Source organism: Oncorhynchus tshawytscha, linkage group LG20 (assembly GCF_018296145.1).
Source record: "Oncorhynchus tshawytscha isolate Ot180627B linkage group LG20, Otsh_v2.0, whole genome shotgun sequence".
Taxonomy (NCBI): Eukaryota; Metazoa; Chordata; class Actinopteri; order Salmoniformes; family Salmonidae; genus Oncorhynchus; species Oncorhynchus tshawytscha.
This window is the reverse complement of record NC_056448.1, coordinates 30,002,703-30,074,791: the sequence shown is the minus strand read 5'-3', so window position 1 is coordinate 30,074,791 and position 72,089 is coordinate 30,002,703. Positions and strand designations below refer to the sequence as shown.

General features: G+C 43.3%; 3 protein-coding genes across 3 annotated transcripts; all 3 read left to right on the top strand.

Moving 5' to 3' along the window:
- Positions 1-14,354: 14,354 nt before the first annotated feature.
- On the top strand, positions 14,355-40,807 carry LOC112220238 (septin-5). Its single transcript, XM_042302472.1, has 12 exons — positions 14,355-14,486; positions 14,714-14,727; positions 17,781-17,871; positions 17,975-18,061; positions 21,396-21,519; positions 23,211-23,345; positions 23,528-23,645; positions 37,858-37,959; positions 38,214-38,310; positions 38,415-38,550; positions 38,692-38,794; positions 39,533-40,807. The coding sequence occupies exons 1-12, from the start codon at positions 14,444-14,446 to the stop codon at positions 39,596-39,598; spliced, it is 1,116 nt and encodes a 371-aa protein (XP_042158406.1). The 5' UTR covers positions 14,355-14,443; the 3' UTR covers positions 39,599-40,807.
- Positions 40,808-48,370: 7,563 nt separating this feature from the next.
- On the top strand, positions 48,371-53,659 carry LOC112220235 (toll-like receptor 8). Its single transcript, XM_024381966.2, has 2 exons — positions 48,371-48,475; positions 49,975-53,659. The coding sequence occupies exons 1-2, from the start codon at positions 48,462-48,464 to the stop codon at positions 53,060-53,062; spliced, it is 3,102 nt and encodes a 1,033-aa protein (XP_024237734.1). The 5' UTR covers positions 48,371-48,461; the 3' UTR covers positions 53,063-53,659.
- A 9,893-nt stretch (positions 53,660-63,552) lies between these two features.
- Positions 63,553-69,698, top strand: LOC112220237 (arrestin domain-containing protein 3). The gene is made up of 8 exons (XM_024381969.2): positions 63,553-64,070; positions 66,874-66,955; positions 67,117-67,264; positions 67,350-67,452; positions 67,554-67,810; positions 68,016-68,160; positions 68,272-68,426; positions 68,514-69,698. Exons 1-8 carry the CDS (start codon positions 63,791-63,793, stop codon positions 68,583-68,585), a joined length of 1,242 nt encoding a protein of 413 aa, XP_024237737.1. The 5' UTR covers positions 63,553-63,790; the 3' UTR covers positions 68,586-69,698.
- Positions 69,699-72,089: the final 2,391 nt, after the last annotated feature.

The following is a 72,089-nucleotide window of genomic DNA, read 5'->3' as shown; positions in this document are numbered from 1 at the left end:
TGAGGATACAGCTAATGAGTCTGTGTGTCTCCATCATGCCATCCCGCTGTCCCACCCTCATCCCCGTATCTACTCTGTCTTGTTGACTCATACCAGACTAACAGAGATGTCAATCTTTCAAAAACGATCAACTAACAGTCATGGGAGAAAAGAAACTGGAGTCGACCTAAGAAAAGCACATTTATTTACAAGTGGCAGCAGAGAAACTCCCATCCTCTGGGTTTGGAAAACAAAACTAAACGTACTGAGAGGAACACTCCCAAGTGTCTGATTCAACTGCCAGCACACCATCACTCATGCTCCTTTTCCTATACATCAGTCTGCACACAAAAAAGAAAAGAATAATAATGTTTTCCTTCTTGTTCTCTCCCCCCTTTACCCGTATCTCCTGCAATTGTTTCTCTGCCAGGGGGAAACTGAGAAAGAGCTCATTGAGAACAATAAACGCTTCCTGCAAATGAGTTAGGCTGGTCTGAAGGGGGGTGTGAATCAGGGCAGTACACATGCCATGTGCTATTGTATGTGTGTGTGGGCTAGAGCACTGGCTTTCCTGAGGTAACCCATTTCCCAGTCATTGTGTTACCCTGGGATATAGCTCTGTCTGTAGGGAGGAAAAACTCTGAAAATGTTTACTCACACTCACACACGCACAACTGCACGTGAGTAGGCTATGTGTAACAGAGTAGGTTCCATCTCTCTTCCGGCCTAAGGTTGATCCACGTACCTTCTGCAGAATAACACTTCACACGACCAATTGAACACAAATGATGTTGGTATACAAAAAAGGCAGAAGAGCCCATTTCCTCAGGCCTCAGATCATCAAGGAGTCTCGTGAGCTGGGCATCATTAAGAGAAATTATACTCCTAATCATCAGTAAAGTTGCAAAGGAAATGGTAAGGGAGGGGCACTTTGCCTGGCCACTGTGCCCATACATTGTTGATAAAAAAGGCCTCCAAAAAAGTAGATGAATCCATATAGCTGAATAATAATTCATAATAGATCAATAATTTGTTTCCATACATATACATATTTCATATACAACTCCCCTTCCGTGGCCTCCAGCAGCTCTTAAATGCAAGTAAAACTAAATGCATGCTTTTCAATCGATCGCTGCCCGCACCTGCTCGCCCGTCCAACATCACTACTCTGAACGGCTCTGACTTAGAATACGTGAACAACTACAAATACCTGGGTGTCTGGTTAGACTGTAAACTCTCCTTCCAGACTCACATTAAGCATCTCCAATCCAAAATTAAATCTAGAATCGGCTTCCTATTTCGCAACAAAGCATCCTTCACTCATGCTGGCAAACATACCCTCGTAAAACTGACCATCCTACCGATCCTCGACTTCGGTGATGTCATCTATAAAATAGCCTCCAACACGCTACTCAACAAACTGGATGGAGTCTATCACAGTGCCATCCGTTTTGTCACCAAAGCCCCATACACTAACCACCATTGCGACCTGTACGCTCTCGTTGGTTGGCCCTCGCTTCATACTCGTCGCCAAACCCACTGGCTACAGGCTATCTACAAGTCTCTGCTAGGTAAAGCCCCGCCTTATCTCAGCTCACTGGTCACCATAGCAGCACCCACTCGTAGCACGCGCTCCAGCAGGTATATCTCACTGGTCACCCCCAAAGCCAATTCCTCCTTTGGTCGTCTTTCCTTCCAGTTCTCTGCTGCCCATGACTGGAACGAATTGCAAAAATCTCTGAAGCTGGAGACTCACATCTCCCTCACTAGCTTTAAGCACCAGCTGTCAGAGCAGTATACAGATCACTGCACCTGCACTTAGCCTATCTGTAAACAGCCCATCTATCTACCTACCTCATCCCCATACTGGTATTTATTTATTTATTTTGCTCCTTTGCACCCCAGTATCTCTACCTGCACATTCACATTCTGCCGATCTACCATTCCAGTGTTTAATTGCTATATTGCAATTACTTCGCCACCATGGCCTATTTATTTCCTTAACTTACCTCATTTGCACTCACTGTATATAGACCTTTTGTTTTCTTTTGTTCTACTGTATTATTGACTGTATGTTTTGTTTATTCCATGTGTAACTCTGTGTTGTTGTATGTGTCGAATTGCTACGCTTTATCTTGGCCAGGTCGCAGCTGCAAATGAGAACTTGTTCTCAACTAGCCTACCTGGTTAAACAAAGGTGAAATAAATAAAATATCAATATTAATATTAATATTGTTCAAGTTTGTTTCATAATAGTTGTGGAAGGACCACCAGAGGGCAGGCTGGGCTCATGGATAGTAGCCCAACAAGGCATGGGAGACAAGGTAACCAGAGGCAATTAAGCACAGCTGACGGTACTAATGACATACTCTCCTTCCCCTATAAGAGAGAGGAGCTATCCAGGAAGAACCACTAAGACGGTGACAATCCCGTGACTTTTTGTTGTAGTTTAAAGATAAGCCTATTGTGTTCCTGTTTCATCTGGAGAAGAAGATGTATGTTTTTCCTTGGAAGATTTTCATTGATTATGTTGGAGTGTTTGTGTTGACCAAATGCCCTCAATAGAGAACTGTGTTCAATCAAGAAAACCTACTGACTCGTTTATTTCACCTTCCCGCTTTAGAGTGGCGCCCAGTTACTTGGTCCGCTCACATTGGTAGAGAATGTGGGTATTAGGTGGACGAGTGACACAAGGATAAGTGAGTAAATCAAGATTCTTCCAGTAGACCCGGAGGAACCATTCAAGAACGATGGATAACGCCCTACTACAACAATTGATCACGGCACAGCAGACAACCATAGAACTCCTGCAACAACAGCTGAGCCGACGAGAAGAACCTAGAGTTAAGTCAAGAGCGGCTGCTCACGCCATCTTACCTCGTCTCTCCAAGGAGGATGATATTGAGGCCTTCCTCATGACCTTCGAAAGGACGGCCACCTTGGAAGAGTGGCCGCCCACAGAATGGGCGAGCGCATTAGCCCCTCTTTTGACCGGGGTGGCTCAGGAAGCCTATTTTGACCTGGATTCCCGCGAAGCTGCGGACTATGGGCGACTAAAAACCGAGATCCTGTCCCGGTACTAGCTGACTGCCAGAGATAGGGCTGTAAAGTTCCATCAATGGACCTATACAGCTGATCAACCCGTCCGTGCCCAGATCTTCGCATTAATACGACTGACGAAACAGTGGCTAGAACCGGAAAGGGAGTAGGACATGTGATAGAGACTCTCGTAGTGGACAAGATATTGAGAGAATTACCCAGTGACTTAAAAAGGGTTGTGGGGCAAGCCAACCCGTTGTCAGCTGACGACATAGCCCAGGCGGTGGAAACATATCGGTCTACAGGGGAGTTGTTAAAAAGTGACAAGGAGGAACGGAAGGAGTCTTCCAATCCCGTACCACGACTCACCCCGGCGCGCCCGCCACCGAAACGTCCAAGCCCCCCCCGGAGGTGGGAGAAGTCAGCCACCACACAGCAGGGTCGGTGTTATAAATGTCAGTCTCCCAACCATTATGCCCCACAATGTCCTAGCAAGGATGAGCCCATGGTTACGGAGTCATCACTGCCTTCCCCCACACATCCCGTTTTGAGGGGGCAGGATCAACACTGTTGGTTAGCAGAGATAGCCCCAGCCTCAGAGATTCCGGTGCGAGTCGAAGGACAAGATGTGGTAGCTATTCTCGACTCGGGAAGTATGGTTACGTTAGTAGAGGAGCGGATGGTGACCTCCGCAACACTGCTACCAGACAAAGTAGCTGTATCCTGTATCCATGGAGACACCCACTATTACCCCACTGTGAATCTGCCTATTCTCACTCCAAAAGGAAGGTGTACAGTCAGGGCAGGGAAAGTGCCGCAGCTGAAGGTGCCATCATTGATCGGGAGAGACTGTCCCCCATATAAGGAGCTTCGGCAGATGACGTTATGCACGGGAAGAAGGGGGACAGGAAAGAAGAGAAAATCCAAGCCCGAGGTAGTAGTCCTACAAGGAGACGTAGCCGCGTCCACGTCCTCTACAGCAGAGGAAGAAATAGCGACCCAACGTTTACGACAGATATTCCAGGAAACCACCGATGAAGACACATGTGAAGGGTTATACACAACGCAGGAAGGAAGGAGCAACCAGGCGCTAAGGGATATATTTGAAGCTCCATCCGAGGAGGGAACCTGGAAGGGATTCTCCTCAGTAACCCCTGATGGGGATGTGGAACAACCTCCACATCCCTCTACCGAGGTCGACCTGCCCCAGGAATTAAAGGGACAGTTCGGCACCTCGCAGCATAGAGACCCAGACCTAAGGGAGGCCATGAGGAAGGTGAAGGTGATCGACGGGAGGAACGTCGACGGATCAGGTGAGCCCCCTCTTCCTTACTATGCAATCAGGCGGGGTCTCTTATACTGGGTCATACGACGAAGGGGGGAAAACCAGGAATTACTAATGGTGCCTAGGCCATACAGGGATACAGTTCTACAGTTAGCCCATTCCCACGTCCTAGGAGGACACCTGGCACGAGACAAGACTATTGACAGAATCATGCAGAGATTCTATTAGCCCCGGGTCACCCGGGATGTGGCCAGGTAATGTAGGACGTGTGATCAATGTCAACGTACAGCTCCACGGCCACACCTACGTAACCCTTTGATTCCTCTCCCCATCATAGAGACTCCCTTTGAACGCATAGCTATGGACCTCGTAGGACCCCTGCCAAAATCCGCCAGGGGACACGAGTACATCCTAGTGGTTATAGATTACGCTACCAAGTTCCCGGAGGCCATACCCCTGTGTAACATGTCGTCAAAGGGAATTGCCAAGGAGTTATTCCTGATGTTCTCTCGTGTGGGCCTCCCCAAGACTATCTTAACCGATCAAGGAACCCCGTTCATGTCCCGGTTGATGAAGGACTTGTGTCGGTTATATCAGGTTCAACAGATACGTACAAGCATATTCCACCCTCAAACAGACGGGTTGTGTGAACGCTTGAACAAAACGATTAAAATTATGTTGAGAAGAGTGGTGTCCCGAGACGGGAAAAACTGGGACATGCTTCTCCCACACTTAATGTTTGCCCTGCGAGAAGTACCCCAGGCATCCACTGGATTCTCTCCGTTTGAATTGCTCTATGGCAGACCCTGTCGAGGAATCCTCTACTTAGCCAAGGAGACCTGGGAGACCCAACCATGCCCCTTTCGATCCACAATAGAACACGTTACCCTGATGAGAGACCACCTGTCAGCAGTGTGGCCCATAGTCAAGGAGCATATGGAGAAGGCCCAAAGGACCCAAGGCCGGGCCTATGATAAGTCCGCGACCCCCCGTGAGTTCACCGTGGGAGAGAAAGTGATGGTGCATGTGCCCACGGCCGAACATTGCTTGCTGGCGCAGTGGAGGAGGCCCTACGAGGTAATGAAAAGGGTCTCACCGGTCAATTACCTCATCAAGCAACCTGACAGGAGGAAGAAGGTCCAACTCTATCACATAAACCTGCTGAAGACGTACCATGGACGAGAGGAGGAGGTGGCTTTGATGGCCCTGGAGGGCAAAGGAAAAGAGGAGGCTCTACCACAGGTGCGCCGTGGCCAAACTCTCCTACCGGAGCAGTCAAGACAGCTAGACAAGCTGATTATGAACTTCGGTCGAATATTCTCTCCATTCCCAGGACAAACAGATGTCCTGTTCCACCATATCTACACTGAACCCGGTGCATATCCGCCCTTACAGGATTCCTGAGGCTCGCCGAGTCATCGCTAAGAAAGAGGTGAGGGAGATGTTGAGGATGGGCGTGATCGAGCCCTCGACGAGTGAGTGGTCCAGTCCCATAGTCCTGATCCCCAAATCCGATGGTAGTATGAGACTCTGCAACGACTTTAGGGGCGTGAATGCCATCTCTACATTCGATGCGTATCCCATGCCCCGCGTGGATGAACTCTTGGAGCGCTTAGGAAAGGCCAAGTTCATCACCACCTTGGATTTGACGAAGGGATATTGGCAAGTGCCGGTGGCTCCAGAGGATCGCCCAAAGACTGCCTTTGCCACCCCAGAGGGGCTTTTCCAATATGTGAGGATGCCCTTCGGACTGCACGGTGCCGCTGCAACCTTCCAACGCCTCATGGATGCCATTCTACGGCCCCATCAAGAGTATGCAGCGGCGTACATAGACGATGTGGTCATCCACAGCGAGGACTGGGATAGTCACCTCCTGCGATTACGGGCGGTGCTCGTGAGTTTGGAAGCCACAGGGTTGACAGCAAATCCAAATAAATGCTGCCTGGACCTGTCCGAAGCGGAATACCTGGGGTACACCGTGGGGAATGGGAAAATACGCCCACAGGCAGAGAAGACCAGGGCAATTCGTGACTGGCCTCGACCCCGGACCAAGCGAGACGTTCGGGCCTTCTTAGGGATAACAGGATATTATCGCCGTTTTATCCCGAGATATGCAACCATTGCCAACCCCCTCACAAACCTCATCAGGAAAAACCTGCCAAACCAGGTAGAGTGGAAAGACAAGAAGGAAGAGGCCTTTCAATTGCTAAAAGATGGCCTGTGTTCTGATCCCGTTCTACAGGCTCCAGACTTCTCACAAGAGTTCATTGTGCAGGTCGACGCCTCGGATACAGGGCTCGGGGCCGTACTAGCTCAGGGTAAAGGTGAAGCAGAGAAGCCGATTCTCTTCATTAGTAGGAAGCTCATCGATCGGGAACAGAGGTATGCGACCGTAGAGAAAGAGGCCTTAGCCATCAAGTGGGCCCTCGATTATCCCCGGTACTACCTACTGGGTCGGAGGTTTGCATTAGTTACTGACCATGCGCCCCTCACATGGATGGCTGGTAAGAGAAACAATAACAACAGAATAGCCAGATGGTTTTTGTCTTTACAACCGTTCTCTTTCCATGTCATCCACAGGGCCGGATCGAGGAACGGGAATGCAGACGCGCTGTCCCGACGTGACCAAGACGGTGTGTCTGGCACCCGACCCTCCGGTTCGGTCCTGGGGGGGAAGGTATGTGGAAGGACCACCAGAGGGCAGGCTGGGCTAATGGATAGTAGCCCAACAAGGCATGGGAGACAAGGTAACCAGAGGCAATTAAGCACAGCTGACGGTACTAATGACATACTCTCCTTCCCCTATAAGAGAGAGGAGCTATCCAGGAAGAACCACTAAGACGGTGACAATCCCGTGACTTTTTGTTGTAGTTTAAAGATAATCCTATTGTGTTCCTGTTTCATCTGAAGAAGATGTATGTTTTTACTTGGAAGATTTTCATTGATTATGTTGGAGTGTTTGTGTTGACCAAATGCCCTCAATAGAGAACTGTGTTCAATCAAGAAAACCTACTGACTCGTTTATTCCACCTTCCCGCTTTAGAGTGACGCCCAATTACTTGGTCCGCTCACATAGTAGAAAAAAAGTGTCATTAATCACCCATGGACTGGTTGATAATAAAGAACTATTCCACCCTGACAGAGTTCCCGTGCATTGTTTCACGCAGCAATGAGGTGCTTTCAGGTGCAACTCAATATTAGGGAGGTGCCCTTAATGTTTTGTCCACTCAGTGTATAGTAAGACAGAGTGGCACTGTTTTGCTTGCTCAGATGCTTTCACCAGTGAGTTAGTTTCAGCCACTTGCGAATTGAAGGAAGTTGGCGGGTGCACTGTTCAGATCAATGATGTATATAAACCCTGTATTGCTGATGCTATGTATTGGCCATTGAGAGCCTTTGAAGCCACCGGTCTGCCATATTGGCTCTCCCCATTAGGAGCAGTCCTCCATAGGAATGAGTGGAATTCTACAATATTTACATTAAATGTTTCAAGGACAAAATTACATATATTTATTTATATATGTTATAAGTATTATATTATAAGTATTTTTTGTTATTGTAGTGGGGACATTAACATTATTACTCTCTAAAAAAATGACCTCTGTCTGGGCCCTCCAAATCACTAAGTCCGCCCCTGGTGATGTCATTGGGGGAAAGTGATGACCATCTTACCTCAGCTACAAAAAAACATAGAGGAAAATTAGATTAGTTTGTACAGCATCCTCACATTAAGATTACCTGTGGCAGTTATGCTCTAGCACCCTGACTCTGCCTGCAGCCCCACATTTCCATCACTGTTCTGCTGCTGTGCAGCACCAGACTCATTCCTATCACCATTGTTGACTTGTGCAAAACCAATATAGTATAAATACAGGTACAGTATATGCCATTATGCAAACACTTTTATACTAATCGACTCCCAGTACAGTGAGTGCATACATTGTGTAAGGCCCCAGGGGGAATCAAACTCACAGCTCTTATCAACTGAGCCACACAGGACCACAACGACTCCTGTCTGCATTGTTGAAATGCAATGAAAGTGATTCTCAGGTATCTGTCAACCTCACAGTAGTTGACGTCTGCTTGTCACTTCTGTGTTTCTGCATGTCTTTGTTAGTGACCTCAGAGTTGTGTCCTCCACAAACCTTACACCTGTAAAACCACCAGTAAAAACCATTATAATGTACCAGCTATAGGGTTTATGGTACCAAGGGTAATTGGGGGACGTGTGGGGGCAGAAGGAGAGTAGTGATGGGGGACGTGTGGTGGCAGAAGGAGAGTGGTGATGGGGGACGTGTGGGGGCAGAAGGAGAGTAGTGATGGGGGACGTGTGGAGGCAGAAGGAGAGTAGTGATGGGGGACGTGTGGGGGCAGAAGGAGAGTAGTGATGGGGGACGTGTGGGGGCAGAAGGAGAGTAGTGATGGGGGACGTGTGGGGGCAGAAGGAGAGTAGTGATGGGGGACGTGTGGAGGCAGAAGGAGAGTAGTGATGGGGGACGTGTGGGGGCAGAAGGAGAGTAGTGATGGGGGACGTGTGGGGGCAGAAGGAGAGTAGTGATGGGGGACGTGTGGGGGCAGAAGGAGAGTAGTGATGGGGGACGTGTGGGGGCAGAAGGAGAAGGAGGAAGAATGCTTTAGCAAGTACCTGAGGGTTTCCATGGGGATTGCATGTCAACATGGGGAATGTTAATAAACATTAAAGCTGCAATATGTAACTTTCTGGGCAAACCGACCAAATTCGCATAGAATAGATCTGTCATTCTCATTGAAAGCAAGTCTAAGAAGTGGTAGATCTGTTCTATGTGTGCTATTTATATTCTTCCTGTTCAGTTAATGAGTCAGCACATAGTCACACAGGCTGAGTACTAGTAGCAGTAGCAGTAGTAATAGTAGTAGCAGTAGCAGTAGTAATAGTAGTAGCAGTAGTAGCAGTAACAGTAGTAGCAGTAGTACTAGTAGTAGTAATTGTAGCAGCAGTAGTAGCTGAAGCAGTAGTAGTAGTAGTAGTAGCAGTAGTAGCAGCAGTAGTAGTAGTAGCAGAAGCAGTTGTAGTAATAGTAGTAGCAGCAGCAGTAGTAGTAGTAGCAGAAGCAGTAGTAGTAATAGTAGTAGTAGCAGTAATAGTAATAGTATCAGTAGTAATAATAGCAGCAGTAGCAGTAGCAGTAGTAGTAGCAGTAGCAGTAGTAGTAATAGCAATAGTAATATCAGTATTAGTAGTAATAGTAGCAGGAGCAGTAGTAGCAGTAGTAATAGTAGCAGCAGTAGTAATAGTAGCAGTAGTAGTAGCAGTAGCAGTAGTAATGAAAGTAGTAGTAGTAGTAGTAGAAGTAGTAGCAGTAGCAGTAGTAGTAATAGCAGTAGTAATATCAGTATTAGTAGTAATAGTAGTTGTAGCAGTAGCAGCAATAGCAGTAATAGTAATAGTAATAGTAGCAGTAGCAGTAGCAGTAGCAGTAGTAATAGTAGTAGTATCAGTAGTAGTAGTAATAGTAGCAGTAGTAGTAGCAGTAGCAGTAGTAGTAGCAGTAATAGTTGTATCAATCAAATGTATTCATAAAGCCATTCTTACATCAGCTGATGTCACAAAGTGCTGTACAGAAACCCAGCCTAAAGCCCCAAACAGCAAGCAATGCAGGTGTAGAAGCACGGTGGCTAGGAAAAACTCCATAGAAAGGCCAGAACCTAGGAAGAAACCAGGCAATGAGGGGTGGCCAGTCCTCTTCTGGCTGTGCCGGGTGGAGAATATAACAGAACATGGCCAAGATGTTCAAATGTTCATAGATGACCAGCAGGGTCAAATAATAATAATCACAGTGGTTGTAGAGGGTGCAATAGGTCGGTACCTCAGGAGTAAATGTCAGTTGGCTTTTCATAGCCAATCATTCAGAGTAGCTCTACCGAGGAGGTCTGGGACAGGTAGCACGTCCGGTGAACAGGTCATGGTTCCATAGCCGCAGGCAGAACAGTTGAAACTGGAGCAGCAGCACGACCAGGTGGACTGGGGACAGCAAGGAGTCGTCAGGTCAGGTAGTCCTGAGGCATGTTCCTAGGGCTCAAGTCCTAGTAGCAGTAGTAGTAGTAGTAGCAGTAGCAGTAGTGGTAGTATTATTAGTAGTAGTAGCAGAAGCGATAGTAGCAGTAATAGTAATAGTAATAGAATAGTTGTAGCAGTAGTATTAGTAGCAGTATTAGTAGTAGCAGTAGCAATAGTAATAGTAATAGTAGTAGTAGTAGCAGTAGTAATAGCTGTAGCAGTAGCAGTAGTAGCAATAGTAGTAGTAGTAGTGTAACGGACGTGAAACGCTAGCTTAGTTAGCGGTGGTGCGCTCTAAATAGTGTTTCAATCGGTGACGTCACTTGCTTTGAGACCTTGAAGTAGTTGTTCCCCTTGCTCTGCAAGGGCCGCGGCTTTTGTGGAGCGATACTGTTACATTGATGCTGTTGACCCGGATCACTGGTTGCTGCGGAAAAAGGAGGAGGTCAAAAGGGGGGTGAGTGTAACGGATGTGAAACGCTAGCTTAGCTTCCCAAAATAAGTTGGGTGAATTTTGGCCCATTCCTCCTGACAGAGCTGGTGTAACTGAATCAGGTTTGTAGGCCTCCTTGCTCGCACATGCTTTTTCAGTTCTGGAAACAAATTTTCTATAGGATTGAGGTCTGGGCTTTGTGATGGCCACTCCAATACCTTGACACTGTTGTCCTTATACCATTTTGCCACAAATTTGGAAGTATGCTTGGGGTCATTGTTCATTTGGAAGACCCATTTGCAACCAAGCTTTAACTTCCTGACTGATGTCTTGAGATGTTGCTTCAATATATCGACATCATTTTTCATCCTCGTGAAGCCATCTATTTTTTGAAGTGCAGTCCCTACTGCAACAAAGCACCACCACAACATGATGCTACCACCCTCGTGCTTCACGGTTGGGATGGTGTTCTTTGCAAGCCTCCCCCTTTTTCCCCCAAACATAACGATGGTCATCATGGCCAAGCAGTTCTATTTTTCTTTCATCAGACCAGAGAACATTTCTCCAAAAAGTACGATCTTCGTCCCCATGTGCAGTTGCAAACCGTAGTCTGGCTTTTTTATGGTGGCTTCTTCCTCGCTGAGCGGCCTTTCAGGTTATGTCGATATAGTACTCGTTTTACTATGGATATAGATGTCATTTTCTGGAATTTTACAAGCTGTTTAAAGGCACAGTCAAAACTTAGTGTATGTAAACTTCTGACCCACTGGAATTGTGAAACAGTGAGTTATAAGTGAAATAATCTGTCTGTAAACAATTGTTGGTAAAATGACTTGTGTCATGCACAAAGTATATGTCCTAACCGACTTGCCAAAACAATAGTTTGTTAACAAGAAATTTGTGGAGTCGTTGAAAAACTACTTTTAATGACTCCAACCTAAGTGCATGTTAACTTCCGACTTCAACTGTAACTGTTTGTTACTGTACATGCGATATGCTTTGCGGACTGCACACATTGGGTAGAATTAACAAAATATCAGCGCAAACTAGAGTGTTATTTAGCCCTAAACAGAGAGTACACAGCGCAGAATACCTGACCACCGTGACTGACCCAAACTTAAGGAAATCTTTGACTATGTACAGGATCAGTGAGCATAGCCTTGCTATTGTGAGAGGCTGCCGTAGGCAGACCTGGCTCTAAAGAGAAGACAGACTATGTGCAAACTGCCCACAAAATGAGGTGGAAACTGAGCTGCACTTCCTAACCTCCTGCCAAATATATTACCATATTAAATACATATATTTCCTTCAGATTACACAGACCCACAAAGATTTCAAAAACAAATCCAATTTTGATAAACTCCCATGTATGCATTGGGTGAAATACCACAGTGTGCCATCACAGCAGCAAGATGTATGACCTGTTGCCACAAGAAAAGGGCAACCATGAAAGAACAAACACCATTATAAATTCAACCCATATTTATTTCTTTTCCCTTTTGTACTTTAACTATTTGCACAGTGTTACAACACTGTATATAGACATATTATGAAATATCTCTATTCCTTTGGAATTTTTGTGAGTGTAATGTCTACTGTTAATTTTATGTTGTTTATTTCACTTTTGTTTACCAATTTCACTTGTTTTAGCAATGTAAACAGGGGCAGAGAGAGGGGAAAAGAGTGCGATGGAGAGTGAGTTCTGTTTAGGTTAAGAGTACAGTTCTTTTTTAAGAGTACAGTTCCCTTTGATGTTTTAGATAAATAAACCCATATATATCTGTTCCTAGGAGAGGAGTCAGAGAATAGGGGTATTACTGAGTGGTCAACTCTGAGTACCCATCAAAACACTTCCTCTTTGTGTCACAACTAGAACAATAATAATTTACTTGTTTTTTTTTTACTACATTTACTCACCGTAAGCAGCATTCTGTTAGCCTGGCTGACACCAGCTCTCTAAGTCTCACTGACTTAGTGAGTCACAGCTCTTAGCCACATGGGTTACATCAGCCAGGCTACCGTTGTGCAGCACCATACACATTCTCTATCCACATGGAAATCTCTCTCAATTCAATTCAAGGGATTTATTTATTATTCTCTCTCTCTCTCTCTCTCTCTCTCTCTCTCTCTCTCTCTCTCTCTCTCTCAATTCAATTCAAGGGATTTATTTATTATTCTCTCTCTCTCTCTCTCTCTCTCTCTCTCTCTCTCTCTCTCTCTCTCTCTCTCTCTCTCTCAATTCAAGGGGCTTTATTGGCATGGGAAACATATGTTAACATTGCCAAAGCAAGTGAAGTGGATAATACAAATGTGAAATAAATAATAAAATGAACAGTAAACATTACACTCATAGAAGTTCAATAATAACAAAAACATTACAAATGTCATATTGTTTAAATACAGTTTGTAACAATGTACAAATGGTTAAAGTACATAAGGGAAAATAAATAAACATAAATATGTGTTTTATTTACAATGGTGTTTGTTCTTCACTGGTTGACCTTATCTTGTGGCAACAGGTCACAAATCTTGCTGCTGTGATGGTGCGCTGTAGAATTTCACCCAGTAGGCTTTGTTTTTTAAATTCTTTGTGTATCTGTGTAATCTGAGGGAAATATGTGTCTCTAATATGGTCATACATTTGTCAGCCAGTTTCTCTCTCTCAGCTCTTCCATTGTGATGATACAGCCCCATCTACTGTACTTGTCAGATAACGGCCAAAGCCCTTCAGAGATCTGCTGGTTTAGGAATGATGTTAGACTACCAGTCTGTGGCCATAACAACCAACTACAACTTGACACAGTTCTGAGAAATGTAATTCCTTGAGGTCTCAAGTTGACAGAAACTAGGCTATTGTTTGTTTTGTACTCAACAATAATGTCAAATAAATGCAGTATTTTCATGTATCTCTCTCGCTTTAGGCTATATTTGTAGAGATTGTTTGTTTTGTACTCAACAATAATGTCAAATAAATGCAGTATTTTTCATGTATCTCTCTCGCTTTAGGCTATATTTGTAGAGATTGTTTGTTTTGTACTCAACAATAATGTCAAATAAATGCAGTAATTTTCATGTATCTCTCTCGCTTTAGGCTATATTTGTAGAGATTGTTTGTTTTATACTCAACAATAATGTCAAATAAATGCAGTATTTTTCATGTATCTCTCTCGCTTTAGGCTATATTTGTAGAGATTGTTTGTTTTATACTCAACAATAATGTCAAATAAATGCAGTATTTTTCATGTATCTCTCTCGCTTTAGGCTATATTTGTAGAGATTGTTTGTTTTGTACTCAACAATAATGTCAAATAAATGCAGTATTTTTCATGTATCTCTCTCGCTTTAGGCTATATTTGTAGAGATTGTTTGTTGAATAGTGCTCTTCTTGTGTTTATCTGTTACTATGAAAAATGAAGCACTCTCTTTTTGAGATTCCATGTTATTGTTTTTATTATGGCCTATTTGTTTTCATTAAGCTATAAGTGTCTTGAAAATGCAATCTAAAAATGCACAATAGTTTACCATTTTCCAATGCTATGACATTCATCTGTTTCTAATCAGGTCAAGTCTGTAATCTAATCAAACATAATTACTATTTTAGTGACTGCCCACACTGTAGCCCATCGTGAACGCGGGCGCGCGACCTTGTCCAGCTGTTTTTGCAACCAAGATGACGAGCAACACCAGGTACAAGACCCGAGCACTCAGATCAGGTAGGCCTACGCGCACTACTCCAGCTGATCGCCAATCAGTTAATGGCACATTGATAATGATTTGTAACATATAATTATTAATAAAGATAACTGTGCTTTATCTATTTGCTATAACCTTTTATTTTTTTCTCTCCGCTCACGCGCCCATCGCTATGACTCGGTTTCTCGTGCTGCCGTTGCCGCCTCGGATGGTATATAACTCCAACGGATACCGTTTCCACTAACAGAGGATGGAAGAGAGGTAATCGTTTATAACGGCTCTATCGGCCCATGACTAGTCTGTCTGTGTGGCATGTGCATGGTAAATGCTACAAAGTGCGGTTCGAATTTAATTATCTATTCATAATCTAGTCATGTCCAAATTAGGCAATAATCGAAATGGTATTACCACATCTGAAATTAGATTTAATAAATTCAGAAAGAAAGGAATATTTCCTCCTATATGGCACCTTTGAAGCAATTACTACCCTATTATGAATGACCGCATTACGCCTGCATGGTGCGGCCTGTCCTTTGTATGATGTTTTATGTTTCATCACAGCAGCGAGCGAGAGCTACAGACAATTGCTGCACTAGAGAACATAAAGACCATATCTGCTCTGTGAACCCAATTAGGACAGGCACCGTTCAATCTTTTCACACACACACACACACACACACACACACACACACACACACACACACACACACACACACACACACACACACACACACACAACAGAGTTTTATTGTGTCGTCTGTTTGATTACCAGGGGTGTGAGCCCAGAGGTGGTCTGCTCATTAATTCCAGCTGTGCACAGATCACAGAGACAGGTGTCTCTATAGATTTCTCTATGGGTCTCCACCAGGCTGCTGAGGGGAAGACGGCTCATAATAATGGCTGGAACAGAGTAAATGGAATGGCATAAAACACAAAGGAACCATGTATTTGATACAATTCCACTCCAGCCATTACCACAAGCCTGGACTCCCCAATGAAGGTGCCACCAACCCCCTGTGATCTCCACCTCGGTGGCTGTCTGCTTACATCCTGCTGTCTGCTAAGGTGTTCACTGCTCATTTTACAGCTCTCTAGTCCAGGGTTGGCCAACCTCCAAGCTCCCAAAGAGAGCTGGGTGTGCAGGATTTACTCAATTCTTTAAACACCAAATTGGCCACTGTAATTTTGGATCCTCGTTAGCTGTCTCCATAGCAACCTCTGCTAATGCGATTGTCTTTCAGCACTGCCAGAGGAGATACAGTAGCATGAAATCAAAGAGACGGATGGGCTTTCTCTCTTCCAATCTCTCCCTCTCATCCCTATGCTCTCTCTCCTCCCAATCTCTATCCACATTCTCTCTGTTCCCCCTCTCTACACCGCCTCTCTCTCCCCCTGGCCTAGCTCTCCTGCTGCTCCCATACTACTAGATGCTTACATCCTGTATAATATCATAGATGTTGCACTACACTGCAGTACCCAGTCACACTCCTCCACTCTCTCTCTCCATCTGTCTTATTATGTTTAAATACAGTGTTGTAACAATGTACAAATGGTTAAAGTACAAATGGGAAAATAAATATGTGTGGTATTAACAATGGTGTTTGTTCTTCACTGGTTCACCTTTTCTTGTGGCAACAGGTCACAAATCTTGCTGCTGTGATGGCACACTGTGTTATTTCACCCAGTAGATATGGGAGTTTATCAAAATCGGGTTTGTTTTCAAATTCTTTGTGGATCTGTGTAATCTGAGGGAAAAATGTCTTTCTAATATGGTCATACATTTGGCAGGAAGTTAGGAAGTGCAGCTCAGTTTCCTCCTCATTTTGTGGGCAGTGTGCACATAGCCTGTCTTCTCTTGAGAGCCAGGTCTGCCTACAGCGAACTTTCTCAATAGCAAGGCTATGCTCACTGAGTCTGGACATAGTCAAAGCTTTCCTTAAGTTTGGGTCAGTCACAGTGGGGAGGTATTCTGCCACTGTGTACTCACTGTTTAGGGCCAAATAGCATTCTAGTTTTCTAATTTTTTTGGTTGATTCTTTCCAATGTGTGAAGTAATTATAATTTTGTTTTCTCATGATTTGGTTGGGTCTAATTGTGTTGCTGTCCTGGGACTCTGTGGGGTGTGTTTGTGTTTGTGTTTGTGAACATAGCCCCAGGACCAGCTTGCTTAGGGGATTCTTCTCCAGGTTCATCTCTCTGCAGGTGATGGCTTTGTTATGGAAGGTTTGGGAATCGCTTCCTATTAGGTGGTTGTAGAATTTAACGTCTCTTTTCTGGATTTTGATCATTTGGCCTAATTCTGCTCTGCATGCTTTATTTGGTGTTCTACATCTCTCTCTCTCTCTCTCTCTCTCTCTCTGCCTCTGCCTCTCTCTCCCTATCTCTGTCACCCCTCTCTTCTGCTGCATATCTCTGTGTTGTTGAATTCAGACAAGTCATTTCCTTTGATATTTCACATGAACCCTCTGCCACATGATGCAGGCCTTTATGTAACAAGGAGTCAAAGGTACAGATGGTGTCACAGAGCTTAATGTGTGCTCAGATGTGTGGTAATATTGCAGCCGGAGCGCAGTGACATGTGAAATGTTAACATGTAAGAAGCAGGACACTCGCAGGCACACACACGCACACACACACACACACACACACACACACACACACACACACACACACACACACACACACACACACACACACACACACACACACACACACACACACACACACACACACACACACACACACACACACACACAGCAAGAGCAGGATGTGCAGAGCAGCATCACCTTAGGACATCCAGTATTTGTTCTGGAAGATTCCATAGTAGATGAGCTAATGAAACTGCTGGCTGGGCTGTATCAGGCTATATCTCCTACAGTCCTGACAACAGGAATCACTCTTTCAGCTCTCCTCATTCCCCCCTTCTTCATCCCTCCATCACTGCCCCTCACCCCTGTCACCCTCATCCTCTCCTCCCCACCTCCTCTCCTCTTCTCCTCCCTACCTCCTCTCCTCCTCTCCTACCCTTCTCCCCTCCCCCTCTCCTGTCCTCTCCTCCTCTCCCAACTCTGTCCTCCAGCAGGATTTCAGTGTTAATAGGGCATTCCCAGAATTCCTCTCATGTTTTATTGAAGGAAAGCTGTGATGGGAGGCAGAGGGAGAGAGAGAGAGAGAGCATGCCCTCAGGACCTGTACTGCACTGTTGCAGCCCTTCACAGGCCTGGTGTGTGTGTGTGTGTGGTGGGTGGGTGTTTCAAGATTGACCTGCTTCTAATGCACATGTGTTTATATATGTGTGTGTGTGTTTCCTCCAGGAGAAGGAGTATGTGGGGTTTGCCACCCTCCCCAACCAGGTCCACAGGAAGTCAGTCAAGAAGGGGTTTGACTTCACCCTCATGGTGGCAGGCAAGAGATGCATAATCACACTCCCACAGTGTGTTGATTGATGCTTTTGACTGATGCTGACTGATGTATGTGTTGGGTATGTGGGTGTGTGTATGTGTTGTAGGAGAGTCTGGTCTGGGTAAATCTACTCTGGTCAACAGCCTTTTCCTCACAGACCTGCACAAGGACAGGAAACTCCTCAGTGCCGAGGGTGAGTTCAGTTGTTGCTGTTCCTCTCAGAGTGTATCACACAGTATATAACACATAGTGGATGTTGTCTTGGATCTCTGTCTCTGTATCTCAATTTCAATTCAATTTCAATTCAATTCAATTCAAGGGCTTTATTGGCATGGGAAACATGTATTAACATTGCCAAAGCAATTGAGGTAGATAATATAAAAAGTGAATATATAAAGTGAAATAAACAATAAAAATTAACAGTAAACATTACACATACAGAAGTTTCAAAACAATAAAGACATTACAAATATCATATTATATATATACAGTGTTTTAACAATATACAAATGGTAAAGGACACAAGATAAAATAAATAAGCATAAATATGGGTTGTATTTACAATGGTGTGTGTTCTTCACTGGTTACCCTTTTCTCGAGGCAACAGGTCACAAATCTTGCTGCTGTGATGGCACACTGTGGAATTTCACCCAGTAGATATGGGAGTTTTCGAATTCTTTGTGGATCTGTGTAATCTGAGGGAAATATGTCTCTCTAATATGGTCATACATTGGGCAGGAGGTTAGGACGTGCAGCTCAGTTTCCACCTAATCTTGTGGGCATGAGCACATAGCCTGTCTTCTCTTGAGAGCCATGTCTGCCTATGGCGGCCTTTCTCAATAGCAAGGCTATGCTCACTGAGTCTGTACATAGTCAAAGCTTTCCTTAATTTTGGGTCAGTCACAGTGGTCAGGTATTCTGCCGCTGTGTACTCTCTGTGTAGGGCCAAATAGCATTCTAGTTTGCTCTGTTTTTTTGTTAATTCTTTCCAATGTGTCAAGTAATTATCTTTTTGTTTTCTCATGATTTGGTTGGGTCTAATTGTGCTGCTGTCCTGGGGCTCTGTAGGGTGTGTTTGTGTTTGTGAACAGAGCCCCAGGACCAGCTTGCTTAGGGGACTCTTCTCCAGGTTCATCTCGCTGTAGGTGATGGCTTTGTTGTGGAAGGTTTGGGAATCGCTTCCTTTTAGGTGGTTATAGAATTTAACGGCTCTTTTCTGGATTTTGATAATTAGTGGGTATCGGCCTAATTCTGCTCTGCCAGCATTATTTGGTGTTCTACGTTGTACACGGAGGATATATTTGCAGAATTCTGCATGCAGAGTCTCAATTTGGTGTTTGTCCCATTTTGTGAAGTCTTGGTTGGTGAGCAGACCCCAGACCTCACAACCATAAAGGGCAATGGGCTCTATGACTGATTCAAGTATTTTTAGCCAAATCCTAATTGGTATGTTGAAATTTATGTTCCTTTTGATGGCATAGAATGCCCTTCTTGCCTTGTCTCTCAGATCGTTCACAGCTTTGTGGAAGTTACCTGTGGCGCTGATGTTTAGGCCAAGGTATGTATAGTTTTTTGTGTGCTCTAGGGCAACAGTGTCTAGATGGAATTTGTATTTGTGGTCCTGGTGACTGGACCTTTTATGGAACACCATTATTTTGGTCTTACTGAGATTTACTGTCAGGGCCCAGGTCTGACAGAATCTGTGCATAAGATCTAAGTGCTGCTGTAGGCCCTCCTTGGTTGGTGACAGAAGCACCAGATCATCAGCAAACAGCAGACATTTGACTTCAGATTCTAGTAGGGTGAGGCCGGGTGCTGCAGACTTTTCTAGTGCCCGCGCCAATTCGTTGATATATATGTTGAAGAGGGTGGGGCTTAAGCTGCATCCCTGTCTCACCCCACGACCCTGTGTGAAGAAATTTGTGTGTTTTTTGCCAATTTTAACCTCACACTTGTTGTTTGTGTACATGGATTTTATAATGTCGTATGTTTTACCCCCAACACCACTTTCCATCAGTTTGTATAGCAGACCCTCATGCCAAATTGACTCAAAGGCTTTTTTGAAATCAACAAAGCATGAGAAGACTTTGCCTTTGTTTTGGTTTGTTTGGTTGTCAATTAGGGTGTGCAGGGTGAATACATGGTCTGTTGTACGGTAATTTGGTAAAAAGCCAATTTGACATTTGCTCAGTACATTGTTTTCATTGAGGAAATGTATTAGTCCGCTGTTAATGATAATGCAGAGGATTTTCCCAAGGTTTCTGTTGACGCATATTCCACGGTAGTTATTGGGGTCAAATTTGTCTCCACTTTTGTGGATTGGGGTGATCAGTCCTTGGTTCCAAATATTGGGGAAGATGCCAGAGCTAAGTATGATGTTAAAGAGTTTTAGTATAGCCAATTGGAATTTGTTGTCTGTATATTTGATCATTTCATTGAGGATACCATCAACACCACAGGCCTTTTTGGGTTGGAGGGTTTTTATTTTGTCCTGTAACTCATTCAATGTAATTGGAGAATCCAGTGGGTTCTGGTAGTCTTTAATAGTTGATTCTAAGATCTGTATTTGATCATGTATATGTTTTTGCTCTTTATTCTTTGTTATAGAGCCAAAAAGATTGGAGAAGTGGTTTACCCATACATCTCCATTTTGGATAGATAATTCTTTGTGTTGTTGTTTGTTTAGTGCTTTACAATTTTCCCAGAAGTGGTTAGAGTCTATGGATTCTTCAATTACATTGAGCTGATTTCTGACATGCTGTTCCTTCTTTTTCCGTAGTGTATTTCTGTATTGTTTTAGTGATTCACCATAGTGAAGGCGTAGACTCAGGTTTTCCGGGTCTCTATGTTTTTGGTTGGACAGGTTTCTCAATTTCTTTCTTAGATTTTTGCATTCTTCATCAAACCATTTGTCATTATTGTTAATTTTCTTCGGTTTTCTATTTGAGATGTTTAGATTTGATTGGGAAGCTGAGAGGTCAAATATACTGTTAAGATTTTCTACTGCCAAGTTTACACCTTCACTATTACAGCGGAACATTTTACCCAGGAAATTGTCTAAAAGGGATTGAATTTGTTGTTGCCTAATTGTTTTTTGTTAGGTTTCCAAACTGCATTCCTTCCATCTATAGCATTTCTTAATGTTACTCAGTTCCTTTGGCTTTGATGCCTCATGATTGAGTATTGCTCTGTTTAAGTAGACTGTGATTTTGCTGTGGTCTGATAGGGGTGTCAGTGGGCTGACTGTGAACACTCTGAGAGACTCTGGGTTGAGGTCAGTGATGAAGTAGTCTACAGTACTACTGCCAAGAGATGAGCTATAGGTGTACCTACCATAGGAGTCCCCTCGAAGCCTACCATTGACTATCTCTCTCTCTCTCTCTCTCTCCCTTCCTTCCTTCCTTCCTCCCCCCCCCTCTCTCTCTCTCTCTGTCTTTCTTTCTCTCTCTCTATTTCCTTCTCTTCCTTCTCTCCTCTCTCTCGCTCTCTCTCTCTCTCTCTCTCTTTCTATCTCTCCTTCATTCCAGAGCGTATCAGTCAGACAGTGGAGATCACTAAGCACACGGTGGACATAGAGGAAAAAGGAGTTAAACTGAAACTGACCATCGTAGACACACCAGGGTTTGGAGACGCAGTCAACAACACTGAGTGGTGAGTGTGTGTGTGTTGTGTGTGTGCATGTATGTGTGCGTGTTGTAGCTGGAGGAGTATCACGTACAATATGATCACATACATTACCAGTCAAAAGTTTGGACACACCTACTTATTCAAGGATTTTTCTTTATTTGTACTATTTACTACATTGTAGAATAATAGTGAAGACATCAAAACTAGGAAATAACACATATGGAATCATGTAGTAACCCCCAAAAAATTATATATATAGATTTTAGATTCTTCAAAGTAGCCACCCTTTGCCTTGATTACAGCTTTACACACTCTTGGCACTCTCTCAACCAGCTTCATGAGGAATGCTTTTCCAACAGTCTTGAAGGAGTTCCCACATATTCTGAGCACTTGTTGGCTGCTTTTCCTTCACGTTGCGGTCCAACTCATCCCTAACCATCTCAATTGGGTTGAGGTCGGGTGATTGTGGAGACCAAGTCATCTGATGCAGCTCTCCATCACTCTCCTTCTTGGTCAAATAGCCCTTACAAAGCCTGGAGGTGTGATGGGTCAATGTCCTGCTGAAAAACAAATGATAGTTCAACTAAGCACAACCCAGATGAGATGACCTATAGCTGCAGAATGCTGTGGTAGCCATGCTGGTTAAGTGTGCCTTGAATTCTAAATAAATCATGACAGTGTCACCGGCAAAGCACCCCCACACCATAACACCTCCCCCTCCATGCTTCACGGTGGGAATCACACATGCGGAGATCATACGTTCACCTACTCTGTGTCTCACAAAGACACGGCAGTTGGAACCAAAAATCTCAAATTTGGACCAAAGTACAGATTTCCACCAGTTTAATGTCCATTGCTCGTGTTTCTTGTCCCAAGCAAGTCTCTTCTTCTTATTGGTGTCATTTAGTAGTGGTTTCTTTGCAGCAATGTGACCGTGAAGGCCTGATTCACTCAGTCTCCTCTGAATGGTTGATGTTGTGATGTGTCTGTTACTTGAACTCTGTGAAGCATTTATTTGGGCTGCAATTTCTGAGGCAGGTAACTCTAATGAACTTATCCTCTGCAGCAGAGGTAACTCTGGGTCTTCCTTTCCTGTGGCGGTCCTCATGAGAGCCAGTTTCATCACAGCACATGATGGTTTTTGCAACTGCACTTGAAGAAACGTTAAAAGTTCTTGAAATGTTCCGAATTGATAGACCTTCATGTCTTAAAGTAATAATGGACTGTCGTTTCTCTTTGCTTATTTGAGCTGTTCTTGCCATAATATGGACTTGGTCTTTTACCAAATAGGGTTATCTTCTGTATACCACCCCTACCTTATCACAAAAGAACTGATTGGCTCAAACACATTAAGAAGGGAAGATATTCCACAAATGAACTTTTAACAAGGCACACCTGTTAATGGAAATGCATTCCTGTTGACTACCTCATTAAGCTGGTTGAGAGAATGCCAAGAGTGTGCAAAGCAAGGCAAAGGGTGGCTACTTTGAAGAATCTCAAATATAAAATATATATTTTTGGTTACTACATAATTCCATATGTGTTATTTCATAGTTTTGATGTCTTCACTATTATTCTACAGGAGAATAATACATTCTACAATGTAGAAAATAGTAAAAGATAAAGAAATATCCTTGAATGAGAAGGTGTCTAAACTAATGCCTGGTACTGTACATTGAGCAGTGTGTGTGTGTGTGTGTGTGTGTGTGTTCCAGTTGGAGGCCAATCACAGATTACATTGACCAGCAGTTTGAGCAGTACTTCAGAGATGAGAGTGGACTGAACAGGAAGAATATCCAGGACAACAGAGTCCACTGCTGCCTCTACTTCATACCCCCCTTTGGACACGGGTAACACACACACTCGCACACACTTGCACACACTCGCACACGCGCACACACACACACACACACACACACACACACACACACACACACACACACACACACACACACACACACACACACACACACACACACACACACACACACACACACACACACACTAAGCCCTGGCGTGTATCTCTCTACAGGCTTCGTCCAGTAGATATAGAGTTTATGAAGGCTCTGCAGGACAAGGTCAACGTGGTTCCTCTCATCTCTAAATCTGACTGCCTTACTCCCAACGAGATCAGGAAACTTAAAGACCGGGTGAGACAGATTACAATGACATTAATAAGCTGTGACTATGTACAAACTCTACTGACTGATACTATGTACATACTGACTTCTAGTGTGTACATACTGACTGGTATTGTGTATATAGTGACTGGTACTGTGTACATACCAGTGGTGTAAAGTACTTAAGTAAAAATACTTTCAAGTACTACTTAAGTTGTTTTTTTGGGTATCTGTACTTTACTTTACTATTTATATTTTTGGCAACATTTACTTCACTACATTCCTAAAGAAAATAATCTACTTTTTACTCCATACATTTTCCCTGACACCCAAAAGTACTCGTTACATTTTGACAGGAAAATGGTCCAATTCACACACTTATCAAGAGAACATCCCTGCTCATCACTACAGCCTCTGATCTGGCGGACTCACTAAACACAAATGATTAGTTTGTAAATTATGTCTAAGTGTTGGAGTGTGTCCCTGGCTAACTGTCAATAAAAAAATACAAGAAAATTGTGCCATCTGGTTTGCTTAATATAAGGAATTTGAAATTATTTATATTTTTTACTTTTGATACTTAAGTACATTTTAGCAACTCCATTTACTTTTTATACTTAAGTAAATGTAAAACCAAATACTTTTAGACTTTTACTAAAGTAGTATTTTACTGGTTGACTTTCACTTTTACTTGAGTCATTTTCTATTAAGGTATCTTTACTTTTACTCAAGTATGACAATAGAGTACTTTTTCCACCACTGGTACATACTGACTGGTACTCTGTACATACTGTCTGATACTGTGTACATACTGACTGGTACTGTGTACATATTGACTGGTACTGTGTACATACTGACTGGTACTGTGTACATACTGACTGGTACTGTGTACATACTGACTGGTACTGTGTACATATTGACTGGTACTGTGTACATACTGACTGGTACTGTGTACATACTGACTAGTACTCTGTACATACTGACTGATACTGTGATAGTATTGTGTTTGTTCCAGACTCTGCTCCTCATGATCTCTCTCCCCAGGTTTGTGAAGAGATTGATCATCTTGAGATAAAGATGTGACTAGAGCTGTGGCAGTCATTACATTTTGTCAGCCAGTGATTGTTTTGCGAATAACTGCCTGTGTAACAGTAATTGAGCGTTAATGAACATAAATACATTTAGCATCTCCTGGCTTCCACACAGCCTACAAGCCACTGATGCTGACCTCTAGAACATCTACAAAATAACTCTTCAAAAGCAATGAGGCTGATGCAACAGATCAGAAAGTTTAGCTTAAAATGTTGATAAACTATTAGGCTATTTCTTCACATTATAAGCGCAGCAATACACACACAGCAGTAGACTATAAGCACAAACGTTACAAAATGCAATTAATAAGCGAGAAAACACCAGTCTCAAAAGTAACCACAATTGCGATTATTCATGTAATGCTTTATTATAAAGGTGCATTTTTATGGTGAAAATGATCTTCCCCAAACTTGAAACTCACACGCTGCTTATGTATGCCAGTTAGACTCTACACTCCTTGTAAAGCAGATAGTTGTGATACAAACCTTATTAAAACATATAGGCCTATGGGCTAGACTAAATGAGGTGTGATACAAACCTTATTAAAACATATAGGCCTATGGGCTAGACTAAATGAGGTGTGATACAAACCTTATTAAAACATATAGGCCTATGGGCTAGACTAAATGAGGTGTGATACAAACCTTATTAAAACATATAGGCCTATGGGCTAGACTAAATGAGGTGTGATACAAACCTTATTAAAACATATAGGCCTATGGGCTAGACTAAATGAGGTGTGATACAAACCTTATTAAAACATATAGGCCTATGGGCTAGACTAAATGAGGTGTGATACAAACCTTATTAAAACATATAGGCCTATGGGCTAGACTAAATGAGGTGTGATACAAACCTTATTAAAACATATAGGCCTATGGGCTAGACTAAATGAGGTGTGATACAAACCTTATTAAAACATATAGGCCTATGGGCTAGACTAAATGAGGTGTGATACAAACCTTATTAAAACATATAGGCCTATGGGCTAGACTAAATGAGGTGTGATACAAACCTTATTAAAACATATAGGCCTATGGGCTAGACTAAATGAGGTGTGATACAAACCTTATTAAAACATATAGGCCTATGGGCTAGACTAAATGAGGTGTGCGACTATGATTAGAAAAAGTTTGAAAAAAGGCATGTGCTGTTCCTTGCCTTACTGCACCAGCTGGGCATCAAGTGATAATACATCATTCACAAGTGACAGGATAATATTGTCACCCATCAGACTATTCTTGATTTAATCTTGTCTTTACATATACTAAATAATAATATGTTTGAAATGTGTTTTGATTTAGAATGGACCATTAACATGCACCTGTATGGAAACAGGGGCAGGAGGAAAGAATACATGTCATCTATGCACTTAAATAGCGAATGGACCATGCTTTTCCTCGTGGTTTAATTTCATGCCAGCCAGGTAGGTTGTAAAGAGAAGCAATGTGCTTAATATTAGGGAAGTTGAGAAATAAATATAGTAGGCCTAGCCTATAGAAAGCAGATGGGATCATCAAAACTCTGTTTTCTCTCGCAATTGCATAGCCTATAGAAATGTTGCGCAACATGAGCTCATGGGCTCTCATGAAGTGTTTGATTCGATTTTCAATTACATTTTTGTTGATGTCAGAGTGATTAGAGAGACAATCGAGTGCTGATTACCAGGCAGTTAGCAAGTTTGGTAGGCTACTAATGACCGGCAACAGTATCAGAGCTTGGAGATGCCTAGTTACCTTGGTTAAACGGTCACTTGTAATTTGACTGCAGTCATGCCTCGTGACCGCTGGTGTGGCGGTAATACGGCCACCGTATCAGCCCTAGATGTAACTCTAAAGGCTGGTTTATACTTTGTCTATCGACATGTCTGTAGACAATTAGAATGCGACAAGTGTTGCTGGTCAAAACCACATTTAATTTATACGCAAATGGAATATCTGTAGACCGTCGCTGCAACTGTCGGTTTCCTTGTGGCAGACAGAAGAATAAAAGTTCTGGTCATGGTTACCTGACTGAGCCAGCAACGAGACAGTGCCCAAGTTCTAACATTCTCAGATAGATTGCCCTGCTTTTATTCCATCACACTCTGTTATTAACTCGCCCTTAACTTCCTGTAATAATTATCTTAAGTTAAGATGTTGTCATCTATGATATGGTCATTATTTGAACTGGCTAGGCAGCTAACGTTAGCTAGCTAACAAGCTAGAAACTGTCACGTTCTGACCATAGTTCTTTTGTGTTTTCTTTGTTTTAGTGTTGGTCAGGACGTGATCTGAGTGGGCATTCTATGTTGTATGTCTAGTTTCTATGTTTGGCCTGATATGGTTCTCAATCAGAGGCAGATGTTAGTCATTGTCTCTGATTGGGAACCATATTTAGGTAGCCTGTTTTGTGTTTTGTGGGTGATTGTTTCCTGTGTCAGTGTTTGTGCCACACGGGACTGTTTCGCTGACAGTTCACTTTGTTGTTTTTCTATTTGTGTTCATGTTGAGTTTTCATATTAAATACCATGGACACTTACCATGCCGCATATTGGTCCGATCCTTGTTTCACCTCTTCAGAGGAAGAGGAGGAAATCTGACAGAAACAAACCAAAACATTGTTTAGAAAGTTGCTTTTAGTTGCCTGGTTTCCAGTGGCGATTTTAGCTTGTAAATCTTGGTGGGGGAAAATCAACATGCTTTTTTAGATGTATGCCAACAAAGCCACAACACAACACTAAACAATACATTAATTGCACTGTAACGGTGACAACCAGTGCCCACAAACTGTTAGGGCCTACATAAAGATGTCCCCACAGCAGAGCTTTCTTCTCATGGAGTTCATCCTTACCACCGCTACACCTGGCTATCAGCGGAGCCTCGTCTGGCAGCCAACTTCATTCAGCCTCATTTGCTGACTTTTTAAAACCATAGCTGATATGGTTGACTTGCTTAAACAAATGTGGTTTCTACTGATTCCTTTTGGATTTGTGTGAGTCGATAAGAACCGCATTGGCCTTCAATAATAACGAACGCCAAAATGAGTTTTGACTTTTGAACTATACACAAACATTATTACATTTATGTTCAGTAAATGTATAATGTTTATTCTTATATCATTAACACTTAGCTGTAAGTATAACAAAGTGCAGGCAAACGAGCTGCGACAAGGTAGGCCTGTTCGTTCAGCCCTTTGAAAATAGACACAACCAGAAATTCAGATAGATGTTAGTCCAGATAATATCAGCAAGATTTTTAGGCCTTCATTTTACTTTTCTTTATGTCACCACAGAGAGAAAGAGAGAGGGAGAGAGAGAGAGGGAGAGAGAGAGAGAGAGGGAGAGAGTTTGAGTTTTTATAAAACCTTTATTTTTTACTCAAGTGTTAACATTTTAAAAAATGACACACTGCCTTTTCAGAAATGAAACAACAAATGTAATTCCTAAACAAAAATAAATACATAACATATATATTCAACTTATTTCATCAGCAAAAAATAATTTCCCCTCCTCTACAAAACAAAGCGCTCTTTCGTAGGCCCACTTCTCCTCAAATAATAGGAGATCTTTTACAGCTGAAAAGAACTCAAAATCTACTTTTATTCTTGCTTTCACTAATCCTTTAAAAACACATCTTATATCCTTCCCATATTCCGTTTCTATCTTATGTTTTCTACTCAGAAAAATTGACATCTTAGCTTGTCCCAAAATAAAATTTAACATTTGACATTTTCTTTTCTGTTGTTTACTGTTCAATTTTACCCTCCATGGAGTGTCTTTTCTATTTTTCAATTTATCTTTATTCAACACCTTGACACACCCCCTATACAAGTCCTTCCCATTCACCTCATCCAAACCCACCTCCTCCAACCCTCTCAAATCCAGCAATAACGCCTTTCTGTCTGACTCTGGGATATTTGGTGTAATCCCTAGTCTTGGAAATGAGACGTCTTCATCTTGTACCTTCTTCTTGTGGCTACTAAGCATACCCCATTCTTCCGCTGACAGAGCCTTCCTACAGCTCCCCAGCATTTGTCCGACAATCCTTTCCGACCTCATCCCCAAATGTTCTGCCACCCGTCTTCCATCCATTAATGCGGGCCCAGCCATGGCCATTAACTGTCTTAAGGTGATGATTTTCCCCTTCACCAGAATCTTGGAGAAATGTGGAACAGCTGCAGTTGTACAATCCAGTCTTGCCCCATACACCAGAGGTTCCTCCAACAGCCAATGCACTGACTCCGCTGAAGTTCGTCTAGACACCTTCATTATGCTCCACACTCTGAGAAGTCCTCTGTAAAACGGAGGTACTCCCTCCCTAGAAATCTGGCTACTATCAACCAGAAATAAAGCCTTCTTTAAACCTAATCCTCCAACCTGTTGTAATATAAGACCTGCCACCCCTCTCCACACCACATTTTCCGGTCCATAAAGCAACCTTTGAATAAACTGAAATCGGAAAGCAGCAGCCCTACTAGCAAGATGTACAAGACCTTGTCCCCCCTCTTCTTTTGACAAATACAAAACACTTTGTGGAACCCAGTGATATTTATCCCAAAAGAAATCCACAATAATTGCCTGTATCTTAGCCAGAAGGCCAGATGGTGGTTCTAAAACTGACAACCGATGCCACAGTGCAGATGCAATCACATTATTAACTATAATAGTGCGCCCCCTATATGACATACGAGATAATAACCAACGCCATCTCCTCATCCTCCCTTCCACCATTTCAACCACCCCACTCCAATTTTTTTCCATAGTCCCCTCATCTCCTAGGTATACTCCAAGATACTTAAAACCTCCCTTACACCATTCTAGCCCCCCTGGCAAAGCCATGATCCCTCCAGACCATTCTCCAATCTGTAACGCACAACTCTTTTCCCAATTTACCTTTGCAGAGGATATTCCCTAAAACGATCAACCATTAGACTCAAGCTATCCACCTCCGCTTGATTTTTCACTAACACAACTACATCATCAGCATAGGCTGAGAGACGAATAGGAGGAATATCCTCTGAAAGGCACACCCCTGCAATGCGCCTTCTAATGCTATTTAGTAGTGGCTCTATAGCAATGGCATATAACATCCCTGACATAGAACATCCCTGCCTAATACCTCTACACACTTTAAAAGGAGCACTCAAACCACCGTTAACTTTCAATACACTTTCAATGTCACCATATATCACCTTTATCATGGCAATAAAACCAGAGCTGAACCCAAACGCCTCAAACGTTTGCCATAAATATTGATGTTCAACTCGGTCAAATGCCTTTTCCTGATCAATTGAAATTAGACCAGCATCCAACCCAATAGCCCTAGAGACGTCCAAAAATCACGAATCAGAGGAATGTTATCCCCTATCTGCCTGCCAGGAACACAGTAGGACTGATCCGTATGTATGATTTGCCCCATCACCTCCCTCAGCCTGTTGGACAAAGCTTTTGACAATATCTTATAATCAGTGCACAATAAAGCCACCGGCCTCCAGTTCTTCACCTCCCTCGGGTCACCCTTTTTGGGCAGTAGGGTGAGGACAGCCCTTCTGCAGCTTATTGGTAGTAACCCTCCGGTTAAACTATCATTAGCTACTTTTAACCAATCCTCACCCAACATAGCCCAAAAAGACTTTAAAAAGTCAACGGGAAGCCCATCAATGCCTGGTGCCCTTCCATTTTCCATGCCTTTTAATGCAGTGTATAAATCCTGCAAAGACAATGGTTGCTCAAGCTCAACCTGAGCTTCTGCAGCCACCTTTGGGAGCCCATCAAAGAACTGCTGTGTCACTGTTTTGTCCTCTTTGTACTCACACTTGTAGAGCTCAGCATAGAAGTCTACTGCCCTCTTTCTAATTTCACTAGGGCTAGTGAGCTCTTGTCCAACAGATGATTTGAGACAATGAATGATTTTTCTTTGTCCATTCTTTTTCTCTAAACCAAAGAAAAATTTGGATGAGGCATCCATTTCAGATATTCCCTGAAATTTACTTCTCACCAGTGCCCCCTTTGCTCTGATACCCAGCAGGTCTGCCAATGCAGTTTTTCTCCTCTTGAGGGCCTGAGTATGGCCTCGATCTCCTGTGGTCTCAACCAACGTCATGAGTTCCACTATTTCAATCTCTAGGGCTTTCATTGATCTGGTGATATCTTTGGTGACATTCCTCGTGTATTGATTACAAAATTGCTGAATCTGGATTTTCCCTATATCCCACCACTGTTGAATGGATACAAAACTGGCCTTTTGAGACCTCCATCTCTCCCAAAACAAACTGAAACAGTTCCTGAAGTGAGCATCACTCAATAAAGTTATATTAAAATGCCAGTATGCGCTTTTGGGTTTTACATCGTTAATGAACACCACCTCTGTTATTAAACAATGATCAGAAAATCCCACTGGAGTTATCACACTTGATTTACAAACTTGAGATTGATGCTCAAAAACATAAAACCTATCTAACCTGGCCATAGAGATGATGTTCTCTCTCACATGCGCCCAGGTGTACTGCCTTGTTCCTCCATGTTGACTCCGCCAAATATCACACAATTCATTTGTTACAATGAGGCGTTTTAAAAACATCCTTGAGGCTATATGAGGTTCTTGGTGATTTCTATCTAAATCACTAACTGTGCAGTTAAAATCCCCAGCAATAAACAAATAATCTTCTTTGTTACATTTCTCAATGGTATTTGATAATGTCTCTAAAAACATACCCTCTCAACTGTCACCACTGGGGCATATACATTTATCAGACACATAGTGATGTTTTCATACCTTGCTCTAACTTTTAATAACCTCCCCTCAACTACCTCTTCAACCTCATATGACAACGGCAAAAACCCTTTTGAGAACAAGATAACCACACCCCCACTTTTTGAGTTTTTATGACTACACACCACTGTCCCCCCACTCCTGTTGCCACATAACTTCATTTTCCAAATTACTATGCGTTTCTTGTAGAAAAATGATGTCACTTCCCTTTCCTCTAATTAACTCATACACCATGGCTCTTTTTTAACATCTCTTGCCCCATTTACGTTTAAAGAAGAAATCTTAAAACTGCTCATGGATTAAAAAAATATACAGAGGAAGATACAGCCATCACATCTCTTTACAGAGTTAAGACTGCAACTGAACTCTTTCATTTTCTTTAGAATTTACATCACTTATCACTCTTGTGACCACTTTCTTGAGTCTAGCAATTTCAGGGCTTTTCAAACTTCCCCCTGTAATTTTTGACATCAGAAACTTTGCTGATTCAATAAACAATTCACAATTCAGGGAAAAAATCAGTTACATTGTAATCCTGCATATATTTCTTCCCTTTTGTCAACTTCAAAAATTGACGTATCCTCTCGATCCCATACATCCCTTCCACCCCATTTATCTCACTATATTGTTGTGACGCGTCAGATGACTCACTCTCACTATCCTCCCCAGAAGAATACTCCACCATCTCTACACCTTTTTCATCTTCAATTGATTTATCAAACTCTACCTTTCTCTTAGAATTAGACCCTTCACCACCCCTTAAATTCTTCCTTTTACTCCTCGGTATTTTGAAAACATCCGCTTCCTTTTCCATTATTTCAATCTCCTCTTGACTTCCAATTTCATTTTCCAGCACCACCTCAGCGACGGCAGTCGCAATCTCACCTACTGTTTCCCCTCCCTCTTTGTTCTGATCTACCACAATTGCCCCCGTATCCACACTGCCTTCCTCTCCTGCTTTTCCAACCACATCTGCCCACCTTCTCTCTTCTCCTGCACCCGTAGTATTTTCAGCCCTTCGCGGTGGTGCGTTATTTGCACTCGCACTAAAACTACTACCAGGCTCAGCACGCTCATTTTCGGGACAACTACGCACCAAATGCCCCTCTCTTCCACATCCAAAGCATTTCATTGATTCAGTAGATGCATAGAAGACATAATCAAATCCATCAATCTTAAAGCTAAACGCTAAATTCAGTTCATCTCCTTCCTTTTTTAAAATCATATGCACTTGTCTCCTATGAGACACGACATGTTTCAACAACGGAGATTTGCATCCAAAAAGAACCTTCTTTATTGTAGATACTATTTGACCATGGCGAGATAACTCTCGCTCCAACACTTCATCTCTAACAAATGGTGGCATGTTAGAAAGCATAACTTTCTTCGCAGGATTCATAAGCTTAAATACCGGCGTCTGTGTTTCCCGCAACACAACACCCCTCTCAACTATTTTATTCACCTTTTCAATTGAATCTAAGAATATCACTACAGCGCTATTCATCCTTGAGGCTGATTTGATGCTATCATACCCAATGATAGCACCCACAGCCAAGCTACATTCTTCCACTGAACACCCGGCCGCAGCAGGAATCTTTACTCCATGCCTCCGACTAAGTTTTTCAAACTCTTCATTTCCACGAGTGGCCATAGCAACCAGCTCCACCCGCTGGTTGTGCCCTCGCGAAAAACCAACCTCAAAGCAAAGATCCCACCACCCCTATACGTGCTTATTGATAGTTTAAACAAGATACCCTTAAAACAACTAAACTAATCAATATATGTATATATACATACCAAACCCCAATAGAGTGAAAAGAAATTCCATTCGCACTCACAATCACTCCTGCTTGACGACTCACTCCCAGCATGCACTCCGACGAGAGGGAGAGACAGAGAGGGAGAGCGAGAGAGAGGGAGAGAGAGAGAGAGAGAGAGAGAGAGAGAGAGAGAGGAGAGAGAGAGAGCGAGAGAGAGAGCGAGAGAGGGAGAGAGAGAGAGAGAGAGAGAGAGAGAGAGGGAGAGAGAGAGAGCGAGAGAGAGAGCGAGAGAGGGAGAGAGAGAGAGAGAGAGAGAGAGAGGGAGAGAGAGAAAGCGAGAGAGAGAGCGAGAGAGGGAGAGAGAGAGAGAGAGAGAGAGAGGGAGAGAGAGAGAGAGAGGGAGAGAGAGAGAGCGAGAGAGAGAGCGAGAGAGGGAGAGAGAGAGAGAGAGGGAGAGAGAGAGAGAGAGAGAGAGAGAGAGAGAGAGAGAGAGAGAGAGAGCGATGAGGTTAGCCTACTATTTGAAGTATTTTATTAGGCCTATGTGGTCTAAAAAGTAAGTAAATACAATCAGGAGGATCCACTTTTTAAAGACAATATACCGACCCACAGAGCGCATTGCACAAACAAAACAACCCTCACAATATCAACTGGAATTACATGGGTCGATCACTGAACTTCTTGTTGAAAATAAATATTTGAATTTGAAGAGACTAACACTTACAGACCCAACAACATTATATAGTATCCCTCCTCATGGTTACATACCCAACAACATTATATAGTATCCCTTCCTCATGGTTACATACCCAACAACATTATATAGTATCCCCTCCTCATGGTTACATACCCAACAACATTATATAGTATCCCTTCCTCATGGTTACATACCCAACAACATTATATAGTATCCCCTCCTCATGGTTACATACCCAACAACATTATATAGTATCCCCTCCTCATGGTTACATACCCAACAACATTATATAGTATCCCCTCCTCATGGTTACAGACCCAACAACATTATATAGTATCCCTTCCTCATGGTTACAGACCCAACAACATTATATAGTATCCTCTCCTCATGGTTACAGACCCAACAACATTATATAGTATCCCCTCCTCATGGTTACAGACCCAACAACATTATATAGTATCCCCTCCTCATGGTTATAGACCCAACAACATTATATAGTATCCCCCCTCCTCATGGTTACATACCCAACAACATTATATAGTATCCCCTCCTCATGGTTACAGACCCAACAACATTATATAGTATCCCCTCCTCATGGTTACAGACCCAACAACATTATATAGTATCCCTCCTCATGGTTACATACCCAACATCATTATATAGTATCCCCTCCTCATGGTTACAGACCCTCCTCATGGTTACAGACCCAACAACATTATATAGTATCCCTCCTCATGGTTACATACCCAACAACATTATATAGTATCCCCTCCTCATGGTTATAGACCCAACAACATTATATAGAATCCCCTCCTCATGGTTACATACCCAACAACATTATATAGTATCCCCTCCTCATGGTTACAGACCCTCCTCACGGTTACAGACCCAACAACATTATATAGTATCCCCTCCTCATGGTTACATACCCAACAACATTATATAGTATCCCCTCCTCGTGGTTACATACCCAACATCATTATATAGTATCCCCTCCTCATGGTTACATACCCAACAACGTTACATAGTATCCCCTCCTCATGGTTACATACCCAACATCATTATATAGTATCCCCTCCTCATGGTTACATACCCAACATCATTATATAGTATCCCCTCCTCATGGTTACATACCCAACAACATTATATAGTATCCCCTCCTCATGGTTACATACCAAACAACATTATATAGTATCCCCTCCTCATGGTTACATACCCAACAACATTACATAGTATCCCTCCTCATGGTTACAGACCCAACAACATTATATAGTATCCCCTCCTCATGGTTACATACCCAACAACATTACATAGTATCCCTCCTCATGGTTACAAACCCAACAACATTACATAGTATCCCCTCCTCATGGTTACATACCCAACATCATTATATAGTATCCCCTCCTCATGGTTACATACCAAACAACATTATATAGTATCCCCTCCTCATGGTTACATACCCAACAACATTACATAGTATCCCTCCTCATGGTTACAGACCCAACAACATTATATAGTATCCCCTCCTCATGGTTACATACCCAACAACATTACATAGTATCCCTCCTCATGGTTACAAACCCAACAACATTACATAGTATCCCCTCCTCATGGTTACATACCCAACATCATTATATAGTATCCCCTTCTCATGGTTACATACCCAACAACATTACATAGTATTCCCTCCTCATGGTTACATACCCAACAACATTATATAGTATCCCCTCCTCATGGTTACATACCCAACAACATTACATAGTATCCCCTCCTCATGGTTACATACCCAACAACATTACATAGTATCCCCTCCTCATGGTTACATACCCAACAACATTATATAGTATCCCCTCCTCATGGTTACATACCCAACATCATTATATAGTATCCCCTCCTCGTGGTTACATACCCAACAACATTACATAGTATCCCCTCCTCATGGTTACATACCCAACATCATTATATAGTATCCCCTCCTCATGGTTACATACCCAACATCATTACATAGTATCCCCTCCTCATGGTTACATACCCAACATCATTATATAGTATCCCCTCCTCATGGTTACATACCCAACAACATTATATAGTATCCCTTCCTCATGGTTACATACCCAACATCATTATATAGTATCCCCTCCTCATGGTTACATACCCAACATCATTACATAGTATCCCCTCCTCATGGTTACATACCCAACATCATTATATAGTATCCCCTCCTCATGGTTACATACCCAACATCATTACATAGTATCCCCTCCTCATGGTTACATACCCAACATCATTATATAGTATCCCCTCCTCATGGTTACATACCCAACATCATTATATAGTATCCCCTCCTCATGGTTACATACCCAACAACATTATATAGTATCCCTTCCTCATGGTTACATACCCAACATCATTATATAGTATCCCCTCCTCATGGTTACATACCCAACATCATTATATAGTATCCCCTCCTCATGGTTACATACCCAACATCATTATATAGTATCCCCTCCTCATGGTTACATACCCAACATCATTATATAGTATCCCCTCCTCATGGTTACATACCCAACATCATTATATAGTATCCCCTCCTCTTGAAGAAAAGCACATGAGCTAATTTATGCAGCAGCATACAATATATTTTTTCCGTTGTTGTGCTGTGCTCACTTGAACAAGCACGACAGTCCTTCTTGTGGGCAAATTTTGTCATCAAAGGTGCTTTCAAGACAACTGGGAACTCTGAAATAAACAAGGTTGAATCATGATGTTAGTGATCTTCAGGTCGGAGCTCTAGAAAGAAGCCTGAGTTCCTGGCTTGGAATTCCGAGTTTGAAGACCGTTCAAAATGTATTTTCCCAGTAGGAGCTATTTTTTTTCAGAGTTCCCAGTTGTTTTGAACTCACTGAAGTCTGAGATTTCCCAGTTCCGAGTTCCCAGTTGTTTTGAACTCACTGAAGTCTGAGATTTCCCAGTTACGAGTTTCCAGTTGTTTTGAACGTGGCAGAAGTCATGCTGGATTGACAGCATGGCCAATGTATTCAATGTTTTCTGTCCCATGGTGTTGCGAGTGAATGCTTATAATTTTAAGCTTCGAAAAGAGACCATTTCAGACAGATGTTTTAAATCCCTGAACCCAGTCTTAGACCACATACCCTCTCCACTGAATAGCAGCCAGAGGAAGTGAAATAGTGATTGCTTTGCAATACTTGTAGTTAGCCACTGATTCCTTCCAAACCACTCATTGTTGAATTTGCGATTTCTGATGTTGTGTAATGTTTATGTCCAATGGCCGATGAGCACTGAGAACTTTTTATCTATAATTATCTTCACATGATAAGGTTTGAAAAATATTTGTCAGTAGATTGTCGACGTGATTCATGATGATGACTGCTTGTCTAGCTTGCTAATTAAGATTTTGAAAGTATGACATGATCAGTCCAATCAAAGCTACAGTAGATATAACGTGATTTGACATCATTTTATCTGTGTCCAATGACCTTGCCTTCTTGGATGTGCACTTTTAATGTAAATCTATGTCAGCACCTAAGGGGACTTGAACTTCCTAGCTCTCCCTGCAGATTCTGCGGGCCTCACCTGCCATTGAATTCCGGGTCACCACTGCTGGTTTACTAGAATGACATATTCTAACTTCATTTTTGGAACAGATGGGTTTATTGGTGTTAAAATACACCAGTTATGCTATTTTGACCACATGTCTGTCGTTTTTGTGTATATAGTTTTTCATAACGACAAGTTTGATATTGGACGACAATATAATGTTCATGATGTCACTGCGACAACTGTCTACAGACATGTCTATAGACGAAGTATAAACCTGCCTTAACTCTCCTTGTCTGTGTGTGTGTCTGTGTGTGTGTGCGTGTGCGTGCGTGTGCGTGTGTCTGTGCAAGTACCGTTTGTGCGCGCGTGTGTGTGTGTAGGTCCGTGAGGAGATAGATAAGTTTGGGATAAAGGTGTACCAGTTCCCAGACTGCGACTCTGATGAGGATGAGGAGGCCAAACAGAAGGACAGAGAACTCAAGGTGAGTCTAACACACATGGTCACACCGTTTTCTGACTTCTTTTATTTTAATCTATATCCCTAAAATTTCCATGAATGTTTCATAAGCTATTTAGCTAAATGATTATAATCGCAGTTCCACAACATTTTTTAACTGAATAACTTTTTTTGTGTTTGTGCATGTGCCTATCTGTGCTGCCGTCATTGTGTGTGTGTGTGTGTGTCCGTGTGTGTGTGTGGTAAATGCGTGCTGACACCCGTGTGTGTGTGTGTTAGGAGAGCACTCCGTTTGCTGTGATCGGCAGTAACATGGTGGTGGAGACCAGAGGTCAGAAAGTCAGAGGGAGACTCTACCCCTGGGGCATCGTAGAGGGTAGGTGCATGGGAGTTGGGTGTGTATGTTAACATATGTATGAGTGTGTGTGTATACACGTATTAATGTGTGTGTGTATTAACATAACATATGTGTGTCTGCAGTGGAGAACCAGTCTCACTGTGACTTTGTGAAGCTGAGGACCATGCTGATCAGGACCCACATGCATGACCTGAAGGACATCACCTGTGACTGTCACTATGAGAACTACAGGGCTCATTGTATACACACCATGACCAGGTACAGACTCTCTATCTCTCTCTCTCTCTCTCTCCCTCTCTCTCTCTGTGTGTGTGTGTGCACGGTGTATGTTTGTGTATGTGTGTGTGTGTGTGTGTGTGTGTGTGTATCAGAGCTAACCCTCCTGTTTTTCTATTCCAGTAAAATGAATACAGATAATCGTGTGGAGAGCCCGATTCCCATCCTACCCTTGTCCACCCCAGACGTGGAGACAGAGAAACTCATCAAGATGAAGGACGAGGAGGTAATGGATAGTTAATTATATATTCATATGATAATTCCATTTATATGATAATGATATGATAGTGGATTGCATTGATATAGTGCTATATATTCACATATTGTGTGGGGCAAGTATCCACATTGCATATCTTATTTTCTTTCCTCTCTCTGTACCTCTGTCTTTTTCACTCTCTCTCTCTCTCTCCTCCCTCCCCCCCCTCTCTCTCTCTGTACCTCTGTCTTTTCACTCGCTCAATCTCTCTCCTCCTCTTCCCCCACCCCTCTCTCTCTGTCTCTCCCTCTCTTCCTTCCTTCCCTCCCCCTCTCTCTCTCTGTCTCTCCCTCTTTTCCTTCCCTCTTTCTTTCTTTCTTTCTTTCTTTCTTTCTTTCTTTCTTTCTTTCTTTCTTTCTTTCTTTCTTTCTTTCTTTCTTCTCTCTCTCTCTCTCTCTTTCCTTCTCTTCCTTCTCTCCTCTCTCTCTCTCTCTCTCTCTCTTTTTCTGTCTCTCTTTCTGTCTCTCTCTCTCTCTCTCACTCTCTCTCCTTCTCTCCTCTCTCTCTCTCTCTCTTTTTCTGTCTCTCCCTCTCTCTCTCTCTTTCTGTCTCTCCCTCTTTTCCTTCCCTCTTTCTTTCTTTCTTTCTTTCTTTCTTTCTTTCTTTCTTTCTTTCTTTCTTTCTTTCTTTCTTTCTTTCTTTCTTTCTTTCTCTCTCTCTCTCTCTCTCTCTCTCTCCTTCTCTTCCTTCTCTCTTCTCTCTCTCTAGTTGAGGAGGATGCAGGAGATGCTTCAGAAGATGCAGCAGCAGATGCAGCATGAGCAAGACCTGTGATCCCTGACCCCTAACCTCTCACTCCTGACCTCTCACCTCTCTCTTCTCACCTAATGATATGTGGAACGACTAACACAGGGTCAATCACGTGCTGGCCAATCACACTGCAACCTCACTCCAACTGAAACAGTACAATTCTATCTGGATGTTCTGAAATATTACACTCTCTTCTCAACAATGTGCATCCCTAACAGAGACACTGGACACAGGGTAAAACCAACACCAAACACTCTGGATGGGCCACACACCCTACACTGGAGAAACACTTTTAAACAGGGACAAACATTTTGTCAACGATTTGTTGGTGTTGTGAAACCCCCCCAAAAAACGATGCTTTGTTGGATGCAGTCAGAAGCCAAGACTATAGCCAAGCTTTATAGCATTATAGTAGATTTGCAGTTGGTGTCCAAGCTTGTTTTTGTATTTAAGGGAAGTAGTTTGGTACTGAATTAGACTGTTTATGATTATTGTTGAATATGTATTTTGCACTCTACTGGCTCACACAGTTAAAATGTGGGTCAGATTCATTTATTCTGTTTATAACATTATTCATGTTGAGTTGTGGGTTATTTATTCACATTTAAATGTGTGTATGAGAGAGAAAGAGAGAGAAAGTGAAGAGTGATTACAGTATGTGTGTGTGCGTGTGTGTACGTGTGTGTGTATATTTGTGTGTGTGTGAGAGAAGGAGAGAGTGTCTCTAAGTCAGCATTGACATAGAGACAGGCCACAGTGTCATTTCCTGTCCAACAGAAGTTATGAGACAAACCAAAGTTTTGAGAGATTCTCAATCCTTCTTGTCCCTTTGCTCTGTTGACAGAATAGCTTCTGTCCTTGAGGGTTCTCTTATGGAACAAGGGCAATGTGTTGCAGCACAATCAATGTTCTGAGAGTCTACTGAAGATTCTAGGAGATAAACACATTAGATCAAATTTCACTTGAGAAGATTAGATTACATCCTGGAAAATTGTGTGTGTGTGTGTGTGTGTGTGTGTGTGTGTGTGTGTGTGTGTGTGTGTGTGTGTGTGTGTGTGTGTGTGTGTGTGTGTGTGTGTGTGCACCTGTGTGTTAATGTGGTTTTGATTAGCCTGTATGATAGTCCATCCCGTTGTAGTACGTAACATAGATTAATAGATATCTCTCAGCATGGTCAAGGTGGTGTCTCACACTGGTGCATATCACTCAATAAAAGCCCACTGTTGTACCTTTGATGCTAGCTGTTATTACTGTGTGTGTCTGTGTGTCTGTGTGTATGTGTGTTTGTGTGTGTGTTTTCTCCCTGATATGTGGCTGTGCCGTGTGCAATCACATCAAATAGACTCATCATAGGTCAGTTTTGCTCAGTGCTGGTAAATTACAGTCAAATACTCTACTACATCATCATAACACATAGCTACTTTGGAAAGTGAAGCTATTTATCCCCAGTCACACCCCCTCCTGATGAAATTTACCATAGACACTGATCTAAGGTCATCTTTATGTTTCCCCCCTCTAATGGTTATGGTTAGGATTTGGTGAGGGTAAACTGATTTGAGATCTGTGCCTAAGGACTGCTTTGCATTCTTGTATGAGGAAGACGAGACAAGGATTTCGGCAAGGCCATTCTATCTCGGGACTTTAATGAATTTTGGCAAAGAGATTTATTTATAGACTAATACACCGAAAACTGCAGACATTACTAGTGCCTCCCCCACGATCAAACCAACATAAAACGTGATCAGAAATCTCAACTAGCAAGCAAGTAGCAGAAATTAAGAATTGAGTGCATGCACCTTCAAGGGGGGGGGGGCACAACACAGGTACAGGCAGCAATCTATTGGCCACCTGTTGGCTGTTGGATGGACTTGTTTTGGAACATCTGGTCAAAATGCAAACCCCCTTTGCAAAGTGAGTGCCATTCGTTCACTACACAGGAGCCTACTTTTGTATAAAGCAATATATTCACTCAATCCAACGGTCAACAATACAGAAAACATCTAACAAGAGTTTAGGGAGTCGGACTTCAAAGGAAGCACGTTCATCAGGCGTGGAAGTTCATCAGGTTTGCTGCCCCCACGATAGCAGCAGCAGCACGCTACACAGAGAGAGAGAGAGCAGGGGGGGTGGGGAATGGAGAGAAGAGAAAAGAACAACGATGAAGGCTCCACGTCGTGGAAACAATTTCAAGCGGAAGCCAAACCCATCCTAAGCCCTCAACTCAGCGCTAAAAACCCAGACGAGAAAAAGGAGAGGAATCGGTGTTGATGTTTCGGAAGAAGAAAAAGCACCCCTTGGGCCCGATGATCTCCTCCTCACAGCCCGACCTCCTCATCTTGGACTTGCAGGAGCTTCTCCCCTGTGGCAAAGAGGACCACAGCTCCAGACCTCTATGCCACATACAGGACGGCTAAAACATGAATCAGCCCGACACACAGAGAGTCGACGGCGGTTCGGGCAGCCTGAAGCCCACGTTGGTACAGTCCCACCATAAGAGCTCTTCGCTGGGGTTGGTGTGCCTGGAGAGGCTGGTTGCGGAACCTTGCAGCTAGACGGTAGTGACACCGATGAAGGGGAGACACAGCCACAGCTGAATAAAACTGATCTGCATGTAAGAAATGGGAGCAATGAAATAGAGAGAGACTAGACTACACTATAGTAGTCTATCGTTATTATCCCCGATGGAGTAGATGTCTTTGCAGCATGTAGCCTGTAGACATCATGTAGACTAGGTTAGTAAAGGGTTGTAACACCCCGTTCCGACATATTATAGATATGCTACATGTCATAGCTGTAATACTCCTCATCAATGGATAATAATATGCTGATGTAAAATAGCACCAGTATCATCAGAGGAAGTTACCTTTGACTTAATGGTCATATGATTCACCTATTTGTGTGTGCATGTGTGTGCGTGTGTGAGAGAGTGTGCATGCATGTGTGTTTTCCAGCTATGACAGCTGTAGGCTATACCAGCAGCCTGACCAGACAATGTTAACTACAGGTTACAGTACAGTCTTAACACAGTGAAAAGACAGATGATATTTCATTAAAGAAGAGGAACACAATGCCTGGGTTATGGGAGGGGTAGTAGAAGTGTATACTGAGAGTTAACTGTGAGAATTGGTGCCCAAAGGGCAGGTCCTAGATCAGACAGTTTAATACATAGTGATTGTGTAAATAAGAGGAGAATGTATGTGTTTTGTTGTGTGGGGGAGTCGTAGAAGTGCATGATAAAAAAGTCTCCTTTGTTTTGGAAAAGCTCTGGAAAAAAGAGTGTTCTTAGAATGCACAGAGTAACAATCACAGCCAGACTATTTGGCACTATTTTCTATTTCCTTTGCCTTGTGCGTGACAGTCAGCTTGATTTGTCAAGTTTGGTTGTGTTTATGTGGCCAAATCGACTGTATCCATTTCAGAAATACAGTCAGCTCCAAAAGTATTGGGACAGTGACACATTCTTTGTTTTTGTCTTGGCGCTGTACTCCAACACTTTTGGATTTGAAATGATACAATGTTAAAGTGCAGACTCTCAGCTTTAATTTGAGGGTATTTTCATCCATATCGGGTGAACCGTTTAGACATTACAGCACGTTTTGTACATAGTCACCCCCATTTTAGGGGACCAAAAGTATTGGGACAAATTCACTTATATGTTTATTAAGGTAGTTAAACTCAAAAGTGTAATATTTGGTCCCATATTCTTAACATGCAATGGCTACGTCAAGCTTGTGACTCTACAAATTTGTCAGATGCATTCGCTGTTTGTTTTGGTTGTGTTTCAGATAATTTTTTGCCCAATAAAAAATAATTGCAAATAATGTATTGTGTCATTTTGGAGTCAGTTTTATTGTAAATAAGAATATAATATGTGGATGCTACCCTGATTACGGATAGTCCTGAATAAATCGTGAATAATTATTAGTGACAAAGTAACAGACGCACAAATATCATACCCTCCCAATAAATGTTAACCTCCAGCGTTGTTGTAATGGTGTGAGGATAGCATGTCTTGGGGGGATGATATTTAGGCTACATGCCAAGGCATGGCTGTCTCTATCTGTGTAGGCAGAGGGAGGGTTCGGAGACCAATGCAGCCCAGGAGCTATCCAGAAAACCCGCACACGCGCACACGCACACATGGCTTCTCTTGTTGTTTGATTGGCTCCTGGTTTGACCCCTGTCATTGGTTGGTTCATCTTGGTTTGACCCCTGTCATTGGTTGGTTCATCTTGGTTTGACCCCTGTCATTGGTTGGTTCATCTTGGTTTGACCGCTGTCATTGACTCAACTTTTCGTGACCCTTTTCATTGCCTTACCTCCCTTATCCTACCTCATTTGCACACACTGTATACAGACTTTTTCTATTGTATTATTGACTGTATGTTGGTTTATTCCATGTGTAACTCTGTGTTGTTGTTTGTGTCACTCTGCTTTGCTTTATCTTGGCCAGGTCGCAGTTGTAAATGAGAACTTCTTCTCAACTAGCCTACCTGGTTAAATAAAGGTTAAATAAAAAATAAAAAATAAAGAATTGGTTGGTCATCATGATGATGTGCCTAGAGACACTCTTCTTAAAAGCCCAATATCTTGACAACTTGACTGCTGACATGCAAAACATTCTGGGACTGTATCAACAGTGGACTAATGAAACCAATACCAAAACATAGTGGTTCCACAGACTTTTTTTAGTTGACTCAACTTTTTCGTGAACCTGAAAATCACATTTTTGACTGCACTGGGACTTTAACATTATTAGTTGGTCAAATTTAGCTCCAACATAACAAAAGACCGGCAAGAATTCAGTCAACTTAAATTGATATGCTTGATCAAATTGTCTCATATGTTCATTCAACTAGACATTTTTATTTGGACATCTTATACCCTCCCCCCCAAAAAAGGCTGTGGAAGTATACACACACACATAGTGCTTTTAACATACAATGTTTTCAACTTACTTATATACAGTGGGGCAAAAAAGTAATTAGTCAGCCACCAATTGTGCAAGTTCTCCCACTTAAAAAGATGAGAGAGGCCTGTAATTTTCATCATAGGTACACTTCAACTATGACAGACAAAATGAGAAAAAAAATCCTGAAAATCACATTGTAGGATTTTTTATGAATTTATTTTCAAATTATGGTGGAAAATAAGTATTTGGTCACCTACAAACAAGCAAGATTTCTGGCTCTCACAGACCTGTAACTTCTTCTTTAAGAGGCTCCTCTGTCCTCCACTCGCTACCTGTATTAATGGCACCTGTTTGAACTTGTTATCAGTATAAAAGACCCCTGTCCACAACCTCAAACAGTCACACTCCAAACTCCACTATGGCCAAGACCAAAGAGCTGTCAAAGGACACCAGAAACAAAATTGTAGACCTGCACCAGGCTGGGAAGACTGAATCTGCAATAGGTAAGCAGCTTGGTTTGAAGAAATCAAATGTGGGAGCAATTATTAGGAAATGGAAGACATACAAGACCACTGATAATCTCCCTCGATCTGGGGCTCCACGCAAGATCTCACCCCGTGGGGTCAAAATGATCACAAGAACCAAAATCCCAGAACCACACGGGGGGACCTAGTGAATGACCTGCAGAGAGCTGGGACCAAAGTAACAAAGCCTACCATCAGTAATACACTACGCCGCAACAATACATCATCAAAAGCAGCCACAACTGTCAGTAAGAGTTTCAATGATTGAGTCTTTGAATGAAGAGATTGAGATAAAACTGTCCAGTTTGAGTGTTTGTTGCAGCTCGTTCCAGTCGCTAGCTGCAGTGAACTGAAAAGAGGAGCGACCCAGGGATGTGTGTGCTTTGGGGACCTTTAACAGAATGTGACTGGCAGAACGGGTGTTGTATGTGGAGGACGAGGGGTGCAATAGATATCTCAGGTAGGGGGGAGTGAGGCCTAAGATAAATAAGCATCAACCAGTGGGTCTTGCGACGGGTATACAGAGATGACCAGTTTACAGAGGAGTATAGAGTGCAGTGATGTGTCCTATAAGGAGCATTGGTGGCAAATCTGATGGCAGAATGGTAAAGAACATCTAGCCGCTCGAGAGCACCCTTACCTGCCGATCTATAAATTATGTCTCCGTAATCTAGCATGGTTAGGATGGTCATCTGAATCAGGGTTAGTTTGGCAGCTGGGGTGAAAGAGGAGCGATTACGATAGAGGAAACCATGTCTAGATGTAACTTTAGCCTGCAGCTTCGATATGTGCTGAGAGAAGGACAGTGTACCGTCTAGCCGTACTCCAAAGTACTTGTATGAGGTGACTACCTCCAGCTCTAAACCCCCAGAGGAGGTAATAACACCTGTGGGAGGAGGGACATTCTTCTTACCAAACCATATGACCTTTGTTTTGGAGATGTTCAAAACAAGGTTAGGGGTAGAGAAAGCTTGTTGGACATTAAGAAAGCTTTGTTGTAGATCATTTAACACAAAATCCGGGGAGGGGCCAGCTGATATAAGACTGTATCATCTGCATTTAAATGGATGAGAGAGCTTCCTACTGCCTTAGCTATGTTGTTGATGCAAATTGAGAAGAGTGTGGGGTCTAGGATGGAGCCTTGGGGGTACTCCCTTGGTGACAGGCAGTGGCTGAGACAGCAGATTTTCAGACTTTATACACTACACTCTTTGAGAGAGGTAGTTAGCAAACCAGACCAAAGACCCCTCAGAGACACCAATACTCCTTAGCCATCGCATAAGAATGGAACGGTCTACCGTATCAAAAGCTTTGGCCAAGTCAATAAAAATAGCAGCACAATATTGCTTAGAATCAAGGGCAATGGTGACATCATTGAGGACCTTTAAGGTTGCAGTGACACAGTCATAACCTGAGCGAAAACCAGGTTGCATACCCAAGACAATACTATAGACATCAATAAAGCCAGTCAGTTGATTATTGACAAGTTTTTCCAACACTTTTGATAAACAGGGCAAAATAGAAATAGGCCTATAACATTTAGGATCAGCTTGATCTCCCCCTCTAAATAAAGAACCAACTGTGGCTGCCTTCCACGCAATGGGAACCTCCCCAGAAAGGAGAGACAGGTTAAAATGGTTGGAGGTAGGCTTGGTGATGATAGGAGCAGCAACCTTAAAGAAGAAAGGGTAATGATGCAGGGGGAAAAGAGGGAGAAGCATTGGGGATAGTCACATTAGAAGGGGTGGGAGGTGAGGAAACGCTGAACGGGCAAGGAGGCATGGCTGAGTCAAATAGGAATCCTGACTTAATGAGGTGGTGATTAAAGAGATCATCCATGTGCTCCTTGTCAGTAACAACCACATCATCAACATTAAGGGACATGGGCAGCTGTGAGGAGGAGGGTTTATTCTCCAGGTCTTTAACCGTTTTCCAGAACTTCTTGGGGTTAGACCCACAGAGAGAGAACTGCTCCTTAAAGTAACTAACTTTGGCCTTCCGGAGAGCCTGAGTGCACTTATTTCTCATTTACCTGAACGATAGCCAGTCAGCCTGAGTATGCGTGTGTCGAGCCTTTCGCCAAACGCAATTCTTGAGGTGGAGTAACTCTGCAAGATCACGTTCGAACCAGGGGCTGAACCTGTTTTTAATTCTCATTTAGTTTATGGGGGCGTGTTTGTTAACAATACCACTAAAAATATCAAAAAAGAAGGTCCGCGCATCTTTGAAGAACCCTTTTAGGTTCAAGATAGTACACCCTTAGGAAAAAAGGTGCTACTGAGCCATTTACTTTATGTTTGTACTGTATTATCTTTTATGTCTTATTGGTGTTGCATTGTCGAGAAGGAACCTGCAAGTAAGCATTGAGTTGGATGGTGTAATCAGATTAAACATCATTTTAAAAAACGAAATTACTTTTACAATTATTTTTCAGAAAGGTTGTTTGTGAGAAAAATACATTGACACCATTCTGTTCTCACTGACATTCAAATCAGCCTTGAAAAAAGGCTCAAGTTTGTTCCACCTGAGAGTCTGACTAAAAGTCAGAGACCACTACGGCACACCGAATTAGTTTGATGGATCCTTTTGTCTTTTAATATGTTTTAAAGGGAAAGCAATCCAAAAGTAACCGAAAGTAATCAGATTATGTTACTGAGTTGTGGTTTTCTAAAAGTTACGTTACTGATTACAATTTCAATGGTAACTAGTAACTAACACTTAGAACGTAACCTACCCAAACCTGGAGCCATGTATTGTGGTCTACAACCCTGGTCCAGAGGAGTTACAGGGTAGGCTTTAGTTCCAACCCCTAATCACTCTCCATCAACCTCAAAAAGCAAGCTACATATTTCAAACCAAAGAAAGGCACCTATCACAATTCTAAAACTGTTCTTACTATAGAGAAAATCTGTAGCCTCTTTTTCCTCTGAGGTGGACAAATTACATGCACAATCACGGGGTTGGGTTGGGGTGAGATCATCCAAGGATCATTCCGCTTTTCTAAATAGAGGAACAAAGATAGTTCTAAAGGGGGTGGGAGTACATTGTACAGAGAGGTCCCGGGCACACCGAGAAAAACGGATAGAGACAATGGTTTTTCTATGGGGTCATACGTTGACGGACAACAGAGAGTTAACATTTTGATGGATTAAACAGATTCGTAGTGCATTCCTTGAGCATGTCATCCATTTCTGTGTGGCTGGGGCCTGATGGGATGCTTTGCACAACCTTGACCCCAGAACCCACAAACCATGCACTTAGAGGAAGTTACAACATCTATGTAAAAAGGTCAGAATTCATAGAGCATTCAGAATACTCATACAAAATACTCAGAATACACTCTCGATGTGGAAGTTCAACCAGCAAGGCTCCAGATGACTTCCTGTGTGATGTACACAAAAAAAGAGTTGGTTCATCCACGCCTACTGTCTGACATCTCTCTGGGAGCACAATGAAGGAACACTGGTAAGTACCAAGACATTTGTGTATCAGAAATTAATTGGATGTCTAAATGAGAGAATCTTTATATTTTGGCTCACTTTTAAAAGTACCTTTAATTTAATTGAAGAGTTTTATGGTTCCCTATGACCAGTACATTCCTACGATGGGCTTAGGATATGAGGAAAACTGAAATATTGTGTTGATAATCCCCAACATCATTCAACAATGGATGGACAGCCCAAATGCTCTCCCTATGACATGGTACACATGAACCATCAAGTTCAATATTTCCTTATAGGGCACTTCACAGTATTGTTTTTGTATATACTTAAACTTTTTAAGCATATCTATGCATTATTTACAGATGTATAAATTAATAAGTAAAATATATATGGCAAATTCAATTAGTTAAATCTTGAACTAAAAGCTACCTTAAAAGATTATGTTCAGGAAAGCAGAAGTAAGATAATGATAAATGTTTCCCCTCACTGTAGGGCTACTACACAAACTTGATTTTATTTATATATATATATATATTTTTTACGAGAGCAGAAGTCCTCGGGACTAATAACACACAGGTTCTTTGCGTCAGGAAGTGGAATATGGGAATGACCAGCCAGATATCAGATACAAAATACATTTCATTTTCAGGAAAAGTGTTTGTATGTTCATCATTGACACAATCTTCAGCGGCTAGTGTTTCAAACGTTCACTGCTGACCAGAAGCACAAAATAGTTGAATAATCTCAGTTTCGTCATCAGCACAAATACTCAATTATCACTTCATGTATCACAATATATTTAAGTTCTGATTATCTCCGGCCAACACACAATAAATATATACCCATCAGATAATAAGGAAGGCGAGCCAAGGGAGAATGAAAGCAGACAGCAATTATGTTCCCGTAGAATTTGGATTACGTTTATGTCCTCGTCCTCCCAGGGCACGCCAGCCTGAACAATAGCAAAGGTATCCCCTAAATGAGCGATAACACACAGCTTTTATACCAAAAGCACACTATCGTTCAACACGTCAACGGTTTCAACATGTTACATACATACAAAGCACTATACAATTAATGATACAAATGTTCCATTGTTCATCTCCCCCTCTCAGTAAGCCGCAGAGAGAGACATCAGGTAGCCTACCAGTGGAGGCTGCTGAGGAGATGACGACTCATAATAACGTCTGGAATGGAGTAAATGGATTGGCATCAACACATGGTTTTAATGTGTTTGATACCATTCAATTCACTCAATTCTAGCCATTATACTCAACTCCAGCCATTATTATGAGCTGTCCTCCCTTCAGCAGCCTGCACTGTAGCCTACTCACAATCCAATTTACAAAAAAGTTGCTAACCTAAGCTGAAGTACTCAACGAATATAGCAATACTATCTGTGCCATTGTCATCTTATATATCATTTTGTCTTACCTCTCACTCCCCTCTTGCAGAGAACTGAGACTACTTTTGGAATCAGGTATTTTCAATCAATATTCATATGATATCCTCTTCCCACAGGTTTCCTCTTTCCCCTGCCTTTCAGAGACTGCTGTTCATCCTGGTGTTGCTGTGTCTCTCCCTCTCCTGCTCTGGGAGGACCTGGGCTCAGAGGAAACTACCCTGCGATGTCATCTCTCTCAACCAATCAGAGTCCTTTGACTGCTCGGACAGGAAGCTACTCCAGGTACCCCAGGATATCAGCCGGAATGCCACACGGCTCGACCTTTCCTCCAACAGGATCAAGAAACTCTACGGCACCTCGTTCAGGAACCTCCGAAACCTGACTCGACTAGACCTTAGCAATAACTTCCACCCCCAGAAACATCCTCTGACAATAGAGAACCAAACATTCTCCATGCTGGATCAGCTCAAGGAACTGCTCCTCGATAGTAATGGTCTTTCTGCCGTGCCAAGTGCCCTTCCGTCCAAGCTGCGGTTTTTGAGCCTGAAGTTCAACTGCATCAAAACCATCAGGCCAAACGACTTCATGCATGTCAGACTCTTAGAAACAATCCACTTAATTGGAAATTGCGACTACGAGAGTGTCTGTAATGGACTAGTCATCGAAAACAGAACTTTTTCCCACCTCACCAACCTTGCTAGTTTATCGCTGTCAAACAACAGATTGATAGGTGTCCCCCAGTTCCTCCCCCCATCCCTCCAGCAGCTAAAACTCAAACAGAACACTATCACCCACATTCACCAGCATGATCTTAGTGGCCTCACTAGCCTGAGGCTTCTGGGCCTGTCAGGTAACTGCCCTGTGTGTTCTAACACCCTGTTTTTCTGCTCGCCCTGTAATACACCCAATGGGGCACTACAGATACACCCATATGCCTTCAGGAAGCTATCCAAGCTGCAGGAGCTGAGACTATCCGGAAACTCTCTAGATCACCTACAGTCCTCCTGGTTTGAGAACCTCACCAAATTGCGCTACCTGTACCTTTCATTCAACCGTCTAGCTGGTGAGATAGCCAATGGGGACTTCCTCTCTGTGTTACCCGGCGTAGAGGTGATGGACTTGTCTTACAATCACCCTGGACAATCTTCATATTCCCACAACTTGAAGCTCTCTAGGAACTTTTCCAACCTGACATCTCTGAAGACATTACACCTAGAAAACTATGTTTTTTCAACTCTTCACAAAAATGACTTGAACCCACTTTACAATTTATCTCACCTGTCAGTGCTCAATCTAGGAACTAACTTTATCTATCAGACAAACCTCTCATTGTTTGGCATGTTCCACAACTTGTCCAGTGTTGGCCTCTCTGAGAACAAATTTGCTTTCCTGTCTAAGAAAGAAGATGTTTTGTCAACGTGTGGGTGTAGCTTTGGCTATGAGCTGAAAAGAGACAGGTTTGGGCCTTACGTACACAAGGATCGACTCTATCGTCAACATCTGCCTAACATTAAGCCAAAGTGTATTGCGTACGGTCCAGTGCTTGACCTTAGCAGAAACAACATCTTCCACATAAACCCTGATATGCTGCAAGGCCTGGACAACACAGCTTGTCTCAACCTGTCATCTAACTCCATTGGAGACATGTTCAACGGTAGTGAGTTTGTACATTTCCCCAAACTTAAGTACTTGGATCTATCCCGGAATAAGATCTACCTGCACTATGAGCATGCATTCAGTGAGCTAACAGAACTGGAGGTGTTGGACCTGAGTCATAATAATCATTACTTTGTGGTGGCAGGGCTAAACCACAGCTTAGCATTCATGGAAAACCTGAGCTCTCTGAAGGTTTTGAACCTGAGCTGGAACGAGATCAGCACCCTCACTCATAACAACATCTCAAGCAGCTCCCTACAGGAGTTGGACTTTCAAGGCAACCGCCTAGACATCATGTGGAAAATATGCCAGAACTATGAACTTTTCAGAGCGCTCCAAAACCTGACTTCCCTGGATCTGTCATACAACAAGCTCCACCGTGTACCGCCTGAGGTCTACAAACACTTCCCCAAGACCCTGAGACGCCTGTCTCTGAGAAAAAACCGACTGAAGGTCTTTGACTGGGAGAGGCTCACACAACTACCGCATCTGGAGGAGCTGGACTTGAGTAAGAACAAACTGGAGCAGGTGGCCTGTGCTTTAACCAGTTCACTAAAGTTTCTGGACCTGAGCCATAACAGGATTTCTCAGCTAGCGCCTGGTTTCCTCAGGGGCGCCAGGAGCCTGTATGTGCTGGACCTCAGCTTCAACCTGTTGGAGCTCATCAACCAGACCACGTTTGAGTCTGGAGCAGAGAACTACCTCCAGCAGCTGTCCCTACAGGGCAACCCGCTCCACTGCACCTGTGAACTGTTGGACTTCCATCTGTGGATGAGGATCAATGAGGTGGAGCTCCCTCTGCTGGCCACTGAGGTGACATGCGACATGCCCGTGGAGAGGTGGGGCAAGTCTGTGTTGAGCTATGACATAGAGGAGTGTGTGAACGCTGAAAACGCAATGACCTTCTGCATCATCACGTCATTTCTCATCATTCTCACTCTGTTGGTATCTCTCACAGCACACCTGTTCTACTGGGATCTCTCCTATATTCTTGACTACTGTGGGGCCAAGATGAAGCATCACCGTCGCTTAGTGCCCACAGACTTTATCTACGACGCCTTTGTCATGTATGACACCGCAGACCCGCTGGCTTCTGATTGGGTATTAAACCATCTAAGGGTCGAGCTAGAGGAGCGTGGAGAGAGGGCACGATCCCTCTGCCTGGAGGAGCGTGATTGGACACTGGGTATGCCTGTCATGGACAACCTGTCCAATAGCGTGCGGCAGAGCAGGAAGACAGTGTTTGTGCTGACGGACGGCTTCCTGTTGCGTGGTGTAGTCAAAATGGCTGCCCTGCTGGTGCAGCAGCGGCTGGTGGAGGAGGGGGTGGACTCCATGGTGCTGCTGCTACTGCAGCCCCAGGTCTTGCAACACTCACGCATCCTCCACCTGCGCAGGCGGCTCTGCAGGCGCAGTGTTCTGGAGTGGCCCGCGGATGCCAGTCCAGCTGCCCAGCGATGGTTCTGGCACCACCTGAAGAGAACCATTAGGAAAGATCAGATAGGCACTCACACATCCCTACACAGCACATACTTCACTGGGCGGTGAACCTACAGACATTAGAGAAACTTATGACTCTTACAAAGTAAAAGTTAAGGATATGGGTGACCTAAGACTACTGTATAAAGTTCCTAGTGCCCTTGAGGCATGAAATTTGACGTTCTCAATGTATTTTTATGTCTGATTTCTTTCTAAAGTTAATATAAAGAGCTGAACATGTTGATATGACTCTCTGTAGGCCTATTGCATGTTTTATGGTTTTTCCTTTTCAGAGACGTTGTCCTAATCTGGTCGCCGGTCTGATGGCTGGTTGTTCCCATAATATTGCAAGGTGATTTGGTTAGAAGAGAGTTGCGATGTTTTCCTTCTTTTGTTTCGGTCATCAGAGTGATGCTAATTAAATGTTGAGGATATTGTCATTTGAGTTTCGTCCGGGATGGTTTAAAGGAGAATGTTTTGCCATGTTCAAATGTAATTATTGTATTTTCCAAGCTCCTAGCTATACCTGCGTATGGCTATTCATGCAGTATTGTTGTTATCTTAGACTTTTTGACCTTTTACCTAGATGACTTATACGGTTTCTTCTTTTAGATAATTGCATCTTATTGGATTTATTGTAATACATGTTGATTCATTTTAAATTGATACATGACTGCAGTCCTCATATTTCAGAGCGATACTTATTGACTGTTGATGTGGCTTATTGGCAAAAATGAATTACACACATTGTATTCTTTTAGATACACACACGGATACCTCTGCTTTAAACTGACTTAACTATTTATTACTAGACTATGATTGCAAGGATCAGCTCATGGTTCTAGCCTCTTAAACATGTCATTATGAAGCCAGATTAATTAGGTTAGAATTGCTCATACCCTAATTTTGTCATCCTCAACAAGTTGGAGTGGATTTTCATCCGATACAAGCATGCAACAGTGTGATTGAATATTTGTAATATTGTGATGAGGGCCAATGAATATGATGGGACACATACAATCATGCATGAAAAATTATAATAATTATGACCATATAATCATATAAGCCAGAAAGGCCTATCATGTACATGCACTTATAAATAGAGGGTGAATTGTCCTGTTCCTGAAATCTGCTTCTGCATTCATCCCAGTCATCAACACACAGAGCATTGGGGAAGGTGCATGTCTGACATCAGTGTGTGCACAATTACAATGATAATTTAATATGGTACATTTAAAAAATATATGAATAACATAAGTGTACTGTTGACACGTAGGCTATGGTGTAATGGAATGTTTTGCCTTGTGTGATAGGTTTTGTGGGTTATAACAGGTTATGACACGTTTTGTCAGCTGTTATGACATATTATGTCATGGTTAGGACCATTGGGTGTCAAGTGTTACCCAATTATTCGTAATTTCTCTCAGTCAAGCTGTGAATTTCAAACACAGATTCAACCACAAAGACCAGGGAGGTTTTCCAATGCATCGCAAAGGAGGGCACCTTAAAAACTTACCCAGAAAGACTCACAGCTGTAATCACTGCCAAACATGATTCTAACATATATTGAGTCAGGAGTGTGAATACTTATGTAAATTAGATATTTCTGTATTTAATTTTCATTGAATTTGTAAAAATGTCAGAAAACATGTTTTCACCTTGTCATTATGGGGTATTGTGTACCCAAGAGGGTTCTACCTGAAACGAAAAAAGGGTTCTACCTGGAACGAAAAAGGGTTCTCCTATGGGGACAGCCGGAGAACCATTTTGGAACCCTTTTTTTGTTAGAGTGTAGATATTCAATGCTTCTTCTGAAAAAAGTATTTAAAAAGGAATAGTTTCACCATATTAAAATGAGGGCTCAGTTCGCGTAACAGGATTGACCTAAAGGGTTGATGTAAATGAATCTCTAATGAAATAAATAATCATTTTCAGAAATGACTTTGCCAAAGCAACAAAATAAGTAGGGCTTTACAATGATGGTGAAACTTAGAGAAATGTATATTATATTATATAAAATGTATTTATATTATACAGAACACCATGCATCCCTTACAATAGGCTATGTGTGTGTGTATGTGTGTGTGGGAATACATGTGGGTGTGTGGTGTCGTGTCTCTGGCTTGTCATTAAATGTGAAGACTGTTATTTTATCAAATCAATTCTCTGTAATTACTATTACGTGATTAAACTAATCATGTACATTTAAATAACTAGGAAGTCAGGGCACCACGGAAAATGTTCAGATTACAAAGTTATAATTTTCTGAATAAAACTCATCAGATATTTTAATATCTGTTCAATTAGTCTTCTATTAATGAATTATTCTTTACATCACGTCAGTCTCATTCCAAATGTCGTAAAATTCTTGGCTATCTGCACGAACCCAGCCTTTACTATAAATTATCCATACACCAATTGGCTCAATTATTTACTTACTAACTAATTAACAATTACAGAATATACAATACATAATCACATTATACAGTAAAACACCATCCCTAGTGGACTAAACAAGACAAAACAGTGTAGTCATAACAAGGTCAATTCAGAGAGAAGAGAAGGGGGGTTTGGAAGGAAGGCTAAGGAACATGGGTCTCTATCGGACCTGGGAAGCTATACATATGCCACTAACGATCATTCATTCGGAAAAGTAATGCATTGTATTTACGTGACACTGGCTTCGATAGTTGAGTTGGTGATGTGAGACGCTGGTTTGCCCAGTCTATGTCGCCATGTTCTTTGTGGAATCACCCGGGTCGTCGTGTGAGAGGTTCACGTGGTCTGAGAGGTTCATCTCACTCCGGAGATTTGTCCTCGTCGGTCAGTGTAACTCATACTAGATTTGCGCATATGTTCAGCTGCAGTCTGTTATATGCTAGTTTAGTATGCACTTATTTAGGTCATCAATAGTTCAGAGTTCATACCTGTAGCAAGCTCTCACGTGTCCTGGCCTGCGTAGTTGAAATTAGCCCTTTTCAACAGAGACTTTTGGTCACAGGGGCTTTTATAGAAATGTAGAAAAGGGGTTGGTTCATCATTTCCAACCAATGTCTATTCACTTGGGCGTGGCTACTGACTTAGTTAAACTTTACAGGGAAGACAATTTTCTAATTTTAAAGGTACGTTTTCAATTTCACCCAGGCTAGCGTTTTGCTCTGACCCTTATTAAGTGATCCTAGCATAAATCCTAATTGGATGTTCCGTTGTACTGTACATGTGTGTTTATGCTTACACAAGCGCACATGTCAAGGGAAGAAAACCAAGTATTCTGGTAGTCTACAACTTGTTCAGAATGAGTCTGACATAGTCAGGCAATTTTCAGTTCAATGCCTGGGGGTCAGTCAGAATTGGTATCAAGGGAGTTTGTCGTGGTTTTACTACAAGTCACTGTGTCTTCCACTATTGTAGTGGCGATATGTATGAAGAAGTCTACTTCATATGTTGTCCACGGAGGAGATAACCTCACGACGGAAGTACTCTATAAGCACTGGACCAGTCGTATACTGTGTGACCATGGTTCATGACTTCTAATATCTTTCCTCCTGAATGGAGGGTTCTATTTATTAGTGGCATGTGCGTTCACCATCAGAAGAGTGTTCTGGAGAATCCCTACTACTAACTCCTCTGTCGCTATTATCATTAGCAATTTGACTTGTGAGGTCTTTAATCATCTTACTGATTGTTGCTGGACTGACTGCGGCTGGCATTGGTACTGGTACTCAAGGCTACCAGTTATCCTAGTAATTTATTCTGAAATACTATCCTACCGTAACACATGATTAGAGCATTTTACTAGTTGTATTGTAGTTGAACCTACACATGGCAAGGCATGACTATTTTTGCCATTTGTTTGAGGTGGAAGCCCACTGGACTTCTTTTACAACCAGTGTGGTACACCTCAGTAATATCTTAGATATGTTCTAAGATAACCCCCTTTTAGGGGCCTGTCTGCTCGTCACTGTTCTCGTAGGGGAGGTTACAACTAGACTTGTTTTATGCTCTGGCGACCTCGTACGGTGTTGCGTGTAGTTTCAAACCCCCTCCCCCACCGGCCTCGATGAGGCTCACCATGGGTCTGGGCTACTATTCCCCCCCTTTGTGTCTCGGGACCCCCCACCAGTGGGTGGTGTTGGTATCCAAGGCACAAACTAAAAGGTTAGACCCTATGTCAGCGGCCGCGTTGTTATGAGAATGGCTGTAACCTTTCAACCAAATCTCCTGGTGTTTGTGCTTCGCGAAGTGTTTCACCAGTGGGAGTCATCGGGTCAGTTGCTGGACTGACGCTATTAGTGTCCTTGTAAGGGGTGACAGTCGCTCACAAAGTGGAAGATGTATCATTGGAAACAGAGTACACTGCACATCGATGCTTTTCTTGCTGAGACGGCCGCAGTGCTTGCGGAAGTGTCCGAAGGGCAAGAGAGGTTCATCTCAACTACAGTATTGTACGACTGCAAGGAAAAGGACATTTTTTCATCCGCAGAGACAACTGTCTCGAAATAATGAACAGAATGGTCCATTAGGTTTGCTGATGGAATGTGTCGAGATATCATAATATCTCCTTGGATCGGATTCTGCACCAAGAGGTTTTGAAGCGTCTTTTTCCCAAGGGGTGCTTTCGACAGAAACCCCTCGTGGATAACTGCGTTGCAGGTAGCATTAGGGGAAGACAGTGTGGTCAGTGGAGAAGGCACTGTGACCTGTGACCATAAATGGTTGGTTTTCCAATCCATCAGTGGGAGTAACCGATCCATCAAGTCTGCTCCAAGTAGCAGGTGTTCAGATTCAAGGCTGGTAACATACACAGGGTGAACAAGTGATACATCCTGGAAGTGTAGTTTCAGCATGACTCTCAATGTGAGGGGATGAGGTAGTCTGAGTGAAACCTTGAAATGTAGTGTCTCATCGTTCCACTTTTAACCAATGTTTAGTTGGCTTCAAAGCCCTTTTGAGATCATCAAACGTTTAGTGGACATATTCCCCATAAAGTGGAGTGGTCGTTCGCAATAACGTGTTGTGCAATTTCTGTTAAAGGTGAACGCAGATTGACTTTTTAGGTTTGGCTTTAAACAAAGCTTTTGACCTTTTTCTTCGCAAACTTTGTATCAGAGTCTATAGACAAAGCCTGTGGCGATATTTCTTGATCAAGCGGGCCCGGGATAGGGTCTTGAGTGAGAGCGGAAGAAATTAGAATTTTAACGTCCTTGCTAAGGGTGTTAATTCCTGCGGACCTGGTGTCCGGCAATTCCCCGTCTAGTCCTTGTGACTTATCTTTTACCCTTTTCTCAAATTTTCTCGCTTCACGTAATGGAACTTCTAGAGAACACTGGTCTACGTTTTGATTGTCCTTTAACCCTTTGTGACCCTTGTGATCTGACACTTTTTGTGGGTTGGGTGCAGGAACGTAGTGAACAGGTCGATTGTAGCGGTAGTCGTTTCAATGGCGACGTACTTTACAGTTATTTTGACTGCGGAGGTTATTGGATTCGTGGTTTCGTGGTAGAAACCGTTGTTGTGCGTCAACTGTCAACGCTCCAATATCTGATAATTCAGCCTCAAACTGGAGTGAGTGCTCCTGGTCTAACTTCAAAACGGAGTTGTCAGGGCTCTTAGCGTTGCGAGCTTTTGATGCCTTGCAAGCTCTTTGAGTTGTAAGATAGGCAAGCCAACGTGGTCTGCAGGGCCCAAGTAGGTAATGAAGGTAGGATACATATTTGACAGAAACATTTGTTTGAATGGTAACAGCCCTTCCATTCCTGTTTTTTGAGTAGGCCAAAGTAAGCTGAAAGAACCTATGATAGTAAGCTTGTGGGTGTTCGTTCCGAGCTTGTTTGGCAGTGTTAGCCAGTGAGCTATTGTGTTTGCGAGCCACAGAACCACTGAATTCTAATTTCAAAGCTGTGGCGAGTTTAGCGCAATCATTTAACACGTGTTGCTGTTGTAGACGAATGAATCTCGTCACGTGTCTATTTGACCATTGCTTCAACAGGTAAACCCTGTCAGAACCCATAAGGTTTGAGTAGCATTCCTCTATGTCATCTAGGAACGTCTCAGTATCGTTTGGCTGACCTGGAACGTGGTCAAAGGTGGGGAAATTCTTGACAAGTTTGTCAAGGCGTTCCGCCAAGCGGGCGGAGAGGGTTGGCTTCATCCTGTGGGGAAATTGGGGTCGAAGGGCCAAGAGGAGAAGCGCCGTATTACTCAGTACCGAAGGGCCAAGAGGAGAAGACTGAGGGACACTTGCGGGAGGCAAAGTCTGAAACCTATCGTCTTCACTCCTTTGAGTGCTGGACTCAGGTTGCTTGGTTGGGTAGTCACGCTGTAGAACGTGACCATTCTGGAATTCCACCAGATTGTACCTAAGGGTGGTATTCTGCTGTATTGTAGAGTCCACTTTTCATCACCTGAGTTCTCTCATCATTCATTTGGTCAGCGACATCAATGAGTTCTACTGACCTGTTATCCAACTTAGTCATTGTGTTCATTAACTGATCGTCTTTGGTCTGCAGCATTTGTAGTACAACAGTGTTACTCTGAGTAACGTTCAACAAAACTACATGCATGTTATCAAGTCGCGCTCCTGTTTGTACATAACTCGTCAGATTCATCTAGTTTGGCTTGGACATCATCATATTTAGCTTTGGCTGAATGGAGTTGTTCCTGTAGAATACGATTTTGTCCCTGTAGAAGATGGTTTTGTCAAAGAGTTTGTCGAAGAGTTTGTCCTCGTTCATCGTCATAAGTTTTTGCATTTTTACATTAAATTGTTGAGTTTTCAAACGCAGTTCCATGGCTAGCAGAATTTTTCCCTTTTCTGCATTTGTCATCAGTTTCCCGGTTCTCTCCACCTGTCCCTTTATGTCTACCGTTACCTTCTTGTGCTTCAGCTGTGCACTGCGGTATTGGACCAATGCCAATCTCGGATGGCAAGACATCAGGGCTAGACTGGAGAGAACCTTTACATGGCCTGTGCTCGATGGTAGATTTTGGAAAGCGTTGTTCACAACTTCTGCTGTTTAATGGCATAATTAGGGTTGGTATCGCTGCCGAGGTCAGAGATCAATCCATTTATGGGTGGAGGTTCACTAATTAGCAGGCAATTGGGGACTGCCCCCTCTGAGAGCTTGCATATTATTAGAACATTTGAAAGGAAAAATGTTTTTCCTAATTTTCCAAAGTTTGGTTTTGGAATACGTTGGAAGCTGCTAAGAGATCTATATAGACGTTAATGAACCATCAGTACTGTACCAGTAATGTGGGAGTTGGACGTGAATGAATTTGCAAAAGCAAATTGAATATAATTAATCAATGATATACCTTTTTCAAATTTGTAACATTATGTACTTTTAAAAAATGTGTAAAGGTTAAAAGGACTATTTCTGTCTGTAATAAAGGCCTTTTGTGTGGAAAAACTCATTCTGATTGCCTGGGCCTGTAACGGTTGTCGTCGGTGGAAGAAGGTGAGGACCAAGGTGCAGCGTCGTATGTGTCCATATTTATTAAATGAACACGGAAATAACAAAATAACCAAGCGAAACGACCGAAAACAGTTCTGGCTGGTGCAGACACACAACAGAAAACAAACACCCACCAAACACAGGTGGAAAAATGCCTCTGATTGAGAACCATACCAGGCCAAACTCAAAAACACTGTAGAAAAACAAACATAGACTGCCCACCCCAACTCACGCCCTAACCATACTAAAATAAAGACAAAACAAAGGAACTAAGGTCAGAACGTGACAGTACCCCCCCCCCCCAAAGGTGCGGACTCTGGCTGCAAAACCTGAACCTATAGGGGAGGGTCTGGGTGGGAGTCTGTGCGAGGTGGCGGCTCTGGCGCGGGACGTGGACCCCACTTCACCATAGTTTTTCTCCGCCTCTTTATCCGCCTCCGTGGCCTATTAAAAACGGTGACCCTCGCCGCCGACCTCGGACTGGGGACCCTAACCCCGGTCCCGAATGGACGGGAGATTCCGGCAGCACCGGACGGACGGGAGACTCCGGCAGCTCCGGAGTGAAGGGCGACTCCGGCAGCTCCGGAGTGAAGGGCGACTCCGGCAGCGCCGGCGTGACGGACGGCTCCGGCAGCCCCTGGCTGACCAGTGCAGCTCAGGACAGGTGGGAGACTCTGGCAGCTCAGGACAGGCGGGAGACTCCGGCACCTCAGGACAGACGGGAGCACCTGTAGGAAGGAGACAGAGAGACAGCCTGATGCGTGGGGCTGCCACCGGAGGGCTTTTGCGTGGAGGTGGCACCGGATAGACCGGACCGTGAAGGCGCCTGCCCAACCCTACCTGGCTGAATGCTCCCTGTAGCCAGGCCAGTGCGGCGAGATGGAATAGCCCGCACTGGGCTGTGCTGGCGAACCGGGGACACCATGCGTAGGGCTGGTGCCATGTACCCAGGCCTGAGGAGACGCACTGGAGACCAGATGCACTGAGCCGGCTTCATGGCACCTGGCTCGATGCCCACTCTAGCCCGGCCGATACGAGGCGCTGCAATGTACCGCACCGGGCTATGCATGCGCACTGGGGACACCGTGCGCCTCACGGCATAACACGGTGCCTGCCCGGTCCATCTCTCTCCACGGTAAGCACGGGGAGTGGGCTCAGGTGTCCTACCTGACTTAGCCACACTCCCTGTGTGCCGCCCCCCCGAATACATTTTTGGGGCTGCCTCTCGGGCTTCCAACCGCGCTGCCGTGCTACCTCCTCATACCACCGCCTCTCGGCTTTCGCTGCCTTCAGCTCAGCCTTGGGGCGGCGATATTCTCCAGCCTGTGCCCAGGGTCCCTTGCCGTCCAGAATCTCCTCCCATGTCCAGGAGTCCTGCGATCGCTGCTGCTGCTGCTGCCCGTTACCACGCTGCTTGGTCCTTTGGTGGTGGGTGATTCTGTAACGGTCGTCGTCGGTGGAAGAAGGTGAAGACCAAGGTGCAGCGTGGTATGTGTCCATATTTATTAAATGAACACAGAAATAACAAAATAACAAAGAGAAGCGACCGAAAACAGTTCTGGCTGGTGCAGACGCACAACAGAAAACAGAAAACGAACACCCACCAAATACAGGTGGAAAAAGGCTACCTAAGTATGATTCTCGCCTCCCGGGTGGCGCAGTGGTTAAGGGCGCTGTACTGCAGCGCCAGCTGTGCCACCAGAGACTCTGGGTTCGCGCCCAGGCTCTGTTGTAACCGGCCGCAACTGGGAGGTCTGTGGGGCGACGCACAATTGGCCTAGCGTCGTCCGGGTTAGGGAGGGTTTGGCCGGTAGGGAAATCCTTGTCTCATTGCGCACCAGCGACTCCTGTGGCGGGCCAGGTGCAGTGCGCGCTAACCAAGGTTGCCTGGTGCACGGTGTTTCCTCCGACACATTGGTGTATGGCTGGCTTCCAGGTTGGATGCGCGCTGTGTTAAGAAGCAGTGCGGCTTGGTTGGGTTGTGTATCGGAGGACGCATGACTTTCAACCTTCGTCTCTCCCGAGCCCCTACGGGAGTTGTAGCAATGAGACATGATAGTAAACAATTGGATTCCATGAAAAAGGGGTAAAAAAATATATACCATTTTTTTTTTTAAAGTATGATTCTCAATCAGAGAAAACTAACGACACCTGCCTCTGATTGAAAACCATACCAGGCCAAACTCAAAAACACCATAGAAAAACAAACATAGACTGCCCACCCCAACTCACACCCTGACCATACTAAAACAAAGACAAAACAAAGGAACTAAGGTCAGAACGTGACAGGGTCTGGCTCCCAAGTGAATGGGCCTATGCCCTCCCATGGCTGCGCCCCTACCCAGTCATGGAAAATCCATAAATTAGGGCCTAAATTAACTAGGCAAGTCAGTTAAGAACAAATTCTTATTTACAATGATGGCCTGGGTTAATGTCCTTGTTCAGGGGCAGAATGACAGATTTGTATCTTGTCAGCTCAGGGATTCGATCTATCAACCTTTCGGTTACTGGCACAATGCTCTAAATACTAGGCTACCTATCACCCCAATTGATTATAACTCAGAAAAACTTTTTAAATGTTTGCATGTTGCCTTTATATTTTTGTCTATCATGAAATGCTCTTACTAGCCTGTTCTTCTTTTCACAAGTAGATGGCGGTAAGGGACTATAGTATCGTCATTTTCTGTAAGAAGGTTCATATGGCCAGTAGGACTTTCATCAGAACCAATTTTTGGACCAAATGTCAAAAGTGAATGTGGAAGAGCGACCATAGGGGTGGGAACACAGCAAAGGAAGGGTTGAAGGTCCATAATGCAGTAACTCTTTAAGAATGGGACATTATAATGAAATTGCAACAGTTGTGGAAACTGTAGGCCTATCCTCTCCAGAAATAATGAAATTGCCCCAACACTGATCGAAGGTCAGTCATGTTTTTCGGGTTTGCATTTTGGATTTTGGATTTGAGAAGCTGATCCGAGATCTGTAGCCTATCTATATGAACTCAACTCAGCAACATGAGGAAGGATGAACTAATGCGCAATTGTACGCACATCCCAATACGTTTATTATGGCGAGGCTCCTTTAAGAGCGCTGAGACACGAAGCAGCTGTTCATACTAGAAAGTGGAGGAGGAGACCATAGAAATGAACGCACTGGGAGGATGACAGCTTTTAGCCGCTGCTGTAACCCTGAACCTCTGACATCCATATGAACCGTCAGCGAGAGGACCACTAACCCAGCCCGCAGGGCGCATCCTCTATCCTGAGCAAAAAGCGAGGGGCCGTGGGCGGAGGGTTCCTTATGATTTCTCAGTTTTCATAGACGCTATTTCTCTAACACCATGGTGCTGGGCAAGGTGAAAACTTTAGCGGTCTACTTCGACTATCTGAACGACAACAACGTCCCCGTTTACTCCGGTGGGGATTCGGTCTCGGGGAGGGTGATAATCGAAGTCATCGGCGAGGTTCGCGTCAAAACGTTGAACATAACCGCCAGAGGCGTAGCCAAGGTGCGGTGGACCGAGTCCCGGAACGCCGGGGCCAACACTGCCTACACTCAGAATTACACCGAGGAGGTTGAATACTTAAACCATAGCGACACGTTAATAGGAGAGGAGAGAGGTAAGGGACAACCACATCATAATTACGCACTCATTCTCACAGAGATGTGCTGGCAAACTTGAAATTGGGTATATATGGAAAGGCCTAGTTCCGGTTGTTCTGAATTTTCAGATTCCAGCTATGTTATGGAGCTCTGTCATTGCTGGTAATTATAGCCTACGCCATTTGTAGGTTACATGACTGACGATGGGTTAAATTTGACAAACTGCGTAACACACACATCACACATTCTTTGGAACAAATTACAGTTCTTAGTCAGGTGGGATAGTGGTGCTGATGCGACAAAGGATAGGTTTTCTGCATCCAATTTAGGCTGTTTAATACGCCAGATCCGACATAAATATTTGCTCAATTGATGTCTTATGACACGTGTGTGTGTTTTATTCGAATTGAAGTTTGTAAAGCCTTCTCTGCGTTTTATTTAGCGAGTTAATTAAGAAACCTCAATGTTGTCAATTTGACACGAGCGAGGGCTAATCTAACTAAAAGCGGTTAAAGTTATAATATTTTTGTAGGTTTATTACTGCTTTTGTTTTATAATTTTATCAATAACGTTGTTTCGCTGATGACAACCTGAAGTTTACTCCCTTTGTTAGAAGCGGTTCAAACCTGATCACAAACTGGCTGAGGGAAGGGGGCGCGTGGGGGGGAGACACCCCTTTCGCCTCTGATTGGTCTAAACTGCCATACGTGTCTAGGATGACATCATTCCATCTGGGGAAGTAAAAATTCTTAAGCATGCAACTTTGTCTTCAATTTGCTGCTGTAACAGTTCAGTTAATGTACTGCACAACTAGCCTAACACGTAGGCAGGCCTATGCCACACATCTTTCATAAAGTAACTGATATGTTACATTTCTTAATAGTACCTGTTGATGTATCATTGCATTGACCAAAGAGGGCGTTTACAGTAGTGCCCATTACCTTACTAGGCTACTGAGGTTCAGTTTCAGCTGATAACAATTTTCGTAATAGCTGGTCTAATGGGACATGTAAAGTGAAACATTTAGGATTTATTTAGCATCTTTACAGGGCTTGACAACACCAAGAGATACACTTTTAATTTTTCAATTTAAAAGAAAAACAACCCCATAGTTAGTATACAGCGCAATAAAAATAGACTCTTGACGTAACACAGCAATACAAACAAGTCCTATCTCATATTACAGTAAATGCACTTTTGCATGGGCGAATCAGGCTCTTGTTGCCAGGGTATTGTGAGAGCTGAAATCATATTTTTTCGAACATTTATCCATCACAATATGACAACACCAAGACCTTCAGCAGAAGACTGGTTGCCTTTTCAGCAACGTAACCTACCGGTGGCAACGTAACCTATCGGTGGCAACTTAACCTACCGGTGCCCTTTAGTTCAGATAACCTACCAGTGCCCTTTAGTTCAGATAACCTACCGGTGCCCAATAGTTCAGAATAGCCTTTGTGAAAACAGTGTTAATCAGTAGGGTAGGGTTCCTTATGTAGCTGGCTGGTAAATGATGTCATGTATGTGCTGATCATCTGTTTACCTCAGGAAAGCTACATGGGGTGCAGGATTTTTATTTCCAGCACTAACTCACCTGATTGAACCAACAGTGTTCTAAATAGTGGAACATGAGTATGTGACCCAGGTGTGTTAGTGCTGGGCTCGAACAAAAGCCGGTACACCCTGTAGCTCTCCAGGACCAGAGCCTACACTGATTTGATCTCCACTGTTGCTCAAGCATAGTGTTTATTAGTTCATGATCTGTAAGTATTTTATGTTTTCCTTATTTTGTTGCACTGTAATAACCTTGATTGTATTTGTGTGTTGATTGATTGAAGAATTTGTCAAATAAAATATGTTGTTGGATTTTAATAAAGATGCATGAATGTACCTACTCTCGAGTCCCTCTTTATTTCTCTCAAATAGACACAGATCTAGACTGTAGTGTCTGTCTGTCTGTCGGACTCCCTCCCTCTCGGTCTCTGAGTATCACTCAATACCTAAATCTTTCTATCTCCCTCCCTTTCTCTTTCTCTCTCTCCTATCCTCCCTATCTCTCTGTTCATGTCTCTCTCTCTTTCTCTCAATTCTCCCATATTACAGAACACATGGCCATTCATAAAGGGGCTTGGTGGAGGGGCGGGACCAGGTTAGCTTTCCTCCAATGGCAAGCTAAGTATGTATGCATTGGAGTATCAGGCTGAAAATCCGCTGCTCATTCTGGTTCATACCAGTCTGCTCCTGCTCTCCTCGCGCTGCCGGTGTGATTTAAAAACAAACACACACACACGCACATACACAATGTTCCACAATGTTCTCAGCTGCAAATGAGAAAATGCAAGACTGCTGAGGTGGCAGAAAATAGATAATCAGAGATTCACACATCAACGTACACAATAACATGTAGATAAAGGAAGTGAATGGGGATGCATGTTCGCTCAGCCTGGGTGTGTCTTCAGGTCTCTGCTGTGCTCTGTAGTATCTGAAGTGTTCATGGAGGAAATTACAAGAAATGTTGTATTTGATGCGTTTATGACCTGACACAATGGGTAATATTCAAATTAAATACGATGACTGGGTTTTACGTGTCATAAAGCATTTGTGTGAATTTGTGTGGTGTGTTATAAAAACATTTTTTTTATGTGCACTTATGTTTCGTCCAGCATTTACTACTGTGTTTATTATCTTGATGTTGACTTGGAATGAGGCACTTGAAAGCACAATGTGAAACAATGAAATTAAATAGTGGGTGTGTGTCTATGTGTGTAGATTAGTGTGTGTCAGGTATGGTATTTGGAATCTTGTTTTCCTGTATTTCAGATGAGGACAGTACAGAGGAGACCCTCACTGTTCTCAACACAGGCTTACACGAATTCGCCTTTAGCTTCCTGCTACCACAGATGTATGTAACACACACACACACACACAGCTATAACATAAAATCTGAACCCCAAATATGGAATCTTATCTAAAGATAGAAATATAAAAAGTATAATCCTATACACCTTTCCCCTCCTCTTCTCCCCCTCTCTTCTCCTCTTCCCTCCACTCCCCCTCTCTCAGGCCCCTGGCCACGTCGTTTGAAGGGAAGCATGGCAGTGTGAGGTACTGGGTGAGAGCAGAGCTCTACAGACCATGGCTGCTGCCTTTCAAAGTCAAGAAAGAGTTCACTGTGTTTGAACACATCGATATCAACACACCACTGCTGCTGGTGAGGATTGTGGGGTGTACACACACACACACACACATCTCACATACACACATGCTCACAGTTTTTGTGAAATGTCTGTGTATAGGCCCCTCAAGCTGGCACTAAGGACAAGACCTTATGTTGTTGGTTCTGTGCCTCGGGACCCATCTCACTCAGCGCCAAGATAGAGAGGAAGGGATACACGCCAGGTGAGTAACACACACACACACACACTGTCCCATTTCCCCCCTCCCATACCACCCCCACCTCACAGCCTCATCCTCTCCTCTTTCCTCTCCTCATCTTCTAGGTGAGTCCATCCAGATCTTTGCAGAGGTGGAGAACTGTTCGTCCAGGGTGGTGGTGCCCAAGGCAGCGCTGAGCCAGACCCAGACCTACTTCGCCAAGGGCAAGGCCAGGCAGCTCCAGCAGCAGATGGCAGCCCTGCGTGGGGACACCCTACCCCAGGGGAAGAGCCAGAGCTGGGATGGAAAACTCCTCCACATACCCCCAGTGTCCCCATCCATCCTGGACTGTCCACTCATCAGAGTGGAGTACTCACTGGTGGTGAGGAATTATAATATGGTGTATAGTTTATATGGTAATACATGTATTAATATTGTAGAATGGTAAATAAGTGTTGTCAGTCAAATCGCCTCGCAAAATCGAACCGGTTTAGCAGGATATTCAGTCATATACTGTAAAGGTTATCTTTCTGGTATATCATGATTTGGGCTGTCAATAAGACAATATCTACCTCTGTCTCTCTCAGGTGTATGTGGACATCCCTGGGGGGTTGAACCTGTCTCTATCGTTGCCGTTGGTGATCGGGACCATCCCCCTCCATACATTCACCAATCGAACAAGCAGCATCAGCAGCTACTGTAGTAGCATCAGCTGGCCAGAGAGACCTGAGGGTACGACATACACCTGTGTGAGCGTGTACTGTGTGTTTGTGTACTGTGTGTGTACTGTGTACTGTTTGTGTGTTCTCCCAAGTTAATCCTATGCTGTGTGTGTATTCACAGCTCCCCCCAGCTACAGTGACTTGGTGGTGACAGAGGAGCAGAGGTGGGGCTGTCTGGAGCGCTGTGAGGGGTCAGAGGTCAACGAAGAGGACCAGGGAACACTGCGCGCTTACATCACAGAGTTCAGATACCAGCCCCCGCCGCTCTACTCTGAGGTACACACACACACCACACATCCACGTGTACACACACACACATTATCGTAGGTCTAACTAGCCTACTCTTCCCCCTGTGTTCCTCAGGTTGACCCTAACCCAGAGCCGGGCTGTGGAGGTCAGGTGGTCAGGAGACCCGACCTCTGCCCCTCTCGCTGAGCACAACACTGACCTGCTCAGAGCAGACAGGCATCTACACCTACAGATGGATCCAACATGGCCGCCGCTATAGCCCCCTACTGGAGCCAGTTACCTACAGATGGATCCAACATGGCCGCCGCTATAATGTCCTACTGGAGCCAGTCACCTACAGATGGATCCAACATGGCCGCCGCTATAATCCCCTACTGGAGCCAACATTGCGTCTCATCCTTAGTTTTCTCGGGTACATAGATCAACAGATGCAGGGATGTCAGCTCTGATAGACACTCTGTGGAGAGGCCAGGAGACGCCTCAGTCTGACCAGCATCACGGTTCTCTGCTGGTCAGAAAGAATAGATAGTCCTTAGACCAATCTTCTGGTACATATGACCATTACGTGGCACATCTAAGACTAGAAAGGAGAGGAGAAGAAGAAAATAGATCATCCACTGTTGGACTGTTGGAAACAGTGGTCAGGATCTCCTCCAGCCTTAGAGTGAATTTTGCACATGCCTCTCACTGTTTTTCTACTTCCATAGCTTTTCTTCCTCAATATATGCTGGAACATGTCCGTTGTCTTCTCAACACCATTACTACTTAACTAGAAACAACACCGATCACAGACTCTTTTGGAACAAAGTAACTTAGAAACAAATGAAAGGAAATGTTTTTAGAGAGGTGTTATTGTGTCTTGGGTTTCCTGAATGGGGAATGTGGTACATGGTGAAATGACTAGTGTGTGTGTGTTCAGACACTGGTGTATCTGTGAAGCACTCACTCACTCTCTCTGTCTTTCAGGTGTCTTTCCTCACTAAACCCTCCATAGATGCAGTACCCTACTAAGCACTTGTTTGATTGTAGTATGTGGACATATGACACAGAAAGAAGCTCTGTATTTACATAAGAGGCAAAGAAACAGCCGGATGTAAAATAAGAAAAAAAATACATTTGAAATGTTTACAGGTCAATTGTCCTACAAAGTTGATCTTCACCTCCAAACAGTGCAATATATTTTTGTATTTGTCATTTTTCTGTTTGTGTAAGTGATGCCATTATAGCCATTACTGATCTGAATGCTATCATGATCTTCCTTTGTTTGAAATAAAGAAGCCGTTTTGTAGAAACTGTGAACTGTGTAAGAATTAGTTCAGTGGATTAAAAGCAGGGTTATGGGTCCCTCTTTCAATAGCAGGTTTATTGGTGAATAGCAGGGTTTGGAGTTACTGGGCCCGCTATCACATTGTACACTACAGCAGGGTTTGGAGAGGGCTGCCTGTTCCTTCTGCCTCTTGTAGATTCTATTTTCTCCCCTCTCCCTCTATCCTCTCTTTCTCTCCTCCCTCTCTCCCTCTCTAGCTCCCTTTTTCCATTCCAATGCTGGATAACCAGACAGGACAAGAGAGCATTGTATCCTCCAACACGCTCTCTGTCCCCCCCAGATATTGGCTAAGGCTCATGTGAACTACTGACTCAGTTCATCTCTGTGGTCTGGACAGTGGACACAGTTGTGTGGACAGATTCAGGTGTCATGATGTAGTATTCTATGCTAATACTGTAATGGGCACTGCAGATAGAGAGACAAAGATCTTTGAAACGTGAGCTTGTGAACCGTTCCTAACCCCTAGACACATAGACACACTAGGGCCTTTCCCTATCTGAGCAAGGCCTGTCCCATTCTTTGCTAGAACTTTGTCATATCTTAGTCACCACCCTGACACAGCGAGAGAGAGAGAGCACTCTTGTTTTTCATTCGCATTAGCATGTTTTAAGCTCACTCCAGTGTCTGTGGGTTTTCGCTTCACCCTTGTACTTGATTGATGAATTAAGGTCACTAATTAGCAAGGAACTCCCCTCGCCTGGTTGTATAGGTCTTCATTGAAAGGAAGAAAACAATCCTGTGTGGAATGAGTTTGACGCCCTGTTCTACAGGGTAGTACAAGGCTGCCCAACCCTCTTCCTGGAGATCTACCGTCCTTTGAGTTTTTAGTCCAACTGTAATTTAACACACCTGATTCTACTTATTAGCTGCTCAACAAGTCCTTAACTAGCTGAATCAGATACGCTAAATTAGGGTTGGGCTGAAAACCTACAGGACAGTAGATCTCCAGGAAGAGGGTTGGGAAGCCATGGTATAGTAGTTGTGGACATTTTGAGAATTAGTGGGTCAGGAAGTCGGATATCTCTGCAACAGGAAAAAGGCGGTGTTTCCCCCCTGGGGTCTGTTCTCATGTCAGTCACACACACACACACATACACACACTCATCCCAACTGCTACTACCAGACTCTTATTATAATTGCTAAACACTGCACAATGTAAACACTTGCCCCCCAATCCCCCGTTCCCCAAGACGTGTAAATATTGGTCTATAAATTGTGCCTTCCTGTATTATACTTATGCAAAATAATATTATTTATTCTACTGAGCCATTTACTTTATGTTCACATTTTTATATTTTATTATTTCTTATTGTTGTTTGCAATGTTTGCATTATCAAGAATCAACCTGAAAGTAAGCATTTGGTTGGACTGTGTATACCATGGGTATCCCGTAAATACAACTAATGAAACTTGAAACTTGTGTTTCAGATGTGGTGTGTTCAGAACAGACACACCAATATACAGTATGTGTCAGGAAATACACACACACACACACACACACACACACACACACACACACACACACACACACACACACACACACACACACACACACACACACACGATGAAAGGCCACTTGAGTACAGTTTTGGCTGATGCTCTACAGGAGCAGCTACTGTGCCATAGATAAACACAAACCGGTTTGGACTGGCTGGAGAGACGCAGTCAGAAAGTCAACCTAGTACATGTTTGTGTGTGTGTGGTTTAAGTGTTTGTGTTTGTATGTCCTAACACAGATATTTGAAGTCCTGGAATATGTTCTCAGGGGAGAACATGTTTGGGGCTATATGCCTCTCACTGTAGCACACATGCCCCCCACCCGCCCCTCATGTTACCTTATGACCCAGGTTGTGAGTGTGCGAGTTTGTGTGTGGGTGTGTGGTGACCCAGGGCAGTGAAAAAATACTCTGGGCACAGCCAGTACTTGTCTGAGGGCATAGGAGAGAGAGACATAATTTAATTTGATTGTTATCAGATAACAACATGCCACATTGGACAGCAGATTATATAACAATCCCACAGAAGCACGCACCCAATTCATTTCTAAATCATCCCCCATAAAACTAACCTGATAAATGAATAGGAAGTCTAGACACTGATCTAAGAGCAGTTTTGCAATTCAATTAGTCATTTTCATCAAGGTTAGCTGATCCTAGATCTGCGTCTAATGCCAAGTTAGAGCCTGTTGCAGACACGCAGTAAGGCAAGAATATTTTTTACAGTTGTTAATAAGGTCAATAATAGAACATGGAATCTCACAGAGAGACAAGAACTCAGATACATTCAGATAAAGAGAGAGAGTTATTGCATGAGTGGTTTGAATGTAGGGTCATTCCACGAAATTAGTGCCTTTTGCATCCCTT

Coding starts and splice junctions, on each gene's coding strand:
- LOC112220238 (XM_042302472.1), top strand. CDS start 14,444: ATGACGAGCAACACCAGGTACAAGACCCGAGCACTCAGATCAG. Junction 18,062..21,395: donor GAAACTCCTCAGTGCCGAGG/GTGAGTTCAGTT, acceptor CCTTCATTCCAG/AGCGTATCAGTCAGACAGTG. Junction 37,960..38,213: donor AGAAGGACAGAGAACTCAAG/GTGAGTCTAACA, acceptor TGTGTGTGTTAG/GAGAGCACTCCGTTTGCTGT.
- LOC112220237 (XM_024381969.2), top strand. CDS start 63,791: ATGGTGCTGGGCAAGGTGAAAACTTTAGCGGTCTACTTCGACTATCTG. Junction 66,956..67,116: donor AGCTTCCTGCTACCACAGAT/GTATGTAACACA, acceptor CCCCTCTCTCAG/GCCCCTGGCCACGTCGTTTG. Junction 67,453..67,553: donor GAGGAAGGGATACACGCCAG/GTGAGTAACACA, acceptor CTCATCTTCTAG/GTGAGTCCATCCAGATCTTT.